This window comes from Pseudophryne corroboree, chromosome 8 (assembly GCF_028390025.1).
Source record: "Pseudophryne corroboree isolate aPseCor3 chromosome 8, aPseCor3.hap2, whole genome shotgun sequence".
NCBI classification, from domain to species: Eukaryota; Metazoa; Chordata; class Amphibia; order Anura; family Myobatrachidae; genus Pseudophryne; species Pseudophryne corroboree.
Window position 1 is genome coordinate 123,917,619 of NC_086451.1, and position 72,089 is coordinate 123,989,707.

Below are 72,089 nucleotides of genomic sequence, written 5' to 3' on the forward strand. Positions count from 1 at the left end.
CCCATGTACAGTACACATTTTCATTACTCGGCATTATTACAGTTCCCATGGCCATCCCACAAATTTGTAATATTAAATCAATGCATGTACACTTGTTATGCTCTAAAACAAATGTTATGCAAACTAAAATAAATTCCTTCCTACCTTTCTAAAGCATAGGATCAGAGGCTCAATCATTTCCCACAATTGTTATACCTTTTGAATGGATTTGCAGTGTGCAGTTTATGACTGCAATTATATGCTACACCATTTAGAGAACGGAGGACATTTCATATGGCTGTAGTGACATAAAATTCTGAATAGCAGGCTGAATGAAGTAGCTGTGACAGGTGGAGGTGTCCATGGTAACAGTGGGCCTATGAGTTGACTGAGGAATCTGGTGATGGGAGGGGCTTAGCCCTTATAAGGTGAGGACTGACTAGGTTCTCTCTCTTTTCCTCAGGAAAAAAATGAACAGTGAAGTGCTCTGCGTTTGTGTGTACTGAACTGTGTATTATTTGTGATTTTGTGGTATTTTTCTACTTATTTCTTTTCAATCTTTACTAATCTTTAATCTTTTCACCCCCTTTTTCTTTGACTCTTTCTTTATCTATCTTTTCTACCTTCTAACATGCCGAGGCCCAGTCGTGCTGTGCGTCCCCCTATCTGTTTGATTGAAAGCGGTGACAGGGACGCTGCTGTGATAGTGTCAGGTAGGGGACAGCATTCATCAGTACAAGGAAGGCATCAAGCCAGCAGTAATGTGGGTAATGCCGCCGCCAGGGGTTGGGCTCGACCGCCGGAGAGGCTTTTGGAAGGCGAATCTGCGTCACGCAGAGGCCAAGTCAGCAGCTTGTCTGTGTCACGAGCTGTTGGTTCAACTCGTGCTGTAGGAATTGATTCTACGGAACTTGATGGAGTCGCAGAGCAGGGTGTTGAGGAGAGCGGTAACATCTTGGGGAGTTACCTCAGGAGTGCATGTGCCGGAGGTACGCCGCGATCACCCCGTGGGCCCGCGGGGGTGCGTGGCTGCCAGAGGTGGTCGTCGTAGCACTGTTCTTTCTAGAGGTGAGCAAAATGAAAGGGGAACAAGGGAACAATTGTTGGTGCAAGGAGTGGGAGCACCTAACAGAGGAATTAACAGGAGTCCGGTCAGATCAAGGGATGCCGGGGCAGACACGGACATAGTGAGCCATCACACGGGTACCTCGGGCATGAGAAATGCTGAAAGGCAGCAGGGAATGCTCACCAGTGTGAATATTAGGGGTACAAAAGGGGTGCCTGAGGTACATAGTATGAGGGGCACAGTGACAGAGAGGTCATACGCTGATGCTGTGCATTTTGGGCGTAATCGTGCTGGCTTGAACTCGTCTGAGGTAGCGTCTATATGCACTTCATTGATATCAGCACTTGTCCCGGTGCTGACTGCTAATCATACTGAAGGGAATTTTTTAGGTGAGCAAAACTCCTCCAGTTTAAATGGGGATGGCATAAGTGATTTAGCGGCAGAACGGGTAGAAGGAATAGGGGCAATATGAATCCTAATGAGTGTCTGGTGGATGTTTCTCCTTGCATTTCTCCAGCAGAGTCCTTGGTAGCCCCTGAATTACAGGAGGATTCTGGGGAGTCGGCGGCTGTGGTGGAGTCCGCCCTGGATAAGGGAGGTCTTTACGGTGAGTCGGATGTGCACCCTATAGTGTGGCAAAAGGATGCAGTGGTCAGCTCAGGCAATATGGGCGCAGTTAGGGAAAAATCATGTAAGAAAAAAGCTTCACAAATATGTAAGTATAGGCGCAGAAGTTACAGGGGTTCATCCACTTCTTCCTCGGAGTCCTCATCTTCAGTTGACAGCAGCTGCAGTGGTTGCAAGAAAATACATAAAAGAAGGCGCAGACACAGCAGTTCTAGTATGTCCTCGGAGGAGGGTCCCGAGGATTATTTGCAATGTGCTAATACTGCTGCTTTGAGAGGGGTACGGCCCAGAATTAGGGAGCGTATTCGACAGGGCAAATTTGTGAATATGTTTACGTTAACTAGTAAAGCGAGAAAAGCATTAGTGGCGGCTATAAAGAAATCGGGTATAGGTGAGGAGGCTTATAAGTCTTACTCTAATTGGCAGAAGGGTATGCTTATTTTTGCGGCTTGTTATTTAGAATCCTGACCTCTGGAGCACATGAATATAATTTAATATATGTATTTATTACACGAATTTGCGAGATCTGGGTGCGGAACAGCCTGGAGGTCCTATGATGAGGAGTTTCGTAGAAAACAGAATGGCAAGGAAATCATAGATTTTGGTAAAAAAGATGTAGAGATTTTTGTAGATGTTACTAAACCTCTATAAAGTGGTTCAGAGGGTTTGGCTGAGAAACGAGGCAATACCAGTAACAGATGGATGGCGGGTAAGAATAGATCAGGCAGATGCTATGCCTTTAATAATAGTCAATGTACCCTAGGGTTCAGGTGTCGTTTTCGGCATGTATGTGTCCGCTGTGAGGGATCCCACCCCATTAAAAACTGTTAGCAGACTGCCGGTGGTAGAGGGGGTTTGCACAAGCAGCAGCAATGAGTCCCGGCAGCTGCTGGGGCTAAGTAGGGCCCCCACTCCAGTGAAATTGGATAAATTATTGTATTCGTTGGGTTATTATCCAAATGAGTTGATAAGGTTAGGTTTTTCAAAGGGTTTTCCGTTGCCTATTAAAGGCCAAGTAAACTGTGGTTCGGTTTGTAATTTACGCTCGGCTGAGGAGTTTCCAGTAATTTTGAAAGAAAAAGTCTATAAGGAGGTTGCATTGGGTAGGATGGTAGGGGCTTTCAGTTGTCCCCCAGTGTCTAATTTAATTTTGTCCCCAGTGCGGGTTGTTCCAAAAAAGACTCCGGGTAAATTCAGATTAATTCAGCACTTATCCTTTCCAAAAGGGTCTTCAGTTAATGATGCAATTCCTGAGTATTTGTCCATGGTAATTTATCAGTCTTTTGAGGATGCGTTTGCTAAGGTTAGATCATTCGGTAGAGGAGCGTTGATGAGTAAAATTGATATAGAGTCGGCTTTTCGACTTTTGCCCATTGATCTGGAATTTTTTCGTTATTTAGGTTTCCGCCTGAATGACGGTTTCTACGTTGATAGATGTCTTCCAATGGGTTGCTCTATATCTTGTTCATATTTTGAAAAATTTAGCAGTTTTTTGCATTGGTGTATTTCTGAAAATTCAGGTCAGTCCGGAATTGTTCATTATTTAGATGATTTTTTGTTCATGGGTCCAGCCGGGTCTGACATGTGTGGCAATATTTTATCAAATGCCTTGTCATTGTTTAAGGAATTTGGGGTCCCAGTAGCTGAGGAGAAAACGGTAGGTCCTATATCGGTGTTGACTTTTTTGGGAATTGAAATTGATACTATTAAGGGTTGCTGTCATTTACCCATTGAGAAAATAGATAAATTAAAAGGAGAGATAATCATGGCATTTGCAAATGGCAAGTTGATGTTGAGACAAGCTCAATCATTATTGGGATCTCTCAATTTTGCTTGCCGAGTTATACCTATGGGTAAGGATTTCAGCAGGAAGTTGGAGAGAGCTACAGCGGGTGTTAAAAAACCTAGTCATTTTATAAGATTATCCAAAGAAATTCGTAGGGATCTGCATATTTGGTATGAGTTTTTGGCTACTTTTAATGGGGTTCGCTTTTGGCAGTCTATACCCAGATCCAATGTAGAGTTGCAATTATTCACTGATGCAGCAGGTTCTACTGGTTTTGGAGCATACCTTGAGGGTAGGTGGTGTGCTTCCCCATGGCCTAAACATGGTTTGATTAGGGACTTACTAGTAATATGTTATTATTAGAATTATTCCCTATCATGGTAGCACTGGATTTATGGCCAATCTTTCAGCAGTTTTTTGGTGTGACAATTTGGGAGTGGTTCATGCGATTAATAGTCAGAAAGCTGCTGGCCTTCCTGTGCTGCGATTGTTGGGTCAGATTGTTTTGCGTTGCCTTCAATCGAATATAAGTTTTCGCACGAGGCATGTTCCAGGCATTGAAAATGGTGTGGCAGATGCGCTTTCGCGTTTCGAGTGGCGCAGGTTCAGGGTGCTAGCTCCGGATGCAAATGTATCTGGTGACCCTTGCCCGTCTTATGTCTGGCAGGTGATACACTTGGATTGGAGGGCTTAGCTCTACGATCCTTGGCACCTTCTACCCTTCGAGGGTACAGAACCGCTATGGGAGAGTGGGAGAGATATGTCCGTTTACATCAGGACCAAGGTAAGACCGATTATACAATGTTATTGAATTATGTTTGGGAATGTTTTAGCGCAGGCAGGTCAAGAGGGTTTGTAACACGTTTACCGTCTGCTCTTTCTTATTTCTTGAGACTTGAAGGCCGGCATAATTTTACTAAATCTTTCCTTTTAGCAAGGATTCTTAAAGGGTGGGCTCGAGTGATGCCCCCTGTACTAGATGCACGAAGGCCAATAACCATTTCAATATTGCGGCGCATGGCGGTCGTGTTGCATGAGGTCTGTGCATCAGATTACGAAGCACTCTTATTTAAATTGTGTTTCACCATGGCCTTTTTCGGTGTCTTTAGAGTCAGTGAACTGGTGTCAGCTTCGAAAACAGCAATGTCATCTATGCTTCGTGAATATGTGTCACTGGAAGATGGAGGCTTATGGTGCAAAGTACAATGTTCCAAAATGGACCAATTAGGTAAAGGTTGTTGGGTTGTTTTGAGATGTGTGGACGACAAGGAGATTTGTCCAGTGTCCTTGGCGAAGGTTTATTTGAGAACAAGGGCTGATATGCCAGGTCCATGGTTGCAGCATATGGATGGTATGCTGGTTACTCAATTTCAATTTAGATGGGTGCTGGAAAGTTGTATTTGCATGATGGGTTTGCCGGTATCACGATACGGTACCCATTCATTTCGTATAGGTGTGGCGACAACAGCAGCCGCTGAAGGCTGTTCGAGCGAGCAAATTAGAGCTCTGGGGAGGTGGAAGTCTGATGTGTTTCGGAAATATATCAGGTTTTGACCTGGTGGATTAAAAATCAGACTTGAGGTTTCAGCCACTCGCCATATTTGGGGGACTTGAGGAATTTTTTATCCTGTCAAGTGCCTTAAGCCTTGGGGTTCATACCCGCTTGGCAGGTGTGTTTTTCGCCTCTCGTCAAGTCTGATCCCTCATACTCATCCCCCTTCTCACCCCTGCTTCAAATCATTTTCACCTTAGAGGCCAAATTTAACTAGTTTAAAAAAACAAAAAACAAAACAAACCTATTTTAGTAAGGTTATAATGGGAAGTTTTATGGGTAATGTTGTTTCAAGAATTTTGTGTTAGGGTTTTTTTGTATGTTAAGGTTCTGTGAATATTGTTTTTTGTACTTTCAGATTTGAGCTTGGACGAGTGTCCGATATGGATTACTTGGCACTCATATGTTTACCATGGTGAGAGATCTGGTGTAGAGTGCCTTCAGTCCCCTGAAGCTAATCTTATCAGATGGATCGGTGTGAGGGGACTTCGCTGGGAGCAAGTCATGCCACTATTTTGGCAACAGTCGGAGTGGTCGGGATTCCCGCTGAGGGTGGTGTTCCATGCTGGTGGAAATGATTTGACCAGAAGGACGGGTCTGGATCTTCGCAAAACTATAGTCAGGGACTTAGTTAGCTTGCAGAACAGGTTGTCTTTTCTGAGCGTGGGATGGTCTGACATTATCCCACGTTTGGTTTGGAGAGATGCGGACAGACCGGCTGCCATAGAGTTGGTCCGGCGCCAGATCAATTATGTGGTAGGCAGGGCTGTTAGTGAAAATTGGGGGTATGTGGTCCCACATCCCTCAATTTTAGTTTCTGCCCCTCATCTTTACATGGCTGATGGTGTCCATCTGAATTTGATGGGTATGAAAATTTTTATGGAGGATCTGTTGTTAGCTGTATGTAGTCAGGAATTTTATTGATAGGTAGAAGGAGTTTAGGAGTAGTAAGAGGAGAGTTTTAAGGTTGAGGTATGGTGGCAGGGTTTCGTTGAAACTGTGGTGAGTTGGGACGGCCTGAAATTGTGGCTGTAATTTAAAGAGTTTTATAAGTGCTCAGGAGATGTGAAGGTGGTGGAGTTTGATACATTACGGGGCCAGAGTTCCATCGGACCAGGTGGGCTTCTTTCTCCGGTGGAGTTGGTACACACCTGAGCACCTTTTGGTTTGGAGTTGGGGAATACCTTGAGTGGAGAGTTGGCCACGGTATTCCCGGTAAAGAGCAAGTAACACAAGGGGTGGCAAATGGCCCATTATGGCCCCTTGTGATGTGAGGGGGGCTGGGCTGAAATTGGGCCCTTAAAGCCTCCCCTTGTGATATGATGGGGGCTGGGCTGAAATTAGGCCCTTAAAGCTTCCTTGTTATGCGATGGAGGCCGGGATGAAGTTGGGCCCTTGCCTCCTCTTGTGTTTTGGTCAGCCACAGTTAAAAGGTTTTAAAAGGTTAGAATAAATAGGGACTTTATTTAAATAGGCCGTCCCTCCTTGCCACCATACCATTTGTTTAATAAAAGCTGACAATTTTATTGGCAAACATTATTCTGGTGTCAGTGTCAGTTATTTCTTTTATGGATGTTGGTATATGTGTATGAATGAAGAACAGTCTATGATAGACATATTAAGAGAACGGAGGACATTTTATCTGGCTGTAGTGACATAAAATTCTGAATAGCAGGCTGAATGAAACAGCTGTGACAGGTGGAGGTGTCCATGGTAACAGTGGGCCTATGAGTTGACTGAGGAATCTGGTGATGGGAGGGGCTTAGCCCTTACAAGGAGAGGACTGACTAGGTTCTCCCTCTTTTCCTCAGGAAAAATTGACCCACCCACCCGCCCTGGATGATGTTATTATTGGTGTCGGCTTGGCGGGTTGGGACGGCCTGAAATTGTGGCTGTAATTTAAAGAGTTTTATAGGTGCTCAGGAGATGTGAAGGTGGTGGAGTTTGATACATTACGGGGCCGGAGTTCCATCGTACCAGGTGGGCTTCGGTCTCCGGTGGAGTTGGTACACACCTGAGCACCTTTTGGTTTGGAGTTGGGGAATATCTTGAGTGGAGAGTTGGCCACGGTATTCCCGGTAAGGAGCAAGTAACACAAGGGGTGGCAAATGGCCCATTATGGCCCCTTGTGATGTGAGGGGGGCTGGGCTGAAATTGGACCCTTAAAGCCCCCTTGTTATGTGATGGAGGCCGGGCTGAAGTTGGGCCCTTGCCTCCTCTTGTGTTTTGGTCAGCCACAGTTAAAAGGTTTTAAAAGGTTAGAATAAATAGGGACTTTATTTAAATAGTCTGTCCCTCCTTGCCACCATACCATTTGTTTAATAAAAACAATTTTATTGGCAAACATTATTATGGTGTCAGTGTCAGTTATTTCTTTTAAGGATGTTGGTGTATGCGTATGAATGAAGAACAGTCTATGATAGACATTTTAAGATTTTTACTGTATTGAATGATTTCAAATCAGCAAAACATGTGTGGAGTTACATACACAACAATCTAATATCATTGTATACTGTATCTACTTTTTGTTAAATAAACACATTCAAACATTCTACATGTTAATTATACATTTTCTGAAAAATGCACTTGTGGTATGTGCAACAGAGTAACTTCAGAGGTTAAAGTCAGGAATTAATTTATTTTACAGTATGAGGAACAAATCAATTGGTATTGATGAGATAAAACCTAACCTCCCTAGAAGCACAAATGACAAGACTGCACCTTTCCTACTTTGGAACACATCATGTAAAACCAAAACCCCTAGGGAAAGACATTATACTTAGAAAAGTTGAAGGCCAATGAAAAAGGGGAAGGCCAGCAGTGAGATGACCTGATACAATCACAACAACTATGAGCCGTTTGACTGAAGATAGAAATTTGTTCATAGCAGCTAGAAATAGAGTCACCAGAAGTCAGCATTAGAGCACTTAACTACTACAGTACGTTTGCTTGTAACAATGGGGGTAATTCCGAGTTGATCGCAGCAGCAAGTTTGTTAGCAATTGGGCAAAACCATGTGCACTGCAGGGGAGGCAGACATAACATTTGCAGAGAGAGTTAGATTTGGGTGGGTTATATTGTTTCTTTGCAGGGTAAATACTGGCTGCTTTATTTTTACACTGCAAATTAGATTGCAGATTGAACTCACCACACCTAAATCTAACTCTCTCTGCAAATGTTATATCTGTCCCCTCTGCAGTGCACATGGGGGGTCATTCCGAGTTGTTCGCTCGCAAGCTGCTTTTAGCAGCATTGCACACGCTAAGCCGCCGCCTACTGGGAGTGAATCTTAGCATCTTAAAATTGCGAACGAAAGATTCGCAGTATTGCGATAAGACATCTCTGTGCAGTTTCTGAGTAGCTCGAGACTTACTCTGCCAGTGCGATCAGTTCAGTGCTTGTCGTTCCTGGTTTGACGTCACAAACACACCCAGCGTTCGCCCAGACACTCCTCCGTTTCTCCAGCCACTCCCGCGTTTTTCTCAGAAACGGTAGCGTTTTTTCCCACACGCCCCTAAAACGGCCTGTTTCCGCCCAGAAACACCCACTTCCTGTCAATCACATTACGATCACCAGAACGATGAAAAAACCGTGCGTAATATTCCTAACTGCATAGCAAATTTACTTGGCGCAGTCGCAGTGCGAACATTGCGCATGCGCATTAAGCGGAAAATCGCTGCGATGCGAAGAAATTTACCGAGCGAACAACTCGGAATGACCCCCATGGTTTTGCCCAACTGCTAAAAAATTTCCTGCTGCGATCAACTTGGAATTACCCCCAATAAGCACACAGTTGCACTGGTGTTGGTTTCTTCCATTATCATATGTGTGTTTCTTCATATGAAGGAAGATACTCAAATAGTACATTACATCTGTACATTTAAATGGTCGAGTCACATTATTATGACCACCAGCTAATAGCCAGAATAACTGCTGTTTGCAGCATCTAGACAGGCTGGGAGTGACTCAATAAGGTGCCAGTAGGTTGGATTAGGTATATGGAGCCATGCTGACTGCAGTGCACAGCTGCTGGAGGGTGCGGTTAATTTACTGGCTGTTGGGAATCCCGATGTGTGTGTATATATATATATATATATATATATATAGGTATTGTTTGCAGGCGGCACTCACGGACTTAACTCAAATAAATGACCCGGACACTCCTGGGTATGATACAACGTTTCGGTTTTTATAAACCTTCGTCAGGTATGAATGAAATACAGAAAAAAGAGCTTACCTTTATACAGAAACTGAAACACCAAGTGAAAATCTCGTGCAAAGACACGTCCCGTGTTTCCGCTGACGTCATCATTAGCGGACGGCGCCAGTGCGGTAACTGGGACAAAGTGAAAGTAAAAAACCGTCACCATGGATACAGCAATACAAATGTCTAAAGTGTACATTTCACATTATTGATCTAATACCAACACTACTGTCCTGGGGACATAATGCTTACAGGAAACAGTTAAAGGAAATAATTTCATTTAATCCATACGGAGAGACAGTGTTTAGTAAATGAATCCACTTGATTTCAAGCTGCAAGAGGATTCTTCCTCTGTCACCCCCCCTGATATCTTCTTTAACATGATCCAACATCATGTAACGGAGTGAGGATAGGCTGTGATTACATGCTTTGAAGTGTTTAGCTACGGGCTGATCTACATTCTTACCCTCCAGTATCTGCTTAATGGCACTACGGTGTTGTGCCATCCGTTCTTTAAACTGGCACACAGTCTTGCCTATATAATATAAACTGCAGGGGCACCTAATACAGTAGATAACATATTTGCTAGTGCATGTGAATACGTGTTTTAGTTTAATCTGGTTTCCATTATGTCGGTGCCTAATATAATTGCCAGTCTCCAGATAAGTACAAGTGGTACAACCCAGGCACCTGTAGTTGCCCGGCTTTCTTTTCATAAAATGCTCAGGATATATAGTAGACATATTAGAAATGTCGGCATGTACCACATGATCCCCGATGTTCTTTCCCCTTGTGTAACAAGGGAGTAAGGCCCTGTCAGATAATACTGCAAGATCGGGGTCTGATTGTACTACTGGCCAAACCCTTTTGGCAGTGTTGACTATTTTCTTGGTAGACACTGTGTAATTATTCACCCAAATCATGGTGGTATCCATCTTGTTGGGTTTATGACAAGTAATGTCCTTCACTTTTGGTGCTGTGAGTGCCTTAGTTCTAGCTAGTTGTAAATCTTTATTGCTATACCCTCTTTCTAGAAATTTTTTAGTCATTATGTCCATCTTACTCACTTCATCAGCGGGATCACTGCAAATGCGGTGAACCCGCAAGTATTGTGAGGAAGGAAGACCTCTTTTGAGTGAGCTGGGGTGATGGCTGGAAGCATGAAGCATATTATTGCAGTCAGTAGGTTTTTGATAAATAGATGTACTGAAATCCTCACCACATATTTTCACTTCTACATCAAGAAAATGTATACTCTCTTTTTGGATATTCCAGGTAAACTTAATGTGCTGGTCCCTGGTGTTAACCAGTAACATCATGTTTATAAATGCCTCCTCAGTACCCATCCACAGGAGGAACACATCATCTATATATCTCATATACAGGGGTATAAGATGGACAAAATCCTGTCTATCAAAAAACAATTGATTCTCAACTAGGAACATGAAGGCATTCGCATAGGTTGGTGCGACACAAGCTCCCATCGCACAACCCCGGGTTTGCAAGAAGAATTCATTATTGAAAATGAAATAATTCCTTTCTAGAACCAATCTCAAAAGTTGCAAGAAAAATTCCACATCAGGACCATGATAGAGCATATTATCAGTAATTAAGCCTCGTACAGCCTCCAGCCCCCTATCATGAGGGATGCTCGTGTATAGGCTTACGACATCAATGGTGCCCGACCAGCAATCTTCCGGTATTGCACCAAAATCTTTAAGTTTCTACAAGAACATGGTCGTGTCTTTTAAATAAGTGGTTCTATCTTGTACTGCCGGCTGAAGGTAGTAATCAAGATATTTGGATACTTGATAGTATAAGGAGTCCCTGGCAGACACGATCGGTCTGCCGGGTAGCTTCTCACTATTCTTATACAACTTGGGAAGCATATTAAATATGGGTACCCGGGGATATTCACAACACAAGGTTTTTTTACAGATTCAGTGATATGTCCCGCCTCCACGGCAGACAGCAAAACATCCTCAAGCTCCCTAAAATAGACAGCCGTAGGATCATTCTCCAATTTAACATACACATATTCATCACATAGCTGCCTGTAAGCCTCATCTTTGTAATCATTTATGTCTTGCACCTTTGTCGGCAGGGCGTATCGTTATATCCTTGCATGTCGCAAGGTCGCGCAAGGCCTTCCATTCTGCCGATGATAAGTTCTTATTACAAATGACATTATCTTTATCACAAGAATCAATACAGTTGGTGATCGTTCTAGTGAAAGCTTTATTAGCTGTATTAGAAGAATAAGGGTCAAAGTTAGATTTTAATTTAACTGGACACACTGGTTTCTCAGTTTTGACCCGGGACATGTCAGAATCATTCTTGCTAAAGAATTCTTTCAGTCTCAATTGCCTGTTTAGGCGACTCAAATCAATTTTACTATTAAGACTGTTATGGGGGTTGGTCGGTACAAAATTGAGACCTCTGCTCAACACCGCAGTCTCACAGTCTGTCAATGGGCGTGATGATAGATTATAAATCATTTTTTTGTTGTTTTTGCAGCTCGCTTTGCTTTCCCTTTCACATTGGCCGCCACGTCGGGTTCTTTGTCTCCTCCTCCGTCCACCTTGGCTCTCGTTTTTACACCTAAAGGGGATCGACCCCTAGGTTTGGCACGACTGGTGCTTGGTAGTTCTGATTCACTATGTGAGGTTCCACTAGAGGTGTCAGTTTCTTGGGATGATCATAATGGTTGTTTATTAAATTTATTGAACCTCCTGCGGTATGGTCTCCGTCCTTCCGTTTGTGGGTTAGCCTAGTAGTACACCCGATTTTCTTCGTAGTCTCTATTTACTGTGGCTAATTTTTTAGTTTTGAATTGAATCAACTCGGATCTATATTTTTCCACCTCTGTGTTTAATTTGGAGATCCAGTCCACGGATGTATCAGAGATTAGGGTATCCAAGCTGCTCTGCTCCAAAATTTTGATTCTCTCTCTGATCATCGCCAGCTCCCTCGTGGACTCCTCAATGACGAGCAACATTAGGTCAAACGAGGCTTTGTTCAGTACTGCTGCCCATTTCCGACAGAAATCAGTGTTGAAGCGCCCAATAGTGGGCATGTTTTTTATGCGGAACCCCCTTGGGATTTTCTTTTCCCGAAAATAGTCAGATAAGCATACTCCATGCAAATAAAAGTCCGTTTCTCTATTCCTGAGTCTCAAGAAATCAGTATAAATTTGTTCATTGGTTTTAGCCCCAGTAGTCTGTGCCAGTCTGTCCGTAATAAGGATACGATTGGCATCAATGTCAGATAAGGACAGAGTTTCTCCCATCGGTAGTGTGGTTGCTCTGTATCCTGTGTTGTCCTCTGATATGGTATCCATGATGCACAGCCAAGTGAAGATTAAAATCAAAGAAGAGTAGTAACCCACGTGGTTCAGACAAAACGCGGTTGCCTTAGTAATGGTGTGGATATGGCAGTCCACCCTTCAATAAAGTAGCAGATATACTCGGCACTCCGCTATTACAATTGCAACATCTTGCCCGGTGCCCTCCTTCTGTGTGAAGTATAGGTATTGTTTGCAGGCGGCACTCACGGACTTAACTCAAATAAATGACCCGGACACTCCTGGGTATGATACAACGTTTCAGTTTTTATAAACCTTCGTCAGGTATGAATGAAATACAGAAAAAAGAGCTTACCTTTATACAGAAACTGAAACACCAAGTGAAAATCTCGTGCACAGACACGTCCCGTGTTTCCGCTGACGTCATCATTAGCGGACGGCGCCAGTGCGGTAACTGGGACAAAGTGAAAGTAAAAAACCGTCACCATGGATACAGCAATACAAATGTCTAAAGTGTACATTTCACATTATTGATCTAATACCAACACTACTGTCCTGGGGACATAATGCTTACAGGAAACAGTTAAAGGAAGTCATTTCATTTAATCCATACGGAGAGACAGTGTTTAGTAAATTAATCCACTTGATTTCAAGCTGCAAGAGGATTCTTCCTCTGTCACCCCCCCTGATATCTTCTTTAACATGATGCAACATCATGTAACGGAGTGAGGATAGGCTGTGATTACATGCTTTGAAGTGTTTAGCTACGGGCTGATCTACATTCTTACCCTCCAGTATCTGCTTAATGGCACTACGGTGTTGTGCCATCCGTTCTTTAAACTGGCACACAGTTTTGCCTATATAATATAAACTTGCAGCTTGAAATCAAGTGGATTCATTTACTAAACACTGTCTCTCCGTATGGATTAAATGAAATGATTTCCTTTAACTGATCATCCCAAGAAACTGACACCTCTAGTGGAACCTCACATAGTGAATCAGAACTACCAAGCACCAGTCGTGCCAAACCTAGGGGTCGATCCCCTTTAGGTGTAAAAACGAGAGCCAAGGTGGACGAAGGAGGAGACAAAGAACCCGACGTGGCGGCCAATGTGAAAGGGAAAGCAAAGCGAGCTGCAAAAACAACAAAAAAATGATTTATAATCTATCATCACGCCCATTGACAGACTGTGAGACTGCGGTGTTGAGCAGAGGTCTCAATTTTGTACCGACCAACCCCCATAACAGTCTTAATAGTAAAATTGATTTGAGTCGCCTAAACAGGCAATTGAGACTGAAAGAATTCTTTAGCAAGAATGATTCTGACATGTCCCGGGTCAAAACTGAGAAACCAGTGTGTCCAGTTAAATTAAAATCTAACTTTGACCCTTATTCTTCTAATACAGCTATTAAAGCTTTCACTAGAACGATCACCAACTGTATTGATTCTTGTGATAAAGATAATGTCATTTGTAATAAGAACTTATCATCGGCAGAATGGAAGGCCTTGCGCGACCTTGTGACATGCAAGGATATAACGATACGCCCTGCCGACAAAGGTGGGGGTATTGTGGTGCAAGACATAAATGATTACAAAGATGAGGCTTACAGGCAGCTATGTGATGAATATGTGTATGTTAAATTGGAGAATGATCCTACGGCTGTCTATTTTAGGGAGCTTGAGGATGTTTTGCTGTCTGCCGTGGAGGCGGGACATATCACTGAATCTGTAAAAAAAACCTTGTGTTGTGAATATCCCCGGGTACCCATATTTAATATGCTTCCCAAGTTGCATAAGAATAGTGAGAAGCCACCCGGCAGACCGATCGTGTCTGCCAGGGACTCCTTATACTATCAAGTATCCAAATATCTTGATTACTACCTTCAGCCGGTAGTACAAGATAGAACCACTTATTTAAAAGACACGACCATGTTCTTGCAGAAACTTAAAGATTTTGGTGCAATACCGGAAGATTGCTGGTTGTGCACCATTGATGTCGTAAGCCTATACACGAGCATCCCTCATGATAGGGGGCTGGAGGCTGTACGAGGCTTAATTACTGATAATATGCTCTATCATGGTCCTGATGTGGAATTTTTCTTGCAACTTTTGAGATTGGTTCTAGAAAGGAATTATTTCATTTTCAATAATGAATTCTTCTTGCAAACCCGGGGTTGTGCGATGGGAGCTTGTGTCGCACCAACCTATGCGAATGCCTTCATGTTCCTAGTTGAGAATCAATTGTTTTTTGATAGACAGGATTTTGTCCATCTTATACCCCTGTATATGAGATATATAGATGATGTGTTCCTCCTGTGGAGGGGTACTGAGGAGGCATTTATAAACATGATGTTACTGGTTAACACCAGGGACCAGCACATTAAGTTTACCTGGAATATCCAAAAAGAGAGTATACATTTTCTTGATGTAGAAGTGAAAATATGTGGTGAGGATTTCAGTACATCTATTTATCAAAAACCTACTGACTGCAATAATATGCTTCATGCTTCCAGTCATCACCCCAGCTCACTCAAAAGAGGTCTTCCTTACTCGCAATACTTGCGGGTTCACCGCATTTGCAGTGATCCCGCTGATGAAGTGAGTAAGATGGACATAATGACTAAAAAATTTCTAGAAAGAGGGTATAGCAATAAAGATTTACAACTAGCTAGAACTAAGGCACTCACAGCACCAAAAGTGAAGGACATTACTTGTCATAAACCCAACAAGATGGATACCACCATGATTTGGGTGAATAATTACACAGTGTCTACCAAGAAAATAGTCAACACTGCCAAAAGGGTTTGGCCAGTAGTACAATCAGACCCCGATCTTGCAGTATTATCTGACAGGGCCTTACTCCCTTGTTACACAAGGGGAAAGAACATCGGGGATCATGTGGTACATGCCGACATTTCCAATATGTCTACTATATATCCTGAGCATTTTATGAAAAGAAAGCCGGGCAACTACAGGTGCCTGGGTTGTACTACTTGTACTTATCTGGAGACTGGCAATTATATTAGGCACCCACATAATGGAAACCAGATTAAACTAAAACACGTATTCACATGCACTAGCAAATATGTTATCTACTGCATTAGGTGCCCCTGCAGTTTATATTATATAGGCAAGACTGTGTGCCAGTTTAAAGAACGGATGGCACAACACCGTAGTGCCATTAAGCAGATACTGGAGGGTAAGAATGTAGATCAGCCCGTAGCTAAACACTTCAAAGCATGTAATCACAGCCTATCCTCACTCCGTTGCATGATGTTGGATCATGTTAAAGAAGATATCAGGGGGGGTGACAGAGGAAGAATCCTCTTGCAGCTTGAAATCAAGTGGATTCATTTACTAAACACTGTCTCTCCGTATGGATTAAATGAAATGATTTCCTTTAACTGTTTCCTGTAAGCATTATGTCCCCAGGACAGTAGTGTTGGTATTAGATCAATAATGTGAAATGTACACTTTAGACATTTGTATTGCTGTATCCATGGTGACGGTTTTTTACTTTCACTTTGTCCCAGTTACCGCACTGGCGCCGTCCGCTAATGATGACTTCAGCGGAAACACGGGACGTGTCTTTGCACGAGATTTTCACTTGGTGTTTCAGTTTCTGTATAAAGGTAAGCTCTTTTTTTCTGTATTTCATTCATACCTGACGAAGGTTTATAAAAACAGAAACGTTGTATCATACTCAGGAGTGTCCGGGTCATTTATTTGAGTTAAGTCCGTGAGTGCCGCCTGCAAACAATACCTATACTTCACACAGAAGGAGGGCACCGGGCAAGATGTTGCAATTGTAATAGCGGAGTGCCGAGTATATCTGCTACTTTATATATATATATATATATATATATATATTTCTATTTCTATCTATATAAATCAATTTAAAGCCGCACTCAAGTACTCCATGAAAAGCTTCATGCCTACCTAGTCCCCATTTATATTCAATTGATTACAAATAAAAAGCACCTGGGGCACAGGTGAACCACGCCCACCATACTTCACAAACAAACCACTATATTGCCATTTAAATAGAGAACAGCACAATATGTCACACATGTTCCTTCAAACAATGTTAAAGGTGTCAGCCAGCCGAGGATTACCTGAAATCTAAATAGAACTGTTACTGGGCTAACAGCGGTGAGATGCCGCTTCTGCGTCTATCTATCTATCTATCTATCTATCTATCTATCTATCTATCTATCTATCTATCTATCTATCTATCTATCTATCTATCTATCACTATATGGACAAAAGAATTTGGCCTGTTAATTATTGAGTTCCAGTGTTTCAATCTGACCCTTTGCATCAGGTATGTAAAATCAACTACCTAGCCATGCAGTCTCCATTTGCAAACATGTGTGATACATATTGGTTCATTCTGAAGAGCTCAGTAACTTCAAGCGTGGTACTGTGATAGGAGGCCACTTTAGCAATTGACGGTTTGTAAAATTTCTTCCCTGATGGATATTCCACAGTCAACTGTAAGTGATATTAACAGAAAGTGGAAGTGTTTAAGAACAACAGCAACTCAGCCACAAAGAAGACCACGCAAAATCACAGAGCGGGATCAACGACTGCTAGGGCACGGTATCCGTTCACATGGTCGACCATGTTATGGTCGACAGTCATTAGGTCGACCACTATTGGTCGACATTGACATGGTCGACATTGACACATGGTCGACACGTGAAAATGGTCGACACATGAAAGGTCGACACATGAAAAGGTCGACATGAGTTTTTTAACTTTTTTTTCTTTTGGGGAACTTTTCCATACTTTACGATCCACGTGGACTACGATTGGAACGGTAATCTGTGCCGAGCGAAGCGATAGCGGAGCGAAGGCACCATGCCCAAAGCATGGCGAGCGAAGCGAGCTATACGAGGGGACGCGGTGCACTAATTGGGGTTCCCAGTCACTTTACGCAAAAAACGACACCAAAAAAAGTAAAAAAACTCATGTCGACCTTTTCATGTGTCGACCATTTTCATGTGTCGACCATTTTCATGTGTCGACCATTTTCATGTGTCGACCATGTGTCCATGTCGACCATGTCAATGTTGACCAATAGTGGTCGACCTAATAACTGTCGACCATAACATGGTCGACCATTCATACCGGAACTCTAGGGCACATGGGGGTAGATGTATTAACCTGGAGAAGGCGTAAGGAAGTGATAAACCTGTGATAAGTGTAAGGTGATAAACGCAGCAGCCAGTCAGCTCTTAACTGTCAATTTGTATATTGGAGCTGATTGGCTGGTGTGTTTATCACCTTGCACTTATCACTGGTTTATCACTTCGTTATGCCTTCTCCAGGTTAATACATCTGCCCCATGGTGTGTAAAAGTTGCCAACGCTCTGCTGATTTCATAGCTGAAAAGTTCTGAACGTTCACTGGCATTAATGTAAGCATAAAATCTGTGTGCCAGCAGCTAATGGAATGGGTTTCAGTGGCCGAGCAGCTGCATGAAAGCCTCACATCACCAAGTTCAATGCAAACCATCGGATGGAGTGGTGTAAAGCACACCGACAATGGACTGTAGAGCAGTGGATACGTGTTCTGTGATGTGACGAATCATGCTTCTCTGTTTGGCAGTCAGAAGGTAGAGTCTGAGTTTGGCGGATGCCGGGAGAACGTTACCTGCCAACTGTGAAGTTTGGTGGAGGAGTAATAATGGTATTAGGGTGTTTATCAGGGTTTGGGCTAGGCCCCTTATCTCCAGTGAAGAGCAATCTTAATGCTTCAGCATACCAAGAAATTTTGAACAATGCTAGGCTTCCAACTTTGTGGCAACAGTTTGGGGAAGGCCCTTTTCTATTCCAACATGACTGTGCCCCAGTGCACAAAGCAAGGACTGTAAAGACATGGATTGATGAGCTCGGTGTGGAGAACTTGACTAGTCACCACAGAGCCCTGACCTCAACCACATCAAGCACCTCCTTAATGAACTGGAATGGAGATTGCAAGCCAGGCCTACTCATCCAACATCAGTGCCTGACCCCACACATGCTATATATATATATATATATATATATATACAGTGGTCGAAGCGGCTCCTGTTCCCACCGGGCGCCCACGTGGGGTGCACCCGGCTCTCCTTCCCTACCACTGCCAGAGCCTTGTCTGGTGCCCATGTGGGGCGAGCCCGGGTCTTGTCCCTACTGGTGCCAGAGCCCTGCCGGGCATCCATTGGTGGTGTGCACGGCTCTCTTCACTGCTGCTGCCAAAGCCCCTGTACCTGCTGCCACAGACTGGTAGGTAGCAGGCTCAAATTATTTATTAATTTACAATATCCAATATGTCCCTCTCCCACCCTGCACCCCCCCACTCACCCTGCACCCTTTCCCATCCTGCACCCCACTATTACCCTGTTCCCTCTCATACCCTGCACCCCCCACTCACCCTGCGCCCTCTCCCACCCTGCATCCCACTCTCACCCTGCGCCCTCTCCCACACTGCACCCCCTGCGACTTCTCCCATCCTGCACCCCTCACTCACTCTGTGCCCTCTCCCACCCTGCACCCCATTCTCACACTGTGCCCTTTCCCACCCTGCACCCCTCACTCACCCTGAGCCCACTTTCACCCTGCACCCTCTCGCACCCTGACCCCACGCTCCCCATGCATTCTTTCCCAACCTGCACATCCCACTCACCCTGCACTCCTCTCTCACCCTGCGCCCTTTCCCACCCTGCAAATCAATCTCACCCTGTGCCCTCTCCCACCTTGCACCCCACTCTCACCCTGTGCCCATATGTGGTGCGCACGGCTCTCTTCACTACTGCTGCCGAAGCCCCTGTACCTGCCACCATAGACTGGTCGGCAGCAGGCTTAAATATTAAATTACAATCCCCATTATGTTCCTCTCCCACCCTGCACCCCACTCTCACCCTGTGTCCTCTCCCACCTTGCACCCCACTCTCACCCTGCGTCTTCTCCCACCATGCATCCCCCCTCTCACCCAATGCCCCCCGTCACCCTCAGTCCTTACTCCACCATGTGTCCGCCCTCTCATCCAGTGCCTCTTAAGGACATGCCCATTATGATTGGCCATGCCTCTTATTCGGCCTTCAGTGTGCGCAATAGTACTCCCTGGAGTGGACACTATACCCCTTTCAAATTTCCATACCCCCACTTCAAAATTCCCACTTCGACCACTGTATATATACAGTATATACATTTGTACAGATGTAGCCATACACTTATCTTGCAACACTGCTTAGAATTAATTAAGCATTCGCCGGCTGTGACTAGTCACAGCCTGGCATTGCAGTAAGATGAGTATGGCTACATCTGTATACATGTCTGTATATATGTATTATGCACAGTACATTTAAAAACAAATAATCAACAATGTCTTTCCACTTCTAGATTCTGTCTTATCAAAGGAAAACACATAGAAACCTGTAAAAACAAATATATTATGCACTATGGGGGGATATCCAATTAGCTGTACAGGTTGAGTATCCCTTATCCAAGATTCAAAATCACACATTTTTGGGTCCCCTACTGAGATAACATATATATTATATATTATGTGTATATCTATATTATGTATATTATTTAGATAAATCATATAATATCTATATATACGTGTCATTATCTCAGTAGGGGATACAAAAATGTGTGATTTTGAATCTTGGATAAGGGATACTCAACCTGTACTACTTTTATATACAAAAACAAAAGATTTTAGCCCAATGGTCATTACTGTGCTATCCAATTATACCCGTTTCAGTCGATAACACATGGGGTCAGGGATAAGTTCCAGATCCCTTGTGTTATTGCGGCTCTGAGGGCTGGATATTGTGGATTATGCTTCACATGCCTCATAATACCCTACAATGCCGGGTTTCAGGGCTAATTGGATAGCCCCCGGCGAATCCACTAGCTGCGGTAAATTAGTGCAGCTAATTTGATAGCACCCTATAACACTTACAATTAGCAAATTCTAAAATATGAACAAAGGTATTTAATTAATGCATTATCCAGTAAGCAATCCAGCATAGAAAAGAAACACCAGCTATACAACAAGGCCATCTTTATATTAAATGAAAGAAGTCTTCAATAATCAGGAAAAGTACAAACCCTAAAAAAAAATGATTCCAAGAATAAATAACAGTAAATAACATACCGGTCATTATATCAGAACTAATATAAACAATGCTACAGAATTAATGAAATCAGTCCTTAGATACAAAGTTGTACATCATGATCCACTGGTCTTCTGTTTCTTTGAAATTCTTTAAAGTTCTTTCCAGTTTTTTTTTTAGCAGTCAAAGGCTCTTAGGTGGTGAGAACTGTGTATTCAAAAATGGAATCACATGGCAGTCATTTTTTTATGAATCAGTGTTAACTGCAAGTTACATGATATTTTATGTAGAGATGTGCAGCGGGCACTTTTTGTGTTTTGTGTTTTTGTGCTTTGGCTCTAATTCCCCGCTCGTGTTTTGGTTTTGGGTTGGTTTTGCCAAAACCACCCTTTCGTGTTTTGGTTTTGGATCTGGATGATTTTTGAAAAAAACATAAAACAGCTAAACTCACAGAATTTGGGGGTAATTTTGATCCTACAGTAATATTAACCTCAATACCATTCATATCCACTCATTTCCAGTCTATTCTGAACACCTCACACCTCACAATATTGTTTTTAGGCCAAAAAGTTGCACCGAGGTGGCACTGCAGTTGCAGACAGGATGGCAAATTTAAAAAATAGACCCAAAACAGCACATGATGCAAAGAAGATAAAGAGGTGCACCGAGGTTGCTGTGTGACTAAGGTAAGAGACTCAACCACCTGGCCCATCTACTAGTGGCTGAATGTCGAAAGTGGCCTGCAACTTTTCATTCCACAGACAGCATCTCCTGAACACCCCTGCCATTTTTCAAAAATTCTGCAATTGGTATACTAATACTGCAGTACCCCTGTACTAATACAGCAGTACCCCTGGACTTATACGGCAGTGTCAAACAGGGTGGCACTTTAAAAAACCATGCCCCAAATGGCATATGATGCAAAGATGAAAAAGAGGTGCAATGAGGTAGCTGTATGACTAAGCTAAGAGACACAAGTGTTCGGCACAAACACCTGGCCCATCTAGGAGTGGCACTGCAGTGTCAGACAGGATGGCAGATTTAAAAAATAGGCTCCAAACAGCATATGATGCAAAGAAGAAAAAGAGGTGCAATGAGGTAGCTGGATGGCTAAACTAAGTGACACAAGTGTGCGGCACAAACACCTGGCCCATCTAGGAGTGGCACTGTAGTGGCAGACCGGATGGAACTAAAAAAACTAGTCCCCAAACAGCACATCATGCAAAGAAGTAAAAGAGGTGCAATGATATAGCTGTATGACTAAGCTTAGCGATACAAGTGTGCGGCACAAACACCTGTCCCATCTAAGAGTGGCACTGCAGTGGCACGCAGGATGGCACTTAAAAAAAATAGTCCCCAAACAGCACATCATGCAAAAAAGTAAAAGAGGTGCAATGAGGTAGCTGTATGACTAAGCTAAGAGACACAAGTGTGCAACACAAACACCTGGCCCATCTAGGAGTGGCACTGCAGTGGCAGACAGGAGGGCAGATATAAAAAAGTCCCCACACAGCACATCATGCAAAGATGTAAAAGAGGTGCAATGAGGAGGCTGTATGAGTAAGCTAAGCGACACAAACAATTGGCCCATCTAGGAGTGACATTGCAGTGTCAGACAGGAGGTTACTTAAAAAAATAGTACCCAAACAGCACATCATGCCAAGAAGTAAAAGAGGGGAATGAGGTAGCTGTATGACTAAGCTAAACAACACAAGTGTGCGGCACAAACACCTAGCCCATCTAGGGTTGGCACTGCAGTCCCACTGCATTAGTGGCGGATACCAGACGAACGTCTAAAACCAGCATAGTTGTTATGGCCTCAGTAATCCGCTTTGCAACAGGGTATATATATATATATACGGCAGTATCACTGGACTGGATTTATACGCCAGTACCACTGGAATTATACGGCAGGATCACAGGAATTTTACGGCAGGATCACTCAATTTATACGGCAGTACCTCTGGATATATACGGCAGTATCAATGGACATATACGGCAGTATCACTGGACATATACGGCAGTATCACTGGACTGGACTTATACGCCAGTACCACTATAAGTATTCGGCAGGATCACAGGATTAATATGGCAGGATCACTGTAATTATATGGCAGGATCACTGGATTTATACAGCAGTACCGCTGGACATATACGGCAGTATCAATGGACATATACGGCAGGATCACTGTAATTATACGGCAGGATCACTGTAATTATACATCAGGATCACTGGATTTATACCGCAGTACCGCTGGACATATACGGCAGTATCAATGGATATATACGGCAGGATCACTGGACATATACGGCAGTATCACTGGACTGGACTTATACTCCAGTACCACTGTAATTATATGGCAGGATCACAGGAATTTTACGCCAGTATCACTGGAATTATACGGCACTATCACAAGAACTATACGGCAATATCACTGTAATTATACGCCAGTATCACAGGAATTATATGGCAATATCACTGTAATTATATGGCAATATCACAGGAATTATATGCCAGTATCCCGAGAATTATACGCCAATATCACTGTAATTATACGCCAGTATCACGGGAATTGTATGGCAATATCACTGTAATTATCCGGCAATATCACAGGAATTATACGCCAGTATCCAAAGAATTATACGGCAATATCACTGTAATTATACGCCAGTATCATGGGAATTATGCAGCAATATCATGGGAATTATACGGCAATATCACTGGTATTATATGCCTGTAACACTGGATATATGGCAGTAGAGGACACCACCACTGTGACTGGTCACTGGACTGATGCTGCACAAGAGAGACACTACCCCTGGTCTGATGCAAGACAGCACAGCAAAACTGCAAGGGAATTATACAGCAGCACTGCGGACATATAGCAGCAGAGGACACCACCACTGTGACTGGTCACTGGACTGATGCTGCACAAGAGAGACACTACCCCTGTTCTGAACACAGCAAAACTGCAAGGGACTTATACAGCAGCCAGCAGCACTGGGGACATATAGCAGCAGAGGACACCAAGACTGTGACTGGCTGGACTGATACAGCATAAGACACTGACTACACTGGACTGAGCAGCACAAGACAGCACTAGAATTGCCACCCAACTTTCCCGCCCACACAGACACTGAGGACCGAGACTGTAGTGAAAATGTCCGTGACGTGCGGCTCTTTATATGGAATACAAATCCCGCGAGAATCCAACAGCGGGATCATGACGTTTTGCCTCGTTCTGGGTTCCCAGTCAGGCGGGAAAACCCGAGCTTGACTCGGATCCGGGCTCGTGACGTGAAGTCCGGTAGAGTTCGGTTCTCAGAGAACCGAACCCGCTCATCTCTAATTTTATGTTATGTTATTGTTTATAATATTTTAATTAAGTAGCCAATCTGTCATTAGTGAAAAATACGATGTGGAGGGTTCCACATGCAGTTACAGATGTGGGCTTATCTCACTTGTACTCCAGGGGTCTAATGCTGAGATGCATGAGAATGCCGACATGGTCATAATGTCGAAGCTGGTCATGTCAACATTATTTATGTAGACAGTGATGAAATGTCAACATGTTAGAATATCATATCTTCCTTGGTGGTCCAGCTGTGACTTATCTATTCTTAGAGGCTGCATAGGCTTTTGGCTCCCGGTGGTCATGTAAATGTCACTTCCAGGTCAGACCTTTGATCCTCCGGCATTTCAGTAAGTATTTCTCCTATAACCCTACCACTAATTCCTAATGTTCCCTCTAGTGCCTAATACATACTTTTCCCCCAGAGCATAACCCTGATGACCACATTCTGACAATGTTGACATTTCACCTGTTGACATTCAGAGAATATTGACACACTGCCTGTCGACATTGTAACAATACCGGACATTATGGTGTTGACATTATGAATTGCTGACCTTTTGATCTCATCCAATTCATTACCTACACTATCACCCATGATTTAAATAATTTGTTTTTCTACCACTATAGTCATTAGGTTTCCAACTCTCTATACAGTATTTTGACGAGAAACAATAGCTGAAACACAAAAATATACAGTAATATTAGCATGGGTAAAGTGGTAAGGCCGAACTGGCAAAAATCATTAGTGTCCTGTATTGTGGGCTTTGACGTCCCGTACTGTAGCCTCCGCGTCAAAGCCCACAGTACGGGACAAGCCGTCTTGAGCCTCTGTTAAATGGCTCTCTCTATGAGAACACCCATCGCCACACTGACGGATGGAGATTGCGGTACTGCAGAACAAAGGTTTTAGAGCCGCCTCAACATCGCATAAGTATTGCCAAGGAGCAGCGTACTTCCAGCGAAAGCATGGAGGAGTAAGAATTGTCTTACGACCTCTACCCAATACAGCAACCAGTGGCATACGGGCTCTACTTCACACATAAAGCTTGTCCACATTGATTACAGCACCGCTGCCTCCCCGCTTTAAGTATAGAATCTGTGGCTAATGAAACATTTAGACTAATATAAACCTGGTCTACAATACAAGTACAATATCATAATTACGTGGTCCCTGAGGATTCTTAATCCATCTGAGCAATGAATTTTTGTTTAATATATTTTTTTTAATCTATTTATAGCATGCATGCATGCTATTTAATGTTTAATCTTTCATTTGGATTTAGCAACATTGCAACAAATTGTGGAAGTATTCTCTGTTTTATAACAACTTTATTATATACATAGTTTTTACATGTCATATCTCTGTTCTTGATCCCAAATATTATTAATTCCATACTAAAATAAACCAGAATTTCTCTGATATACCGGCGCAGTTTTTTTCTTTCTTTCAATTACCTTAACATTTATAAGCCCTACAGAGACGCTTATTTATAAACTGCAGAGGTAGTTCAGAGGACTCAAACTGGACACATTATCAGCGCAACCCAGTATATCCCTTATTTCATTTTCTGTTTTTGAAACAATGACAGTTAGGAGCAGATTGGTTGGTAATTATCTCTCACAATCTCATCTTTTTCAAAGCTTTGAGAATCCCCCTTAAAAGTTAAATTATAATAATTAGTGCTTTTCTTTAAAACAATTTCTGCTCTTCTTTCCTTCATCTCATATGGCACAACAGCAGAGCTGTAGCTCACTATCATTACAAACTTTGATTTGTTATCACACAGTCACATTCCAAGACTCTTCAGCTGAAGGGATCTGAAAAGGGGGTTTGTGAACTTGGACAGCAGTCAGCAGTAACTGTAGCAAATCATTATGAAATGAGTGGAGAGAGATCTGTTGTAATTCAGCAGTCCACTCCGTCTTTCTTTTTTAGTGCCCCTTTGACAGCTGGAGCCTCTGTCTCTGGGAGTTACACCATTAGGGCACACCTAATTTTCATTACTATGACGGCATGGCCAGCAAGGCATCTATTCATTTGCTGCTCTCCCCAACTTTCCTCACCTCACGGGTCACTGTAGCCCGTGGATGAATTGGTAGGATAGTCCTCAAAAAGCGGGACTGTTCCACACAAAAGTTGGATATGTGGGAGGCATGCCAGATGGCTTTCATGAGGTAAGTTAATGTGTGCAGGAGGGAGGGGGAGTTGGTGTTGAGAGCAGAGTACAAATCATAGAGACTGGGGTTGCAGAGTGGGAATAATACAAAACTTGCAGATGACTGTCAGATCAGAACATACATATGGGGGTGTTAGTGCACAATATAATAAATGGAAATTGGGGGGTGTACAACATGAAGAGGTAGGGCAGAATGCAGGACATAGTTTTTTATTGGGTAGGGATACAGTACATAATATACTGTAGATCAAACAGGTGAAGGTGGCCACAATACAGGATATAAAGATGGGCACTCAAAATGCAGATGGGAGCACAATATTGGACAAAGAGATGAAGGGTGGCACAGAACAAAACATACAGATGGGGGCATGTGGGTGGTCTGATGGGCTTTATAAGGGGAAACACCTGGGCCTGGGAAGCCTTTTTTTCCATGCACTCTCTCCCCCATGTCAAAATCTGCCAAAGCCACAGCGTGGCTCTTCTGGGGATGTTGGATTCAAGAGGTTTAAGGACTGCAAGATTTCTTCCCATACCCTGCAGCTGTACTGGAACGTACAGTACGCCCTCGGCTGGTTATGCTTTTTTTTTCTCTTTCTTCTTTTTTAACTATTTCATTGCGTTTCAATCCTGCAGTGCTTCTGTTTGGAATGATTACTGTCACTTTTTAATAAAAGTATAGTTTAGCAACTTTAACCACTGTGGGGAGTATCTCACTTGTTGATCACAATCAGCTGATAACTTTAAATGTACAGTAGCAATTTGATTACTGGCTATGACGTGGGCAAAATCTGGGCTCCAAAACAGCAAGTAGCAATAAGTTACTAAATTAACTCCTTCTAGAGATGAGACAGCTGGCCCTAAGTGGCTGCAAAAATGCAAGGTTCATATAGCTGTTCCTTTCAGCACTTCTATATTTAAAGTCACTATCTCTAAAAGAACAGTCGTGCTAACAATCAGTATAGTTGTTGTAAATAATTCTGCTGTCCTAGAGCAAGCGCTAGAATTTAGAAGCTTTGGGGCAGATTTAACAATGAGTGATATTCTTGTTATCACTTGTTATGAAGGATAAATGGTGCTCTTGCCAATCAGCTCCTAACTGTCATGTGTTTGAAAAATTACAGAAGCTGATTTGCTGAAGAACCATTTATCATTTGTAATGAGTAATAACAAGAATGTCTGCCCCTTTATTTCCTTCCACTGCTTCACTATTTATTATAACAGCAGAGGTCAGAGCTTGTTACTGGCTTAGTCTGTATATGGTGAGGCTAGCACCAGTGCTTCAGCTTAATTGTCACTTACCCTACTTTGCTATTCCAATGGTGTAAGAGATGTTATGAGTAGGCAAGCAGACTGCTAGTGGGCTAGTGGAGCTACATGGGGTATGTAACTCATACTGCAAGGCTCTTATTGGACCACTTAACACCACTTGTCTGTCTCCAAGGGGCAGTTCTTTTTTTTTTGGGAGCTGGTTGCCTTTTGCATGGCTGCACTAAGTGCTGCTCTAGTGAACAGACTCTCTAGATGGTATATTTACTGAGGTGTGTGTTTACAGAAGTGGAGATGTTGCTCATAGCAGGAAATTAGATTCTAGCTATTATCTACGTGCTAGATAAATCTGATTGGTTGCTGTGGGCAACATCTCCACCTCTATAAACCAGCACCTTACTAAATATTACCTTGAGTATCTCCTGCCTCTGCCCAGTCTCTCCGGCCACCATGTACCACAGTCACTGGTCCAGCCTCTGGTCTTGCTTTACCTCCTCATCCAGAACAACAGTTCAAGCCACCAGGACTAGGGTGCCATCTAGACACAGTTCCTCCGCCTCAGGTACCCATTTAATAATTAATTTACAAACATCTGCACACATAATAGATAACCAAAAATCAGTATACCATGAGTTCAGCAGAATATTGTAAAGGGTCTCTTTCAAAGTCACAATGGGGCCTAATTAATGATGATACCTTGTTTGGGCAGTTCCTATTAGGAACTGTCAGGGTTTCATAAATAATTAATCATTGACGAGGTTTGCGAGGTCTGCAATAAGTTGAAAAGGAGATGGAACGGCATCATTTATTGCCAATTTATTTTCATTCTATGCACTCCCTGGAAGAAATAACATTCTCCCATTTCAGAAAGGATTTTTTAGCATTAGGGTAAGAAGAGGCATAAGTGTGCGCACGCGGAGTGCCTGGTGCACACAGGCACCCCCTAATGTCCGGCACCCCCCCTACATGTTACACATGCGATCCAATCATCGCTGTCTTGTGCTGCTGTTGTAGTAGTGCTACTACAGCAGCACATTGATAGCAATAATCGGATAACTTCTTGCATTGCTGCCATGGCTGTTACAGTCACCCCCTCCTGCTGCACCGCCGGTCAGACTCACAGCTGAACTGTCAGCTATGTTGTGGATGGGTAGGCTGGCTGCACAGCCCAGCCCACCCGCCATCATGCTTCCTTGTGGATGGGTGGCTGGCCACACTGCCTAGCCCATACACCATCATGGTCGACTGCCTTGCGGTGTGACGTCAGCATGTCACACCGCACACCCTCTCCCTTCCTGCCTGTCCTGCGCTATCATCCCGGCTCCCGCCCATACTCAGTTTCTAGTGGCAGTCACTCGTGTGTGCCCTGCCCTGCCATTTTTAACAGCACACACCACGCCAAGACTGTCCTGGAGCCCCTAGGATTGCGGGACGAGGACAGTGGTGGTCTCTCTGGACATCCTAGCTGAGCCTTCAGAATGTGAGTGACAGTCAAGACTTGAATGAGTCACTCACATACTCACTGGGGTATATTTACTAAGCTCCTGATTTTGGCCGATTTTGTGTTTTTTGTTCAAAGTGTCAACTTGGGAATTTACAAAACTCAAATCTCGGCAGTGATGAGGGTATTCATATTTTTTTTGCGGCACGAGTTCACAAATATGATTGAATACACCATTCGTCAAACACGGCTGTTTAGGTATACAACTTGGTAATTTACTATTCATTCGTATTTGTAATCTTCACCATGAAAGGGCAATTGCGACCGTGAAAAAATGCGATTTGTAAAAAAAAAATGGGGAAAAAATAGACCTGCATTTGAAAAGCATGTTAACATGTGTTTCAACTTCAACATTAATCACACCTGCATTTTTGCTCCTTTAAAAGGTACCAAAGCACATTATTCAAATCACTCACTCTGAAATGGCTACTGCCGTGTGTAGCACTGAATGTTTGTTTGCTGTGGGATTCCTGAGACTGCTTTATCAGGCTACAAGAAACCAGGGCCAGGAAACTGAACATGGTCAGCAGGTTGTGCAGGTGCCGCAGATGCTGCACCGGCCTCGTTTTTTTAGGGGGTGTTTAAACTTAAATGCTTTGGCCGATGACCAGGTCATACAGATGTTCCGGCTCCATAGAAACAACATTTTCTGTCTGTATGACCTTGTCAAACTGGACCTAGACCCTGAGACAGCATGCTCTCGCCCTGTCTCAGGCCTGCATAAACTCTTGGCTGTGTTGCACTTTACAGCTAATGGCAGCTTTCAGGCTGTGTGTGGCAATGCAATTGGCCCACTTTTTCAAAGTACTTAAATCAGGTGAGGTATCCCATTCATACTCCTGTATGTTTAATACATTTTTTCTTTAATGTTACATTACATAGTCTTGTTGTTCTTAGTGCTCATGACAAGCACCTTATATTTTGCAATGTACACTCAGATTCTGGATGCTTTGGAACCCCACATAGATTTCTCTATCTGCTTCCCTACCCAGGAGTCTCAGTGGTATGCCGTCAGAGTAGCTTTCTATGAGCTTGCTGGCATGCCGAATGTGCTCGGTGCCATAGATTGCACACACATTGAGCTGAAACCACCTAGGGGCAGGCAATATAATTATACCAATAGACATCTGGCCCACTCCACTAATGTCCAGGTGGTTTGTGATGCAAATCTTACAATTATGAGTGATGTTGCGGGTTACACTGGAGGATGCCATGACTCCTTCATCCTCAGTCAGTCATCCCTTTTTTGATAAATTTGAGTCTGGACAAATGCCCGATGGATGGCTGCTGGGTATGTATCAAGATTATTTTTGTGGTGATAACATCAACATGGTCATTATGTTAGCACTGTGTTCTAAAAAGCATATTTTACAATGTCGCCTATATATGTCTTTCAGGTGATGGGGGAATATGTCTGCTTCTCTTGGCTTCTGACTCCATTGTCCATCCCTGATTCCCCTGCTGAACACAATTACAATCATGCACATAAGTCCAGGTGGAATGTGATAGAAAGATGTTTTGGGGTACTGAAATCTAGGTTTCGGTGTCTGGATAAGTCTGCAGGGCTTTTGTTGTATAGTCCCTTAAAGGTGACTAGGACTGTGTTCTGCTGCTGTTTTCTTCATAAAATGTGTTTGCAACAACATCTCCCACATGTTAAGGAGGAGGAGGATGATGAGGATGAAGAAAACAGTCAGCAAGTAGGGGAGTTAGAAACGTCTGCCGACAGTGTGAGTACAGATGTAGGGAGGCAGGTAAGGCAAAAACTGATTTTGCATCATTTTGCTGGTAAGTATATTTTTCTGTGTGTGTTTTATCTAAACAATTAAGGTCCGCAAATGTATTTTCAATATAACTGGAGCTCTTGCTCACTGTAGATATAGTTCTCAGATAGTAGTTTATGTGCTATATATGTGTTTATGTCTATCTATTGTGTAGCAGTTAGCGATCTAAATGTATATCTCTATATCTTTCTTGCTCTCTATATATATTTGTGGTAAAATTATTTAATAAGACTTTATAAATTTACACACTTTAATATATGTATGAAGATAGCCAAACTAAACTATCACTTGTTTTTGTTCTTGGTTGTGTGTGTTTTGTGTTGTGGTGCATTGTAAGGTGTGATGCAAATGTGTTTTCTACTCACCCAGACATAATGGTCATTGAGTAATGTCAGGCATTTTGTCTTCACAACATTGTATAACTTCAATCTTAACCAATATTTTGTAAAGTATTTTGTATGTGATGCTGTAATGCATCATGTTAGTCATGATTGTAAAAGTTTGTCAATACATGTGTGTGAAAAATACTGTACCTTATAAAAAAAATCACTATTTTATATTTGCTAAAAACCAATATGCAAACATTAATAAAAATACATGAATAAAATAAATGACAGTAATCATATGAGAAAAAACATACTAAAAACTGAGCCTTAATGAGCCAATCTCTAGACCACAATTAGTCTCTCTTAGGGCAGTCTATGTGCAAATGCCGGCATAAGCAACTGATGCTGGTGAGTGAAAAAGATCCTGCAGGACATGCGTATGCAAATATTTTTGTAGCATCCAGACTGAAGATGAATAATTACCAAGTCCCTTGTGGTGTTTCAGCCGGGTATTCCAGCTAGCGAGGGTCCAGAGTAGTCTCTTTATCCAGAGCAATAACAGTGGTGGTTATGCCTTTATTAATCTCCACAATCAAGGGGCTGGAATCTCCCGATGTACAGACAACTTGTGCACCGTCCTGTAAAATTTCTCAGCAATGCCATAGTATGAGATGTGGCTCCTAATGCATTTCACTGTCACTTGGCAGCTTTATCAAAGGTAATATGACAGTGGCTCAACTCCCCTTATATAGGGGCTACAATAAACACATAATTGGCACAGGTCCCACCTGTGCAAAATTAATATACACAAATTTATCAAAACAATTATATACTCTTTATATAGCAGCAGCAAGACAAACCGTTTCAATTTCTGTTAAAAAATTCAAAAAACAAAATCCTCAAGCCATAAATCAGACATGAAAAACTGATTCAATTTTATTTAAACAGGTCACATGACCACAGTCACATGATTATCTAGCCCCATGGGCTGACTCCCCATTGGTCCTCTCATTTAAATAGACCTTGTTTCCATGGACACTCTTATTCATCCTATTAAACAGCCCTATGATCCCGGTCACGTGCCCGGATGGCAACTCCAAAATAGGAGTTCTGCCAACCCTCTTACTTCCGTTCACATGAACGCGACTCCTGGGCTGACAGAAGTGTCACGTGATGCGGGCATGACGTGATACTAGCTGGTTTTGAGGAAGATCTCAGTGTGTGGACGTGCCGCCCGCTCACGTGGTATAGTGCGTGACACTCGGAAGCTGTCAGCCCGGGGGTCACGTTCACGTGACCAGAAGTAAGAGGGTTAGCGGAACTCCTATTTTGGAGTTGCCATCCGGCCACGTGAGGGGAGTTGAGCCACTGTCATATTACCTTTGATAAAGCTGCCAAGTGACAGCGAAACATGTTAGGGAGCCACATCTTGGACTATGGCATTGCTGAGAAATTCTACATGACGGTGCACAAGTTGTCTGTACATTGGGAGATTCCAGCCCCTTGATTGTGGAGATTAATAAAGGGAGAACCACCACTGTTATTGTGTTGGATAAAGAGACTACTCTGGACCCTCGCTAGCTGGAATACCCGGCTGAAACACCACAAGGGACTTGGTAATTATTCATCTTCAGTCTGGATGCTACAAAAAAATTTGCATACGCATGTCCTGCAGGATCTTTTTCACTCACCAGCATCAGTTGCTTATGCCGGCATTTGCACATAGACTGCCCTAAGAGAGACTAATTGCAGTCTAGAGATTGGCTTATTAAGGCTCGGTTTTTAGTATGTTTTTTCTCATATGATTACTGTCATTTATTTTATTTATGTATTTTTATTAACGTTTGCATATTGGTTTTTAGCAAATATAAAATTGTGATTTTTTTATAAAGCGCAGTTGGTTTTGTGTGTGTTTATATGTTAATGTTTATTGGGGTGACCAACTATCACCTTTTCCAACGGCAGCTCAGAGAACCAGCTCAGTTACAGCGCCTGTTTGTTTACCATTTATGGTAAAATCACTTTTCCTTTGCTACAGCACATAGCTGGTTTCAGGCTGCTAAACATGAGCTTTTTCTCTAATTTTGACAATAGGAGCAGCAGGAGACAAACTTATTTATTGAAATGGGATTCATTGGCACAGATAGTAGGAAGGAAGACAATACGTTTCTTAGTGAAGATTTTCATAATCTGGAGGAGTTGTTGATATAAGAGACAAATAATTGGCTGGATGGGGTCAATTTACAAAAATATAGAGATAGGAAGATGATCCCTAGAGGTTTACGCATTTCTAAACCTTCCATTTTTGGTGACATTGATAATTATCAAAAGGAATGGGAGTCCATCTTAGTTGAATGTTCAGAGCGACTGATGGAATGAGAAGATCACTAGAAAGGGAAATAAGTGATTTAAAAAGTAGATTGGAGACACAATACAGAATCAGAGTTTATTGATAGGGATCAAAAATCATGGATAGGGTCCTGAAATTAGAACAACAAATTACAGAAACCAAATGTAAGAAATTTCAGATGGATTTGGAAGACTATAGGAGTGGAGAAGTGTTTACATTTAGTAAGAAAAGACCCATGTATACCAACAAACAGGCTCATAGATCCAGGTACCTTTCCACTGGAGGGAAACAAAACAGATGGAATAGGCCGGCACCATCACCTGCCGCTGATTGATAATGGACGGGACAGGGTGTCCGCCCTGACTGTCCACCTTGTATGGCGGCAAATGATAGGAGAAGCCCCCCTCAGGTGGACAGGATATCCAGTGGTCAATGTGACAATCAACTGGGTGCATGTCCTAAAGTCAACACCAGATTCAATGATGGTAGAGAGGAAACCAATAGGGAGGTTTTTTTAGATCAGAGATTATATCCCCACAGACAGAGAGATCGAGTTCCCAGCAGAGAAGATGCTCCACCCACCCCAAAAAGAGGATGAGGATCAAATACGGAGGAAGGAGAGGAGGGAAGAAGGAGAAACTAAAGGAAATCAGGACTATATCCAGAAAACAGATTTATAAAATGTTGATGAATTTTTCTTCCAAGAATTTGTCACATAGTGAACTGTCCCTTCTCAGTAAAGGTCCTAAGTTTTCCCCTACCACTGATCCGAATATGTTCGATTTATTTGTGGAGCTAAATCGATTTGTTCGAACACTATGTAGTAAAAGGTACTTTTCCAATAAAACTATGGATAGAAATAATGAAACTGCAACACCCACTTTATTAGATTCAACAGATGATCCAGCTATACAAGTATTAATGGATCTGCAAATGGAAGGAAATGGTTCACAAACACCCAAAAAAATCTTTGATGTCAACAAGTCCCTTTTCAAAAATAAGTCTGATTTTTTTCCAATTAAACATAAAAGCAGTTGCATCGAGAGTTTTTACAAGTCTACTTTGGAGAATTTTAAAAACATATGTTCCAGGAAAGGTGGTAGGGGGAAGAATATCAGAATTTAAATAAATTGGAAAAGAGGGCACTTAACAAACTATTGAAGGACACATCACTAGTATTTAAACAGGCCGACAAAGAAGGGAGCCTAGTCATCCAGAATAGAGGGGATTATGAGAAAGAGGTCTTGCGTCAATTAGATGATACTACGTTCGATAAGAAACTGTTGGGAGATCCCAAAGAATCATTTAAAGCAGCATTACACATTTTACAGGAGGGAGCAAGATCCAAAGAGATCATCTCCAAGGAGGAATTTTTATTTTTGATTTCGCACCACCCTGTGACACCCATTTATTATCACCTCCCGAAAATTCACAAATTCCTCACTGCACCCCCGGGGTGACCTATCATTTCGGGTATTGATTCCCTCACTTCGAATTTGTCTTTTTATGTAGTCACCTCCAGCCTCGTGTGCCTCTGTTGAGGTCCCACATTCGAGATACCACCCACATTATACAGTTAATTCAGACAGTGGTGTGGAAATCTTCCTATGCCTTTCTGACTCTGGATGTTCAGAGCCTATATACGAACATCCCGCATACTTTGGGAATTCAGGCAATATGTGATAGATTAAATAAGGATGGGCACACAGGTCTTTTTTGTTGGATTCCATTTCATTCATTTTGCGGCACAATTATTTTTTGTCTTAGGCACTTATTATTTGCAGGTGATGGGGACGGCCATGGGGAGCAGGTTTGCGCCGAGTTACACCAACCTCTTCATTGGTGAGGTCGAAGACCGGTTTATTTGGGGGTGCGACCTCGGCGCACACCTGGTCCTCTATGGCCATTATATAGATGATTTATTTTTCATTTGGGATGGGGATTCTGAATTTGTTTGATAGGCGGAAGATAAATTACTTGGGTTTGACTTTGGAAATTGTTGACAACAAGATACAGACATCCAATTACATCAAGGAAGTAGGCAGCAATGCCTATCTCCACTTCTCAAGTGCACATCATGCTCCCTGGAAGGAGAATATCCCAAAGGGACAACTGTTGCGAGTTAAGCGCAATTGTTCCAGAAAGGAGGTCTTTGTTCAACAGGCACAAACTATGATTGAATCCTTTGATTCCCGAGGTTATCCAAAGAAGTTATTGGATAAAGTCTTTGAAGATGTGTTGGGTATGGATAGGGAACAGCTAGTCTCTGGTGATAATGGAGTAAAGAAAGAGAAAGAAGGAAATCACTTCCCTTATGAGCAAGCATCAATCACAAAATTTAATAACAAATCAGGAGAGATTAAAAAATCATTCGGCCAGAATTACAACATCTTAAAACAAGACCCCATTTTGAAAAATGAATTTCCCCCTTACCCAAAAGGGATTTATAAGAAGAACAGATCCCTCAAGTCCATTTTGGCTCAGAGTCTGTTGAAAAACAAACAGGATTGGAAAGGAGAGAGGGGTGGGGGGGGGGGGTGGGGGGCATGACTTCTCACTAAGACAACCATTTTTTTCAAATGTGGTAAAACCCGTTGTACGACCTGCACACATTTTGTTAATTGGACTAAAACCATAAAGATAGAGGGAAATGAGGATTTATGTTTGATAAAAAGTTTCATTAACTTTGGCACAGATTGGGTGATTTACATGCTGGAGTGCAGTTGTAAATTGAAATATATAGGTAGAACCACCCGCAGTTTGAAAACTAGATTTATGGAACATAGATGCAACATTTTAAATAAAAAGGTGAATCATGTATCCAGACATTTTGTGGAGAATCACCAAGGGGACCCCAGCTCATTGCAGGTTATAGGGTTAGAAAAGATCTCCAGGACGGTCAGGGGGGGAGATCCGTTTCACAACTTGTGTAAGCAGGAGATCTATTGGATCTTTAGAATGAATTTGCTCCACCCTCATGGTCTAAACGAGGCGATGGAGCTTAATTCAGTTATGTAGGTCTCCATGCCTATTCTACGGATGTTTGGGGTAGTTAGGTTAGAGTAGCCAATATTCATGGGTCTTTTTGTTTTTCGATATTATAAACTAGGAAGGGACTGTTTTTGGTATCTAGTCCTCAGTGGTGTGTCTCATCATTTCCTTGGCTCACTAATGAATCTATTAGTGTCCTGTAATTCATATATATTTATTTAAAAAATGTATATTTCTTGTTTATGTATGAATAGGATTGCAGCTTTAACAGCTGGAAAAATGTTTATACACTAATTGCTTAATTTATCGTTTTTATTTTTAATTAAAATTTATAGTTTTTATCATTTATTTGCTTATTTATTTTCATCTGTATTTTATTTATGTATATTTTTTTCTTCTTTTTTTTATCATCATTATTACTGTTACCCCTATCCAAAAGAAAAGTAGGGACTGTTAAAATTGATAATTTGCCGAGTTAAATTAATAGGGTTTCCCTGGCTGTTTATATTATTGTGGGGTGGCCGATCATGTGATTTGATGTGATGTACGTGGAATTAGCCATAGGAGTATCACATGATGCGGGTGGTGACGTGATACTAGCTGATTCTGAGGAAGTTCTCAGTGTGTGGACGTGCCGCCCACTCACGTGGTATAGTGCATCACACCCGGAAGCTGTAAATCCCGGGATTGCGTTCACGTAACCAGAAGAAAGAGGGTTGGCGGAACACCTATTTTGTTGTTGCTGTCTGGCCACGTGACCGGGATCATAGGGCTGTTTAATAGGATGAATAAGAGTGTCCATGGAAACAACGTCTATTTACATGAAAGGACCAATGGGGAGTTAGCCCATGGGGCTAGAATGTCATGTGACCGTGGTCATGTGATCTGTTTAAATAAAATTGAATTCGTTTTTCATGTCTGATTTATGGCTTGAGGATTTTGTTTTTTGAATGTATTAACATAAATTGAAAGGGGTTGTCTTCCTGCTGCTACCTAAAGAGTATAGAATTGTTTTGATAAATTTGTGTATATTAATTTGCACAGGTGGTACCTGTGCCAATTATGTGTGTTTATTGTAGCCCCTATATAACGGGAGTTGAGCCACTGTCATATTACCTTTGATAAAGCTGCCAAGTGTCAGTGAAATGCGTTAGTGAGCCACATCTCGGACCAGGGCATTGCTGAGAAATTCTATAGGACGGTGCACAAGTTGTCTGTACATTGGGAGATTCCAGCCCCTTGATTGTGGAGATTAATAAAGGGAGAACCACCACTGTTATTGCTCTGGATAAAGAGACTACTCTGGACCCTCGCTAGCTGGAATACCCGGCTGAAACACCACAAGGGACTTGGTAATTATTCATCTTCAGTCTGGATGCTACAAAAATATTTGCATATGCATTTCCTGCAGGATCTTTTTCACTCACCAGCATTAGTTGCTTATGTCGGCATTTGCACATACAGTAGACTGCCCTAAGAGAGACTAATTGCGGTCTAGAGATTGGCTTATTAAGGTTCGGTTTTTGATATGTTTTTTCTCATATGATTACTGTCATTTATTTTATTCATGTATTTTTATTAATGTTTGCATATTGGTTTTTAGCAAATATAAAATTGTGATTTTTTTTTATAAAGCGCAGTTGGTTTCGTGTGTGTTTTATATGTTTATGTTTATTGGGGTGACCAACTATCACCTTTTCCAACGGCAGCTCAGAGAACCAGCTCAGTTGCAGCGCCTGTTTGTTTACCATTTATGGTAAAATCACTTTTCCCATGTGTGTGAAAACTGACTGAAAATCCTGTAACCCTGACAGTCAATATGAAATTAAACATTGCACATACATCGAGTTTAACATTTAATACCGTACACAATTTTGGATTGTCTACCACACTGCAATATACATTTTTTTGGCAGGAGAATAATGTGGCTTCAGCAGAGGTGTAGCTTATTTTTTGGGGGGATGTTTGGTTCCTTCAGAGGCTTGAGATGGCACATTTGAGCATGTTCTGCTCGATCTTCTGACTGGGGAGGTAATTGGGATCTGGATTGGTGTTGGTGTACCTGAGCTGGAGCCTTGTTGTTGTGTTGCCAACAAATTGATGTTTTGGCTCAGGTTGGACAGAGTAGCGTTCATTTGGGTTGTGGCTGAGGTATTATTTTCAATTATTCTGGACAGACTGTCGGCAATTAGCTGATTATTTTGAATTAATTGAATGAGTGCTTGCTGATGACGATGTTCATCCATTATGCATTGGAAACTTAAAATAATTTGACTGTTGTCTGCTCACATCTGTTCCACTGTGTTTGCCATTCTGCTTAGTTGGTCATTTAGTCTGCTGGCGTTCCTACTTAGTCTAGGTAGGTGATGGGGTAGACTGGCAAGATATTGGCTGTGTGTGCGCAGACAATCAAGATTTTGGGCATGTTGTGTTGCCCAACTGTCCCAAAATGTTTGATCAATTTGTTGTGGCTGGGGTGTAGTTGGGCTCAATTGTGGTGTTGGGGATCTTTGTGGTGGCGGCGTACTTACAGCCACCACAAATGTAGGTTGGGTTGGTCAATTGGCTGCAGTTGGAGTATGAATGTTTCCTGTAAATCTGTGTCCTGCTGGTTATCCTGGAGCATGATGTCTGCATCTGTATGGGGTTTAAGGGGTAAACGTTTTAGGAAGTGTTTGTCTTCTGGATTGTTATAAAATTTCAGAAACCTGCATGATTTTTTAGAATTATATTTTGCCTTAAAAATAGAGGGTGGACAACAATACTCAAGTTGAGGTTACACAAGGCAAAATATGTTGTTTAATAAACAAACTATTTTGATAAACAAACAGGCCAAAATAATTTACACTAAGACCCAACTTACTGTTGAAACACAGATAACTCCAAAAAATGAAACACCAATCAATTTACTTTTTTAGCCTACATATCGGACTTTAAAAATATGCTTGCTGGTATTCATCCATATAAGGACTAGTGTGTGGTATAGGTGCAGGTTGATTTGTGTGTCAAAACACTGTGTAAGTATGTATTGTAATGTCCTTTTTTTTACTCACCAGACAGCTGAGGGGAATGTGCTTCCTGTGATGGTGGACTGGCCAAAATGTCAACTGGTGGCCGGACCAACACAGTCGAGATGCGGTGTTGTGACGGGGATAATGCTTGTGTCGTTGGCACATCAGGACTGTGTCTCTTGCTTGGCCTCTTTTTTTGAGTGGCAGACCCTTAGGGAGGGCACCTTTGTGGAGTGTGGTGCGATGAGGAAGTTCTTATGGGTTGAAACAAACATTAATATTCTGATTTTCTTTGTGAACTTAGCTTATGGTCCCCAAATTATACTTTACCTGCATCACCAGCATCCGCAGCTCGTGTCTGTGTGGTTGTGGTCCTGGCTGTGGTGGCTTTTTAAAAAATCTTAAAAATTAAGATTGTGTTTATTTACATGATATTCTGTGTGCTAATATTTCTGAAATGTCAATTTTTGAGGTGTACATCTGAAGACCATTATGACAAAAGTAAAGCACAATTTCGCAGATTGTATCGTTGACTTCATTGTGTGTGTATAGTATAATTTGGGTCAATTTACAACACCAAATACATAGGCCAAGGTGTTTATTTTACATTGACAAGCAGCTCAATATGCAACGATGTATAAATTAAAGAACAGAATATTCTACACTAACAGAATACATTCCAAATGCAATAAACATTTACAAATCAATGTTTTCAGAGGCCAAACAAGGAAAAAACAATACTTAATTAGCTTGAAAAACAACATCTTGCCCAGAAAGCCTTTTAAACACCATCATACATTAGCCTTAAAACCTTAAACAAAAAGCAAATGACATTTTAATAAACATGTGACTCCAAAAAACAATAAAACGCCATAACAAACATAAAAAATCTAGCCCAGATAAAAATAGAACATTCACAAAGCTATAAAATATGGAACACTAAAGGGCCTGGGAACTATAAACCTCCAAAACAAATTACACAACAATAAACTCTTATATTCCACATAAACAAGCAAAGGCGGTAATGTTATTTCCACTTTCCAAATAATAAAATACTTTATAAACAACAATAGGGGGAGGGACAAGAATAACAACCAATCACAAATTTACAACACACCTTTGAGGATACTAAGGCAAAAGCACATATGTAAACGCAAAATACAATTACAAATATAAACTCACCATCCTGCCTAGGACGATCCGAATCTCGGACATTAGTTGCACCAACGACTTCAGGCGGAATAAGGGACCGCACAGTCTCCCCCCACTCCCGATAGGACGCTACAAAGGGATGTCCTCCCCCTGTTTGTCTGGTTGACTTAGCCTTCTTCACCATCTTAGCCTTGACACGGCGCTTTATGTCATTGAATTTCTTGCGACACGTGTCCTCGGTCCTCTTCACCACACCCTCACTGTTCACTGCCGTTACTACTTTACCCCACAGAAGACTTTTCCTCTGAGAAGGAACCTTGGCTGCATCACGCCCAAACAGCTGGCGATGATGGCGCATCAGCTCACGCACCAAAGCCACATTCTCAGCATTGCTGAATTTGACATTGCGGCCTGTCTTTGTAGTGGTGCATGGCTGCGGAGCAACAGCACCATCACTGTCACTCTCACTCGAGGCTGCAGCAGCAACCTCACTCTCATCCTCCACCTTACTAACCTCCTCCATCTCACTCACCTCCTCAACCTAACTCACCTCCACCTCACTCACCTCCTCCATCTCACTCACCTCCACCTCACTCACCTCCACCACACTCACCTCCTCCACCTCACTTGTCTAACAGCTCACCTTGTCTAACACCACAATGTGGACTTACAATACAGGCAATACAATATATCTGCTGTAATGTAGGGGGCAACGAACAGTTGTTAGCGAGGTCCCTGGCTTACAGCTTGTTAGGTTTAATAAACATCTGCCAGCCCTCACTGTACACTCTATTTAATCAAATTACCTATATTATTTAGTTTGCATTGACTGCTAATATATGTGATAGGCACGCCCAGTAGGCGGTGCTAGGCACGCCCAATAGGCAGTGCTAGGAACGTCACTCCAGTCGTGCACACCCTAATAAAATGTGTTTTGCACGCCTATGAGAATAGGTTTTACATGATTGAATTGCTGTAGAAAACAAGAGGATTATTCTGTGTGTGTTAAATATTATTAAGTCTGCACTTCTCCCAAAAAGCCTCTATAATACCTTGACCCTCAGTTTCAAAGAGAAATGAGTATGGAATCTCCATTGTCTAATAGGAGTTTATTTCGGCACACAGGGAATGATCAAAACAGGCACATTGCTCTATTTCTGTAGCTATAACATTAGGAAATAAGGCATACATCTGTCAGCAACAGTTGTAAAAAATGGAACCCATAAATTAATTATATATATATACCTGTAGGAGAGGAGATTAAAATCATCCGCTACAGTAAGTAGTACAGTAATTACATAAATGGGTAGAGTTTGTTGAGGAGGGACTGAAACAATGTTTAAGAATATGAATTAGTAGCATAAAACATTACAAATCTGGACAATATTAACGTCTGCAATAATGTATTGATTCTAAGTGTCAACTACTGAAGGCAAGGAGATGCTTCTTCACTAAAATCAGCATACCCCAGGCCTTAGAGGTAAGAGGGGCAGAGAATACTATATGCGATCCAAGTGTATTAAGTTTAGTTTCTCTAGATGAAGGAGATGGGTCCCCTGGAGGCATATTAAATCTACAAGATGCTTATTCAAATACATCAATGAATTTCTTTGTGGAGTTGATACCTCTCACATTCCACAAACCTAACTTAAGCGTAGACATTTCCAGTAAGACATGTAAGTAGACAATACAATATGCAGCAATAAAAGTGTAGTAGTGTTGGAAGAGGAGGTCAACCACAACAATATGCATTAGGGATGGGAAAGGGACAACACAATAGAGGAGAAAGAAGAGAAAGGGAAGGCAAGTGGGATTTAGGTGTGCAATTTTATTACCAGATGGGAATAGGTAGGAAGAGAGAGGTAAGAAAGCTCTGGAGAATAGTCTTGAAACAAATAAAACTTTGATAGTAAGATCACAACTGCTGAGGGATGCAGACAAAATAGCTTCCTTGTGAAGATAAGTGAGGTACTGGAACAATACAACTCGTTGTCTGGAATTAGGTTGCAATTTAAAGGGGCCAGTTCTGTGAGCCATTTCTATAACCAGATCGGTACACACTCGATGATGCGCATAAGATGCAACATCGTCAATTGAAAATATATCAGACATACACACTCTACAATATTGTCACCGATATCACCAATGACAACATCCACCCACATCCAGGTGCATTCAGTCTTGACCAATATCTTTAGATTTCAAGGCTGGAAATAAAGATATTGGACTTCATTAACAATCCGTGGGAGTGCGCATGATTAATGATATAGTGTATACAGACTGGACAATGTGAATGGTATATTGTCCGATCTGCCAGTTCAGACAATATATCGGGTGCAGATTGTCAAGTGTGTACCCATACTTAAAGTGGAGAGCCTTTCAAGGTTTCAGGGAGATTCACAACTCTGAGATTATTGCAACATGACCTTTTTTAAAGGCCATCCATTGTAGCCCAGATCTGGTTGTCAGAATTCTGTAATTTAAAAGCCTGATAGAATACATTAAAGTTACAACATCTTAAAGAGTCTCTCCTAGCCTGTGCTACTATAGAGAAAATCTCTGATTGCTTAATCTGGCCTTTAACAATTATGAGTGACTGCTTGATGTAAGACAGCAGCCAGTTCTGCAGCCTGCTGACCATGAGTAGGGGACTCACAGTAATCTTATGAAAAGGAGGTCACAGTACCTGCAGCAGGGGGGGGAAGGAGCCCTGTGATGTGGATCCAATGGTTGCAAGGCAGTCTTAGTTACTGCAGCTGCGGCATCCTGAGAATGCACAGTGGCGATATTGTATTTGGCGAAGCCTTTGCCAGAAAGGAAAATATGGTGTTTGGCAGGCATTGGGGAGGCTAAGTGCCTCTCCATGAACTGCAACCTCCAGGGAATGTGGACACCAGCAGTCTGCAGTTTGAAGCTGTTAGTGGCTGTAATGAAGTGTGGAGCTGAACAGGCAGTAGAGCATCAGATAGACACAGTGTACTCCATCACCACTGGAACCCAGAAGTCCAGAGCTGGCTTTAACTGTGAATGGTTTTGTGGGTCTGTTTTCCACAGGGATTTTCTAAGATTGCTGACAGAGCTGGGTTTGTATTAGCATGATGACAGGCAAACCCCATGCTCCAAAAATCCCTGTGGTTATAATGTGACTAACCAAGCCTGGAATAGACTGATATCTTTAAACCAAGGTTTAAGGAGCCACAAATTATATACATCCTAAGAGATTTGATTAAATCTCTCTAGGCTGCATCTCCATCATGTCTGCTAACCTCACATGTGCATGCTGCTTCTATATTCAATTTGCAATTGCACGTGAATCCAAAGTAAAGTTACACAAAATCCAGCTGCATTTTACTGTGCATGTGCAATGTAACAAAGCTGCCTTTTGTGGAGCATAGTTGGATCTACTATACATTTGACCCATACCGTCATGAAAGCTTCTAAATAGATGATACCCTGACTAGGACTGCCCTATTCCATTTCTTCTGGCCATCTCTCTGACACTTAATCTTGTGCAGCGCCATTTTGTGTAAAAGTAATTATAAAGTTCTGGAGGATTAATTTTTAAATTAAAAGGGATAGCCAGGAGCTTGACAGAAGTATAGGTCAAAACTGATAGCAGGTTATAGGTAGAGCAGTGGTTCTTAAACTGTATGCCGTGGCACCCTGGGGTGCCTCAGGACACTTGTAGGTGTGCCCTGGGTTGTTGGTCCATGAACAGTTAAAAATGTTTAGGATCAATGTAATAGACAAAACCAGTGCAGGTGGCTGCCAATTATAAACTATGTGGACAAACAGAAGTGAATCCTGTCCCTCACCACATAACTGAACCTAAGGATGTGTCAAAGTCAGAAAAATGTCTCAATGCACGTTGCCATATTTGCACCGCACACTGGTCCGTGCTGCGCATGCGTACGCTCTCCCGTGGAAGCGCATACCCGCAATAGCGTGCACTCGCACGCGCGGTATGCGCATTTACGGTAGAGTTTATGTGATCGTAGCGTGCGACTCATTAGTTACAAATGTTCACAATTAATGTAGTTTATAGATCATGATCCCTTTGATAGTTTCTGTAAGTTTGGTTAAAATATAATGTCCCAGAGCTGAGGAATCCCTCTTTGCATCGTACGAAGGGTTTAACAGGAATCATACAGCAGTGTTTGGTACCCATCGGAAGAGTATTTGATTAGCAATATTCCGGTGTTGGTTTGGAGCGTATTAATCGCTCGTGCGAATAGTTATGGACATAAGAAGTTTATGTCCATTTCTATGATTTGCACATACTCAGGTATGCGGCGGGAAACCCAGTTTCCCACCCACCTGAGCTGTTGGAAATCGTCACAGCCCACCTGTATGAATCACCCTATGACCTTTTGTTATGATGCAGGGCCGAATTCCTTCGGCCAATGGACAATGGGATTGTAGGACCAGGAGATTGCATTGTGTGTGGAGCATAAATAGGCAGGCCGACCACATCCAGCTCTCACTCTCTCATCAACGGTTATCTGCTGATAATCGGGAGCTGGATATCGAGGCGCTGGCGATCATACCCTTTGTGCGTAAGTTCTCTCCATAATCATTGTCTTTCTGCGAGCCAATCTCTCTCTCTCTCTCTATCTCTCTCTCTCCTCTTTTTCCCTTAAATACCTTATAGTATTATAGTATTGTATCGTATTGCATTTAGGTCAGTGTAGTATTGTCTTTTTTGTATTTATTGTTTAGTTCTGTGGTTAGGAAGTCTCTGTTATATTGTAGTGTATCATATGTACTGTTATCCCCTTTTACAAGTATATTAGACATAATACAGTTAATAGGCCTTGGAAACCTAAACCAGTATCTGTGTATTTCCTATAGTGATAAGTGTTCATTTGAGCGTCGGTGACGCTCATGCAGCTTTGTAGATAGTCAGGTTCCACAAGGTTGCACTTACACCCTGTACTCACATTAAGGTATTCAGTGTATTTCATCGGTATAAGGTTTAACATAAAGGTATAGTGTTGTGAGCGTCTGCATCGCTGGTGACCTCCTCGTGGTCTCTAGCGTACGCTACGTTACAGCGAATCTTTCCCCTAGACATAACCAATAACGTGTCCTGTGATCACTGGGCCGTGAGCGAACGTGACGCTTGAGCGTCTCGCCTACGGCTGAGCGATCGTTACGCAAATAGCGTATCATTACGGTATTTCTTAAATAAACAGCGTACAGTGTTCTTAGCTTCATAAGGGTTGTTTACACGACAAGGAATTTAGCATTGTCAATTGCGGGCTCGTCCGGTCCTTTTCACATCTGCACTAGGTAGACCAGCAGACGTTATCCCCCAGCAAAAGGGTGGGAGGTTATCTCGCAGTTGCTGACGGGATAAGCGTCTGCTTCGCTTAGGTAAAGAGTGCTGAAGGAATCCGGTAACCGGAAGTAAGAACAAAACGCTTGTGTCTTTTAAAACTGTTTATTTTTCTTTTGTCTTGCGTACGCATACATTTATCTGCATTTCTGTTTCATTTTAGTATATCACTATTCCTGTTTGCCAATTTTTTATAGTTGATAGAAAGTGCAAAAAAAAAAAAAAAGAGATTTGCTGTTATTTTAGAGGTAATAGTTAAAGTATAGAACAAACACACGGTTTGTCTGAGATACAAGGCAGTCAGTGTGGATTGCGGTAGATGATCAGGGATCACCTACATTGATAAATAAATATATTGTGTTACGGTGGATCCTTTGCATTGCGTACACGTGTCGCTAACAAAGACTAGCGTACGCAATCCAAAAGGCAGACGCACGCAGCGTTCACTACGCAACGTAGCGTCTGGTTACGCCCACGTAGCCCAAGTCACGAAAAGTTGAATTAGCGCAAAGCGATAATTAGCGCAAAAGCGATAAGTAACGCACAGCGGTAGATAACGCGACGCGGTAAATAACGCAAATCTATTTTTTGGAAAATCTGAAATTTAGTTTAACAGATCCTGCTCCTAATTGGTAACACTCTTGGCCTGAAGACAATTTCTGCGCAGAAATAGATATAGAAACAAAGTGTACATGTGTTGAGTGAGTGTGTTTTGTATACAAAAGTTTATATAACTTTAAGGTGGAACCAAAAGGAAAGTCGGGTACTCGTCAAGGAACATACGTGTAAGTGACATATACGGTGGCCAGGGAGGCATCCCTGGTTAAATAATATTTGAGCATTAGAGTATAGCGGACCATAAGGTAACAAGACCAGGAGGTCATAAGGAACAAGACCAGGAGGTCGTAAGGTAAAAGGTCCGCTATAAAAGTCCAGTGGCACAACGCCTGGGGTGTTGGTGCAGAACCCATATAGGCCATAAGCTCTTGCTGAAGGAATCGCGGCCGGAAACATCGATTCCATTGATCTTTCAGTACATGACAAGTAGTGCTCGTGTACTGAACGATTGGACCACACGTAATTGTGTGCAGTAGTTAGTAATCTGACCTAAATACCATTAGAGTAAAGTGGTCACAAACGCTATTTGTACACTCTGACGTGATTTGTGTAATTTTTTATTTTTGGAAGGGAAGTTCTCTGGTCACTCAGGAACTATCTAACAACCCCAACTTTACTGGAAAGAGTAAGTGTCCTGCGGGTAACCCTCATATGTTCCAGTAAACTGAAGGTTCCATAGGGGCCCTGTATCGAGTACGCTGGCATCATAACGGTGTTTACAGGTCGTATTGGTCGAGGTGGGCGAGTGAGTGGGGTACTCGGTAAACCGCCACCGCCGGCCTACTGTGGAGTAATTTGGTTGTCTGAAAAGGCTTGCTGAAAACCTTGATACAGAAAATCCAAGGAGGATTAAGCAACACCTACAGACTATGGGGGCCAGTTGCTCAGGTAGGGGGCGATCAACCCTGGTTCAGGTTGATTCTGTGAACCGACCAGTTGGGTCGGCACGATATGTAATGTGTGAAAAATATGGAATTCACACCGAATCTTTATGTGATGAATGGGAGAGAATGACTGTACAAGACAGGGACAAGTTCCCAAGAATAGGTAGCTTCAGTCCAGAGGTGTTACAAAATTTAAGGAGGAGGATATGTCTCGTAAAATCAGCAAAGAGACGAATTCAGCATCATGATTATTTACAGTTATGGCACCAGGAAGGTGAGATACAGAGAGGTTTGGCTCTGGCGGCGGGATCTGGGGCAGTCAGGAAGTTGATTGCCACAGCTCCTCCCCCACCATACATTGCAGGAGAGAAGTTGATTGCGGAGAGAAACGCACTGGGTTGTAAAACACAAACTCTTAGTAACACTGTAAATGTTAATGATGTTAACCAAATAACTCATGCAAGTATTAACCCGTGCAAGATGTACCCTGTTTTGAACCTTCCTCAGGAGTGTGATCAAGAAGACGATTCAGCAACAATTTCAGCTCTCTCTCTTGCAGCCACCATAGCAGAGACCACAGTAGGCACAGCGACACCCACGAGATTAGTGAAAGCCCCTAGCGGAGGGATAGGTGAGGTCGTGTCAACGGGTAAGTACGGCACCATGCACTACACTGAAACAATTGTACCACAACAAGCTGTAGAATCTACACAGGAAGAGGCTGTTAGAATTGCTCCTGTAAGGGTAATAGCAGTTCCCAATGGAAAAACAGATGTGTCTGGAGCCACTCCCATAAGGAACATTGCCATGTATACTCCATTTTCCAGAATGGAATTAAGAACAATAGTGTCCGAATTTCCTGACCCCAGGAAGGATTTAGTTGCTAGCCAAAAATACATCAGGGATTTAGGTAACACGGTAGAACCCAACAACAAGGATTGGCAGATACTGCTAAGAGCTTGTTTACCTTCCAATGTTGATGCAACTCAGTTTTTAGCTGATTGTGCATTGGATAAAGATGTACCGCTTACAGACGTGTACAACAAGGATAATGTAAAAAGGATAAATTTACAGCTAAAGGAGTATTTCCCTGCCGTTGTTAAATGGAATAAAATATTTTCCATTAAGCAAAAGGAGTCCGAAACGGCAATAGAATATTTTCACCGGGCACTATTAGAAATGGCAAAGTACACTGGTATAGAAGACATTAAGACCAACCCAAACCATCGAGAAGTAGCAGTATCTGTACTGATGGATGGTTTGAAAGAAACATTAAAAGCTAGGGTACAGACCACGCAGCCATGTTGGCGAGGTCTGTCAGTGTCCACCTTGAGAGAGGCTGCTATTGATCACGACAGAAATATCACTAGGCACAGGGAGTCGCAAAGTGATAAGTTGATGTCCGTAAGTATACAGGCGCTGACCACAAGGCAGCCTGCGTATGTACCACCGAATCCTGTGGGTAAGGCAAGTGTAATAACATGTTTTTCTTGTAACAGACCGGGACACTATGCACGAGACTGTAGAGTAAGAAATGTACAAAGATCTTTTCAACCCCCTAGACAACAACACCACACACGACATTGGGAGCAGGGTCCACAGAGGCGGAGTTTTGAGCCACATACAGGGGAAACAAAAAGATATCCCCCAAACAGAGATTGGCATGCCTCTGGTAGTTCCCAGCTAACTCCCTCACAAGTAGTTGCTGCCAGCGGGATTCAGGGAGGTCAGCATACCCAATAGGGGTGTGGCCATACCTGTAATCTGCAACCAGTTAAATTGATTGCCAGTCTTGGAAGCGAACCAGAGATTGCAATCAATGTAGCCGGTAAAACTTTAAACTTTCTTGTAGACACAGGGGCGGCCAAGTCAGTGATCAATTCGACAGTGGGCATGAGAACCACTGGTAGGACAGTTCCAGCCATAGGAGTAACAGGAGTAGTCCAGCACTACCCTGTTAGCAAACCAGCCGAGATTACAATAGGGCCTTGCATACCAAGCATTCCTTTTTGCTGGCTGCATCGGCACCGACCAATCTCCTGGGAAGAGACTTACTATGTAAAATGGGTTGCGTCATTTATTGTACTCCTGAAGGTGTATTCTTGGACATCCCTGAGAATCACGCTCAGGAAGTACGAGACATGTTAGACTCCCCATCAAAATTAATGTCACATTCCATTATGACAAATAGGAATCCATCCCAAGTAGAAGAGATGACATCTCAGATACCAGAGTCGCTTTGGACAAAAGATGGACAGGACACTGGATTAATGGCAAATGTAGCCCCAGTAGTAGTACAAGTAAAAGATGGTAGGATAGCTCCAAAAATCCCACAGTATCCTCTGAAGCCAGAGGTGGAGTTAGGAGTTTTCCCGGTAATAGAGCGCTTGCTACAACAGGGCATTCTAGTAAGAACGTCCAGCACAGCAAATAGTCCCATCTTCCCTGTTAAAAAGAGTGGGGGGAGGGGTTACAGGCTAGTGCAGGATCTAAGGGGGATTAACAAAATAGTTGAGAGTCAGTTCCCCGTAGTGCCTAATCCAGCTGTCATCCTAATGCAAATTCCTCCCACTGCCAAATTTTTCACTGTTATTGACCTCTGCTCCGCTTTCTTTTCGGTACCTCTGCACCCTGACAGCCAATATTTGTTTGCATTCACATACAGAGGAGTCCAATACACGTGGACTCGGTTACCCCAAGGTTTCATAGATAGTCCAAGTATATTTTCTCAGGCTTTGCATGATTGTTTACAGTCTTTCCAACCGGAAAGTGGATCAGTGTTGATACAGTACGTGGATGATCTACTACTGTGTTCTGATTCATTGGAGGCATCCCTGAAGGATACGAAACAGCTCCTGTTTCATCTTTCAGACACAGGTCACAAGGTCTCCAAAGACAAGTTGCAATTATGCCAAGCTAAGGTAAAATACTTGGGACACTGTCTAACACAAGGACTGAGACACCTGACCGCTGATAGAATCCAAGCCATTAGAGACATGACACTGCCACAAACCCAGCAACAGATCAGGACGTTTTTAGGAATGTGTGGGTATTGCCGTAATTGGATCCCAGGGTTTTCCATATTAGCGCTACCTTTGCAGGAAATGGTCTCTTCAAACAAACCTGATCGGATTTCGCATACAGACGAATCCGAAACAGCATTTGAGAGACTCAAACAGTGCCTAACGCAGGCACCAGCACTAGGTATGCCAGACTATGGGAAACCCTTTGAGCTATACGGAACAGAAAGTGCTGGGTGCGCAGCAGGGGTACTAACACAAAAACACGGTGATGCCAGCAGGCCAATTGCATACTACAGCGCGCAGCTAGACACGGTAGCGCGATCCCTCCCCACATGCTTGCGTAGCGTTGCAGCGATAGCATTGCTAGTGACGAAAAGCGAAGATGTCGTGCTAGGCCACAACCTCACAATCCATACACCACATGCGGTATCGGCCTTATTGAATTCTGCCCAAACCAGACATGTCTCATCAGCAAGGTTTACGAGATGGGAATTGGCATTAATGGCCCCAGTAAACATCACCATAAGGAGATGCAGCGCATTAAACCCTGCAACATTTCTCCCAGGTGTGCCTGGACAGGCACAAAGGGTGGGAGGTGAGAGTGATGGGGAAGGAGGATTTAATGCAAAGGAAGATACACATGATTGTATGGAATATTTGACCCAAAATTTTACCGCAAGGCCTGACATCAGTGACAATCCACTAGAAGATGCAGAACTCACGTTCTACACGGACGGTAGTTGTCACAGACAGTCAGACTCGGGAGACTTGTGTACTGGATACGCAGTCGTAGATGACCAAGACACCATAGAAGCGGAACCGCTAGGCCCACCTCACTCAGCCCAGGTTGCTGAACTGGTCGCCCTAACCAGAGCATGTGAATTGGCTAAGGGTAAGTCTGCCAATATCTACACCGATTCTAGATACGCGTTCGGGGTAGTCCATGATTTCGGAGCGCTATGGCGTCTCAGAAATTTCATGACGGCAGCTGGTACACCGATAGCGCATGCAGCTCACATAAAAAGGCTTCTAACAGCGATACAGGAACCCGACAGAGTGGCTGTTATCAAATGTAAAGCACATACATATAGTCAAGACCCAGTATCCCTTGGTAACAGCCGAGCAGACGAAGCTGCAAAGCTTGCAGCTGCTACCCCCATACGGACAGACACCACACAACTGATGGTATTTAATACCATCAACACACAAAAGTTGTGTGAAATGCAGAATTTGTGTTCCACTCAGGAGAGAGCAGTCTGGAAGGCAAAGGGATATGGCCAAGAGTCCTCAGGGCTCTGGACGGATGGACATGGTAAACCAGTGGCCCCCAGGGCATACCTTCCGTGTCTGGCTGAAGCAGCTCACGGGCTGACTCATCTAGGCAAGGAGGGGATGTGCAAATTGGTAAGAGCATACTGGTGCGCCCCAGGATTCTCCTCTCATGCTAGTAAAAGAGCAATGTCATGCCTTACCTGTCTGAGAAAGAATATTGGAAAGGCAATACCTACAGAACCCTCCCATATCCCACCTGCCGGCGGCCCTTTCCAAGTAATACAAATTGACTTCATTCAATTACCCCCATGTAGAAATTTGAAATATGTACTTGTTTGCATAGATGTTTTCTCGAATTGGGTCGAGGCTTTTCCAGCAGCTACAAATACCGCTATGTTTACAGCTAAGAAAATTGTGCAGGAATTTGTATGTAGATATGGTATCCCTAGAATCATTGAAAGTGATAGGGGTACCCATTTTACAGGTGATGTCTTTCAAGGAATGTGTAAGTTGATGGGAATTGATAGTAAGCTGCACACTCCGTACCGTCCACAGGCGAGCGCGAAGGTCGAAAGAGTGAACAGCACTATTAAAAATAAATTGAGTAAAGTAATGGCAGAGACAGGATTGACGTGGCCAGAAGCTTTACCCATTGTTTTGTATAGTATCAGAACCACTCCCAGGTCCCCTCTTAATCTGTCTCCTTTTGAAATTCTGTTTGGTCGACAACCGCATGTCATGATTAACCCTCAGGATGATTTGAAATGTAACAATGAAGTAACTGTAAAGTACTTAATTAATATGAGTAAGCAGTTGAGGAATCAAAATGATAATCTGAAGCTGGTGATTCCTGATTTACCAGATAGTAATTGTCATGACATTGAACCTGGGGATTATGTAATGATACGAAATTTTCTACGCTCAGGTTGTCTTATTGATAGATGGGAAGGACCATACCAGGTCTTATTGACTAGCACCACAGCATTGAAGGTTGCTGAGAGAGAGACTTGGGTCCATTCATCCCACTGCAAGAAGGTTGCTGATCCAGAGAAGTCCCGTGATAAGGAACAGACGGTAGAGGTTGTATCACTAGAGTGTCTGTTCCAGGAGGACTGAGGCGGCACCTGAGCCTTGAAGACCGAAAGCAGCTGTCGACTCCCCTCTCCCTTTTATTGTTTTCTCCACTTCCCATCCCCTCTCCTTTAAAATTTCTTTCTCCCCCTTCTCATTCTTCTCTATTTCCTCCTCAAAGATGGACTTGCCCCAAGAGACTGTGATCCGGATTTTGATGTTAACCATGATGTTGACCAGAGCAGTCTGTTCCGGCGAGAGTACCATAGAGGTCGAGAGAGGTTCTGGAATGGGTTCCGATTATGATGATGGAGGCGTAGTTTTCCAAGATCAACCAAGCCAACAAGCAAAGGCGAGTATCAGAAAACGATCCGATAGAAGAAATTGTGATGGATTGTTAGCTGAGGAAAATTGTATCTGTAGGCTATGTGATAATCTGGTTGAAGATGGATGCATAAAGAAATGTCAATCTAGTTTTAATATCCATATAGACCGGCATCCATTGAGTGACTATCACTCCTTAGTGGGTAACGTGTTAAACCAAACAGATTGTTGGGTATGCTCTCAAGTACCTCAGGGTCACAGTAAATCAGGGCTAGTACCATTTCCTTTAACGTTAGGGGAGGTACTTGAGCTAAGTGGTGGGAGACCGGTGGACCGGAGGTTTAACATCTCCAGCCCTCCTAGTTTGAAGCTCCACCAATACCATGTGGATAGGTCCCTCATATGTTTTAACATCTCCAATCCCAGAAAACCGGGAAATTGGGAAGTGTCATGGAGCAACCTTACCATGACCTTTTCACACAGAGCAGATAGAATGCCTACAGATACAGAGCTCGTACGCCACATAGCCAGTAGAGGAAAATCATTCCGGTATCGATATACCTTAGGAAATAGGATTACTAAAGTTGGAGAGGTATCACCAGGATACTGTGCACATATCGTACAAACCGATACGTGCATTAGGCAGATGGAAGAATTAGGGTCAGGAGATTTCACCTGGAAGGTTTGTAACATGGTCATGTCCTTCTCCGTCCCCTATGTTCTCCCCGATGATGCATATTTCATATGTGGGAGAAAGGCGTACAAGTGGCTTGCCCCAAACTCTGAAGGATTGTGTTATATTGGAAAAGTATTGCCTGAAGTAATGACTGTTACACATGACAAAATGAAGGACATACACCGTGGTGCCCAAACTCCTTATACTCACACTCACTACGAGCACCTTGTTAAAAGACAACTGTCAGAAAGGTTAGAGCATCCGGCCTCTGATCTTATCCATGAATCCACCGGGATTCAGGTTCTGGTAGCGTTAGATTTCACTCGCACCGCTCGAGGTGTGATGAATTATAGATACATTTCCGCACTCGCCAATTTGTTAGATAATATCACTGAAATGTATGATGACACGTTTAGATACACTGGAAGGGAACTTCAAGCTTACAAAACAGAACTAGTTCAGCATAGGATGGTTCTTAATTATCTTACAGCAGTAACAGGCGGATATTGTGTTACATTGGCAACACAGTACGGCATAAAGTGTTGCACGTATATCACAAATAGCACCGAGGATCCGGTAGAGGTCATAGACCAAAAGATGGACGATATTCTGCAATTAAAGTGGGAATTTCGTCGAAAACACAATCTCACCCTTGCTGCTGTAGGTAATGAGCTGACTGGTTGGGTGTCATGGTTGAACCCGCGAAATTGGTTCTCCGGTTTAGGAGACTGGGCTCAAGGAGTCATAATGGATGTTGGAAAGTTTCTCCTATGTATTTTGGGTGTCGTTATATCGTTTGGATTGATATTTAGATGCGGGCAGGCTTTAATAAGGTGCAAACAAAGTACAAAAGTGATGAGCTTGAGGAGTGAGGAAACTGTAATTAACCTGGATTTGATTTATGACCCAATGCTAGAAACCATGACGTAATGATGTAATAAGTATACGGTCCGTCTTTCACCCATTTCTATGTTTTCCTCCGAGGTACAAAGACCCACGTAGACGAAGGATTTGATGAGCCAAGGGGCCGACAACGGAAAGATGGAAAGAAGAAGAGCAGACGACCTGATAAACAAGATTTTGATGGACAATGCCATGGGTACCCCAGTTTCCCTAGGAACCTTAAAATCACGATAGCCCAACATTTTTTGTAAATCCATGGACGTTGTATGCTTTACTCACGATTTATGAGCAAAAGCACAAAGAAGAAGACTCCAATCAACCGACACCAATCAAGACCTCAATCGACGAATGTACATTTCCCTGACATAGAATATTATTGCATTTTTCGTAAGTGTTCTTTATCTTCATCTCTACAACCCTCAGGTAACGACACACATAGACGATAGGGAATACAGGCACAGATATCAGCAACCACATACCTCCCCCATTCATGTATCATCAACTAAAATGTGCATCCCCATTTTTGTTACAACTGAAAGCCGAAATGAGCTCGGTAAAGTTTGACAGCCCATCCACAGACCTGTACCACAGGATAAGAAGGAATTCAAATGTATACTTCGCAATACCTCGAAGCTTGATTTACCACACGTACGGCACGATGATACATGACCCTCCAAACATGGACTCATACACACATGCTCCTGCTTTCTCACTAGGTCATACCCTCTTCACACCTTCTCCTCTCTCCTCCCCTACCCAACCATGGAAATCAATTAACCCCTGACTTACATTTTTCTCCTTAAATATTTTGTGGCAGTTATTATTGACTGCCAAAGGGTGGACTGTCAAAGTCAGAAAAATGTCTCAATGCACGTTGCCATATTTGCACCGCACACTGGTCCGTGCTGCGCATGCGTACGCTCTCCCGTGGAAGCGCATACCCGCAATAGCGTGCACTCGCACGCGCGGTATGCGCATTTACGGTAGAGTTTATGTGATCGTAGCGTGCGACTCATTAGTTACAAATGTTCACAATTAATGTAGTTTATAGATCATGATCCCTTTGATAGTTTCTGTAAGTTTGGTTAAAATATAATGTCCCAGAGCTGAGGAATCCCTCTTTGCATCGTACGAAGGGTTTAACAGGAATCATACAGCAGTGTTTGGTACCCATCGGAAGAGTATTTGATTAGCAATATTCCGGTGTTGGTTTGGAGCGTATTAATCGCTCGTGCGAATAGTTATGGACATAAGAAGTTTATGTCCATTTCTATGATTTGCACATACTCAGGTATGCGGCGGGAAACCCAGTTTCCCACCCACCTGAGCTGTTGGAAATCGTCACAGCCCACCTGTATGAATCACCCTATGACCTTTTGTTATGATGCAGGGCCGAATTCCTTCGGCCAATGGACAATGGGATTGTAGGACCAGGAGATTGCATTGTGTGTGGAGCATAAATAGGCAGGCCGACCACATCCAGCTCTCACTCTCTCATCAACGGTTATCTGCTGATAATCGGGAGCTGGATATCGAGGCGCTGGCGATCATACCCTTTGTGCGTAAGTTCTCTCCATAATCATTGTCTTTCTGCGAGCCAATCTCTCTCTCTCTCTCTATCTCTCTCTCTCCTCTTTTTCCCTTAAATACCTTATAGTATTATAGTATTGTATCGTATTGCATTTAGGTCAGTGTAGTATTGTCTTTTTTGTATTTATTGTTTAGTTCTGTGGTTAGGAAGTCTCTGTTATATTGTAGTGTATCATATGTACTGTTATCCCCTTTTACAAGTATATTAGACATAATACAGTTAATAGGCCTTGGAAACCTAAACCAGTATCTGTGTATTTCCTATAGTGATAAGTGTTCATTTGAGCGTCGGTGACGCTCATGCAGCTTTGTAGATAGTCAGGTTCCACAAGGTTGCACTTACACCCTGTACTCACATTAAGGTATTCAGTGTATTTCATCGGTATAAGGTTTAACATAAAGGTATAGTGTTGTGAGCGTCTGCATCGCTGGTGACCTCCTCGTGGTCTCTAGCGTACGCTACGTTACAGCGAATCTTTCCCCTAGACATAACCAATAACGTGTCCTGTGATCACTGGGCCGTGAGCGAACGTGACGCTTGAGCGTCTCGCCTACGGCTGAGCGATCGTTACGCAAATAGCGTATCATTACGGTATTTCTTAAATAAACAGCGTACAGTGTTCTTAGCTTCATAAGGGTTGTTTACACGACAAGGAATTTAGCATTGTCAGATGACATATAAACACAATTTAATTAAATTAATATTTTTCTCTAAATATCTCATTAGAAACTTTTGGCCTAGAGGTGCCATGAAAAAAATTCTAATCCTCTAGGACGCCGTGATTCAAAAAAGGTTTGGGAACCACTGGGTTAGAGTATTAAATATGAACAATTTAAGAAAGTATATTAAACATACTCAATAGACATACTAGTTTGATTGGTATATTCAAAGGTGTAATTAAAAAAAATGCTATTTTTAGAGGCCTGCCTGCATTCCCCGTATGCATCAAGCTCCTGAAAGCAACATTTTCTGGAGCTTGGACCTGCTCTAATAGAATCCAATCAGATCCCTTCCAGTTTTCCCTGCAGTTCATGCATGCTCTTGGTATTAGTCACGCAAGCGCAGAAAGACTCTTGGGTCATAAACCCAGAATTCCTTATATCACAAAGGACAGCTCTTGTCATGGGAGTTGTCCTTTGCAATTCTAGCTGCAATTAAACAAGATAAGGCATTACTAAGTGATTAGTGGTGGGATGTGTGCGATGCTTGCTGCATCCCGCCCTATATCTTTTTTCACATATTTTTATGTTTTATGCATTTTCATCATTGCCAATAATAGTACAGCTTAACCTACCTTGGATTGTGCATATAAAACAAAGGATGCAATTATGCTTTTTTATTTAATCTTAATCTTTAACACCACCATCTCCCCCGTTCCCCAACTCTGCTGCTTGGGCGTCACTCTTGAATCCTCCCTCTCCTTTGCACCCAACATCCAAGCTCTGGCACAAGCTTGCCGGTTCCAGCTACGCAACATTGCTCGCATCAGGACATTTCTCTCCCAGAGTGCAACTAAACTTATCATCCACTCACTGGTCATCTTACGACTCGACTACTGCAATGTTCTCCTCACTGGCCTCGCTTGCTCCCATCTTGCTCTGCTCCAATCTGTCCTGAACTCCGCAGCTAGGCTTATCTTCCTCTCCCGCCGCTCCACATCTGTCACTCTTCTTCGACAAAATCTACACTGGCTCCCATTCCCCTACAGAATCCTCTTCAAACTCCTCACCCTCACATACAAGGCCATCTCTAATTCCACTGCTCCCTACATCTCCAACCTCCTCTCCCTTCACCGCCCTGGTCACTGCTACCCATGCTCGAGTTCAAGACTATGCCCGTGCTGCACCCCTTCAGTGGAACCCACTCCCCTACTCCATTAGACTCTCCCCTACCTAGCAAAGCTTCTAACGGGCACTAAAAACCCACCTATTCATCAAAGCATACCCTCCCGACGCATAACCTAGTCCTAAGGCCGCTCCTCCATCCCCCTGCCTCATGCCTTGAACATCTCAGCTTTGCTTAAATACTGCCATCAGGCTACCTCCCTCTTGCTTGCACCTCATGTCATCTGTCTGTTGATCCTTCCCACTAGATTGTTAGCTGTGCAGAGGAGGGCCCTCTTTCCTTTCGTTATCTAAGCCCTCTTCTCAACACATTTCACTCTCAGCCCTCCCCTACTCAGCGACCATCTTTAGACGCTTTTTCTCCTGCTGGTAAAGGCTCATCTCCATCTACGGCCACCAGCACCTAGTAGTACGATGATCACTCCCTCACTACTTACATCTTAGCTGTATTATGTCTTGAGAATTGTGGTGCTCTTTGTTACCTGTACTCTATTTCTGTTATTTATTTACTGTAATGCAAAGTTTTGTCTCCCTGTACTGTCCTTTGTATGGTGCTGCAAAACACTTGGGGAGCATTATAAATAAAATGTAATAATAATAACTGTGGGAAAAAATATGTTATCACCTTGTCTAACACCACAATGTGGATTGATATCATAACAAATAAATATTATACCTTACAACATTCCTTGAGATGCGGAATCTGAAGCATTGGTGCCAGAGACAGAATTGTTGTCATTACAGAGTACTTTACCAGCACAGTCAGGATCACTTCTGAGCTATCTTTGAATCATGTAGACACACACTGGAAAGCTCTTTGTGGTATAACTTGTTTATATATTGAAACTGGAATGGTTCATAATACAAACTGATAGTCAAAACAGTATATCTGTGCATGAGCTGCCATCATGCATGCTCCATCTCTATCCTTCATGTAACCTTCAGAATACAGGAACAAACAAGTGTAAGACATACATCACAGACTGTAAAACACATAACACATATACGACAGCTCCACCTGCTGTCCCTCCTGTGTAACACATCAAGTCTGAATCTATTGAATGCTGTTCCTCAACACCCCTTCTCAATAGGTGAGACTTGATCCACGAGACCCATCTTTCTAGATAGTCTGTGATGTCTTTCTACAGCCAATGGCTTGGTGAAAATGTCTGCAGTCATTTCTTCTGTTGGGCAATATTCCAAGTTGAGAAGACCTTGTTCCTGTTGATCCTTCAAGAAGTGGTACTTCACATCAATGTGCTTGGTCCTTGGATTTACAAGTTCTGTTAGTGCTAATGCGAGACATCCTTGATTATCTTCAAAGATTTCTGTAGGTTCTGCTTGTTGCTGTCCCAAATCAGCTAACAATTGTCTCAGCCATATTAGCTCTTGACTTGCTTGAGCTGCCGCAACATACTCTGCTTCTGTGGAAGAAAGTGTTACACATGATTGCTTCCTACTTGTACAACTGATTAGTCCTTCACCAAGTAGAAATAGGTATCCACTTGTGGACTTTCTGTCTTTAGAGTCTCCAGCCCAATCTGCATCTACATATCCAATCAGATTACACTTTCTGCTTGCTGGAAGTCTAAGTCCTAAACTGATGGTTCCCTTTAAGAAACATATAACCCTTTTAACGGCATTCCAGTCCATCTAACTTGGCATGGAGACCTTTCTGCTTAGAATTGCTACTGCTGTGGTAATGTCAAGTCTGGTAATAGTGGCAACGTATAGCAATTTTCCTATTGCCTTTCTGTACTGGTGATTGTCTGGTAATGGTGTAACTTCATTGTACATTTCCTTTATGTAGTTGGTCTCCATGGAAGTACTTGCCGGTTTTGCATCTTGCATCCCAAACTCCTCAATGGCTTCCTGTATTTTTTGTCTCTGGTTTAAGATAAAGTCGCCATTTTCTTCTCTCGCTATATGAATACCTAAATAGTGTGTTATATTTCCTAGGTCTTTTGTTTTGAATTCCTTGTTCAGAATCTTCAGTAATTCCACTTTATCCCCTTCTTGCTCGAAACATACTACAAGATTGTCCACATAGATTAACAGGTAGATCCACCTGTCAGCTATTTCCTTAACATATAAGCAGGGATCTGCTTTGCTTCTCACAAAGTCTTCCTGTATAAGTACTTCATTTAATTTTGTGTTCCAGGCTCTTGCTGCCTGCTTCAGACCATATATACTCTTCTGGAGCTTGCATACTTGGTCTGGTCTTTCAGGGTCTTTGAAATCTGGTGGCAGTTCCATGTAAATATCCTCCTTTAGCTCACCATGTAAGAATGCTGTTTTTACGTTGAAGTGTCTCACTTGCATATCCTTTGCAGCTGCTACTGTAAGTAATGTCCTTTTGGTTGTATGCTTTACTACTGGAGCAAATGTCTCATCATAGTCTTCACCATGTTTTTTGCAAATATCCTTTGGCTACTAATCTGGCCTTGTATCACTCCACTTTTCCATCTGTGTTGTATTTGACTTTGAATGTCCATTTGCTGCCTATGGTTTTTCTTCCTGCTGGCAGTTCTGTTAGTGTCCATGTTTGATTGTCGCGCATGGATTTCATTTCTTCCTTTGCTGCTTCTATCCATTTTTCAGCTTCCCTTTCTGGTAAGTCAGACACTTCTTCCCATGATGCGGGTTCACGTATACTGATGGTGCTAGCTTTATATGAGAGACACACTGGTGCTTTGCCTTTGTTCTCTGTGGTCGAGCGCCTTACTTCATCTGTGGTGCGCTCTTGCATAGCTTTGGTATCTGGTTCGAGTCTGATTTCAACCCCAAGGTCAGCATCTGTTGTGATGGTGTCACAAGACTCAGCATTGTCTTCTTTATCCAAATCTGCTGGAATCATCACTTCATTTCTTAGTTCCTCCACGAAGGTCACACTGTTGCTTATGGTTATCGTATCTGTCTTTGGGTTCAGAATTCTGTATCCTTTGGAGCATTTACTGTATCCAACAAAGATTCCTTCCACTACGCAGTTCTGCAGTTTACTGCGTCTTTCTGCTGGAATATACACAAATGCTTTACATCCAAAGACTCTTATGTGTTTCACATTAGGTTTTCTGCCATGCCATAATTCATATGGGGTTTTCTCCACTGTTCTTGAGAATAATCTGTTCTGTAAGTATGTGGCTGTCATTACGGCTCCACCCCAGGATTTGTCAGATAATCCTGAATCTGTTAACATGCATCTGATCATTTGTGTCAGTCCTATTCTTTCTTTCAGCTACCCCATTCTGTTCTGGTGTGTAGGGTACTGTCTTGTGGTGCTCTATACCGAGTCATCTCAGAAAGTGTTCTATTTTGTGACCTGTGAATTCACCTCTATTGTCTCTACGAAATACTAGTGGATTTCTTTGAAATTTATTTCTAGCCATTGTTACGTAATCAAGTAACTTGTCCAGTACTTCATCCTTGCTTTTGATCAGATAAGTAACTGTATATCTGGAGTAGTCCTCAGTGAAAGTCACTATATATCTCTTACCGCTTGGTGTACATAGTTGCATTGGGCCACACACGTCACTGTGTATGAGATCTAGAGGTCTTTGGGCTCTTTTCTCACTTTGTTTTGGAATTGTCATTCTTATGGCTTTGGCTTTTATACAGCATTCACACCTCACGGTTTCTGAACAGTCTGATACTGTGAGGTCCTTTGTTAGGCCTCTCTTTTGTAGTTCCTTATGCTGTCTGGGTGCCTGTGTCCTAGTCGTCAGTGCCACATGTGAATACAGTCTGTGTGTCCATGTGTGCTTAATCTCACCTGTTGTGCCGCAGTGTCTAGACGATACAGGTGTTGTTCTGCTTTGGCTGTGGCTACTGTTTCTGTTCCATTTTGAATGATGCACACTTTATCTTTGAATTTAATAGTAAGCCCTTTATCCGTCAAACACTTTACAGATATTAATCCGCCTTCCAATCTGGGAACATATAATATGTTTTTAATTGGTATTGTTCTATCACTTCCATTAGCACTGGATCATATGAGCATACCATGCCCTTTACCTTCTGCAGTGATACAGGGTATTGCTACCTTCTGCAAGATAGATTGCTTCTCTATGACTTGTGTCAATTTCGGTGAAGAAATCTCTGTCGCTTGTCATGTGACTTGTTGCTCCTGAATCTATGTACTAACTAAAGTGCGTATGTGTTACTGTCGCTTTAAAAGTGATATTCCACTTATTTGTGCATATGTCTGTAAGTGTAGTTATGGCTTTCTGCTTGGATCCTTTTAAAAGTAGTTTCTGCTGTTCTCCTTTCCATATAGAGTAGTCCTTTTTTAAATGTCCTATCTTCTTGCATCTAAAGCATGCTCTTGTTTCTTTATTATGCACCCTAGTATCTGTAACTTTGAGAGATTTTTCTGTGTCATTGTCCATGTAATCCTGTGGGATTTCTTTTCTGTGCTGATATTCATCTATAAGCCTGTTTTTCACAAAGTCTAGTGTGAGTTCTGTTTCAGGTCTTGTTTCCAAAGCGTTTATCAGTGCACTGTATGTGTCTGGTAGACTGCACAGAAGTATGGCATTTCAGCTCCTCTCCTATGGATCTGAGCTGTGCTACTATCTCCAGCAATTTACTTATATGCTCTTGCCTAGTCTGTCCTTTGCTAAGTCTCATTTGGTACAGTTTTCTTAGCAGGAATAATTTGCTGTTTAAACTGATTCTTTCATGTAGTCTTTGCAGTGTATCCCACATGCCCTTTGCAGTGTCTTGTTGATTTATATGAACTAACTGGTCAGCTTCCATTAATAAGCCTATAGTTGCACGTGCCTGTCTGGTTTTTTTTGTCCCATTCCTGGTTATCAACATTTGGTCTTGCTGTGTTTATAACTTCCCACAAATCATCTTTAGTCAGCAGCATTTCAACTTTACATTTCCACAGTTGGTAGTTATCATTAGACAGCTTGGTTACTGCCAGTCTAAGATCTGTGCTACTTGCCATCTCTTTCTGTTTGTCTGCTATACCCCTTTAGTAATAATACTGGGTTTACTCACAGTTGCTGTGCAGATCTCTCAGAGATGTTTCTTGTGCCTTGATCTTTGTAATCTTTGCTTCTAGTAACTGGGATCCTCTTGTCTGTGTCTGGGCCCATAACCTGTTGTCATTACAGAGTACTTTACCAGCGCAGTCAGGATCACCTCTGAGCTATCTTTGAATCATGTAGGCACACACCGGAAAGCTCTTTGTGGTATAACTTGTTTATATATTGAAACTGGAACAGATCATAATACAAACTGATAGTCAAAACAGTATATCTGTGCATGAGCTCCCATCATGCATGCTCCATCTCTCTCCTTCATGTAACCTTCAGAATACAGGAACAAACAAGTGTAAGACATACATCACAGACTATATAACACATAACACATATACGACAGCTCCACCTGCTGTCCCTCCTATGTAACACATCAAGTCTTAATCTATTGAATGCTGTTTCTCAACAGAACATCTCATGACATTTAAACATTGTGCTGTAATTTCCATATATTATCACTGCCTGATCTTAACGCTCTAAATATATTATTGCAGGTGAAATGTACAGTATATGGTGACAGAATGAAATTAAGTTCACGCATGATATAACTCAAGATTTCATTCTGCATTACTGGAATAGAGTTTCTGGAAAAGTAATTGTTCGAGAAGACTTTAGCCACCACATTATTTGCTTAATTACATCAGACTCCATAAAGGTAGAGAACCTGATCCTGAGTCATCCTCAAGTTCGAATGTGACTTACATCTAGCAGTTGTTATGAAACTGTGCATGTGTCGCGGAGCTGCATATACATCATTATGAGCTTGCAAGCGATTCTGTACGCATATCATTATAAGCATTATAGTCAGCTCACACTATTCCTTAACATTATGTGTTATTCTCTGCTGAATATTTAAAAGATGCTGGTTTGTTTTCATTGGCAGCAATGGAAACAAGAGACAGAGAAATAACAAGCCACGTTTTCCTGCATACTGCCCCAGTCAGAATCTTCCCATGGCGTGGCAAGGGTGCAGAATATTCTTAATATAACCCCACTACCTGACCACATCTGGAGCAGTATGGATGGGGAGGATTGGGAAGCAGGCAAAGCTTATCTACTGTGTTGTCATGTTGTGGGCATGAAAGTTAATCAGCATATTATGTGACAAATGTTTAACAGTACTAACAGGGCTGCCGAGAGCTGAGCTGGAACTGGGTATTGGGAGGGGGGTAATTACTAAATAAATGAGGCATGGTAAAACCGGGAGGCCTGATATTTGTCCCTATAAGCAACTGACCTGAGCCCCTCCAACAAGTACAGGCCCAGGTAATTGGTACCCACCCCTCACTCGGTGCCCCTGAGTGCTAATTGTCCAGAAATTTTTTTTTCCATCTGTATATCCCTCTTCTTAGATAATCATGGTATACAAACTATGAGTTTCTCAATCAATTTATAGGTTTAAATAGGTGCATGTAGACACATTTTTCTCTCTGGCACACTGCAATGAGCCATTACAAAAACAGCTTTCTAAATGTACTGTAAGTAAGCCTGTGTAAGACTACATACTGATTGAACAACTTGCAGTGTGTACATCATTGTTTTGAGAGACATACTATACATGAGATCAGTAGCTGGCTGGTAGTCCTGGTTCTTGTATTGCTATATTGGAGACTATTGGGATATCTATTATTAAGAGATCTCAATTTTAAAACTTACTTTCATTAGAAGCACCTTTAGTCAGAGCCAGATTAAAGGGGACACAGAGGATGAGTACCCCCAGGCCCTTCTCTCTGAGGGGGATCCCTGGCTGGACCTAGCTTCGGCGCTACTGACAAGGGACAAATCAAATTCTCTTCAGCCTCCAACACAGCAGCATGGCAACAGTTCCCACTCTGCTGCTGGGAAAGCTGGTGTCGGACAATCATGCTGCCCGAAGTGGGGGTGTTTGGAATTAGCCTGACATCCATCTGCTGAAGGATTGAGGTTTTTGTTAAAGCCTTATGGGGTCAAATGCAGGAGCTAAGGAGCTGCCCAAAGAAAATGATCATTTTCTTCTACATTAACTACATCGATGTTACAAAATAGCAGCGCTTAACATCAAAAACAGTGAGTATACGATGAACATCAAATAAGGTGAAATTGTGGCACATAAAGATGGATGGACTGAAAGGTTAAAAAACAAATATTTAATAAAACAGTTTAAATGCATGCAATTAGCTACAGATAAAATATGTATAAAATCATCCAGAATCACCAGTGTAATCTGCTTAGATAGTAGTGTCCGTTCCTTAGATAACATGGACTGCAGAAAGGTGTGTGAACTATACAATTAGAGCTGAATGCACAGTCCTGATAACATTACCACAGAACTGCCGCTAGAAGTGAAGTACCCTGAATGTTATCCATTTAAGTGGATGGTAATGCCGGGTTCCTAAATCCTCACCAGATTGCGGTGTCCTCAATGCGAAAAGATGGGAAACATCGCCAAAGGCAAGTCCATTCACCAGTTGATTTTCTGCACAATTGTATAAAGGTCCAATGATGGTCCGGGCACAGATATAGAAGCTTCCAATAAGTGGTGGGTGATCTGGAAGAACACCTAACGCGTTTTGCTGCAGGTCCTGCAGTTTTTTCAAAGGTGGTCTAATAGCTGGGTTTTTATACCCTTTATGGCTGCTAATAAGCCAGCACCTGTTCAATCGATCCATCTCAACTAGCCAAATTATTTCACAAAACATATATAATTGTAGATACAGAGTATCCTAATCGGGATACAGCACAGACTCATTACTAACAGTTTATGTTTTGGATGTTACTTTTATTAAAATAAATATTATATAATTAAACCCATACATAATACTTCCGGGTTGTTTTATAGCTGAATGGTCATGTGACTTGATCTTTAAAGAATTGCATGACAAAATCCAGGTTAAACAGTGCCAAGTATCATCGTTGCTTAGCAACGTGACACGGACACGTGACCCGCGTCGCTTCTGCATTTTTGGAACATCATCAGAAAACCTAATTATAGACGATGTGTTAAATCGACTTCATTCATCCCAAAATGTGGTCACATTATTTAGTCACTACGGCCCGCACCACTATCTGATTACCGGTTATTACAGGTGCATAGTAGCGCTAGTATTGCTTAGAATGGTGGTTGCTTAGCAACCTGACATGTGACCCGCATCACTTCTGCACTTAGGAACATCCCTCATCTATATCTTAGGGGAGGTGTATTACATAATTTTAGTTTAATCATGTGATGCGGTCACGTGACTCGTTGTGACCCGCATCACTGCGTCACTTCCACGCTTAAGAGCATCCCCCATCTGTATCTTAATTAGGGGAGATATATTACATAATTTTCTTTAATCATGTGATGTGGTCACGTGACTCACTGTGAGTCGCATCACTGCCTGGTTTTCCGGGTATTTGGAGCACATCATAGCGCTGATGTTCTTCAGAATAAAAAATGGTTTATATAGTCACATGATCGCTCACCCTGCATATATCTCTACTTCAATTATAAAGTTTCAAAGCGCATTGGTAATACTTTTAACCTTTTAATTTCATGCAGGTTAAAAAAGACAGAATCACAATTCTAAAAATCATTTAACATATGCATTAAAACTATTTCTACAGTTATAACATCACCAAAATATGAAACCCTACCAACAATTAAATATATTAATATAATTCTTTTTTATGTTTTAATAAGCCCATAGTTTTTCAGTATAGGTTTCTTTTTATTATATCAACAATAATACTATTAATCATGCCTTGTGGCAACTCTTTAATATCTTATTCTGAAATTTTACTTAGAATCATAGGCTACTCAGTAAAAGCGAAGAGATGGACCTAAACATCAAAAAATGCAATGGGACCCAGTTCACAAAACCAAGTGATATGGGTCTCAAAAAAGCAAGATCATGTCTGACTATATTACCGTATTAAGTTCTACTGACTCATTGAGTCCTTCGGGAAATATGCTATTCATCCTAAACATCCATAGAACCTCTTGCTTGCACAGCTTTTTAAATCTGTCCCCTCCTCGCAGGGTCTTCGGGATGTACTCTACACCTGTCAGTTTTAAACATGCTGGATTTCCTTGGTGGTGGTCATTAAAATGTTTGGATAAACTGTGAGTTTGAACTCTTTTCAGTATATTCTCACGGTGTTCTAAAAAACGCGTTTTAAGAGTTTGGGTAGTGCGTCCTATATATTTCTTATTACATCCACACGTCAGCAGATAAATTACGTAGGAAGTTTCACAATTTATAAAATTTTAATTTCGTATGTTTTACCAGAATCATCTAACGAAATTCTTTGAGTCTTATTTTGAATAAACTCACAAGTTATACAGCTATTTTTGCCGCATTTATAGTAGAGATGAGCGGGTTCGGTTCCTCGGAATCCGAACCTGCCCGAACTTCAGGTTTTTTTACACGGGTCCGAGCGACTCGGGTCTTCCCGCCTTGCTCGGTTAACCCGAGCGCGCCCGTACGTCATCATCCCGCTGTCGGATTCTCGCGAGGCTCGGATTCTATCGCGAGACTCGGATTCTATATAAGGAGCCGCGCGTCGCCGCCATTTTCACACGTGCATTGAGATTGATAGGTAGAGGACGTGGCTGGCGTCCTCTCCGTTTATAGAGAAGAGAGTGAGACTAGAGTAGAGAGAGACACAGTATTTACTTTAGTAATTTTGGGGAGCATTAGGAGGAGTACTACTACTTGCTGAAGTGATAGTGTGACTGTATATCTGACTTGTGGGGGAGACAGTGGGGAGCAGTTAGAGTCTGAGAGCAGGAGTACATATTTTAACGTACAGTGCACACTTTTGCTGCCAGAGTGCCACACTGCCATTGTGACCACACTGACCACCAGTATATATTGTGATTGTCTGCTTAGGAGTACTACTTGCAAGTTGCTGATAGTGTGACCAGTGACCTGACCACCAGTTTAATTAATCACCACCAGTTTAATATATATATATATATATATATATATAATTGTATATAATATATATATATAATTGTATACCACCTACCCGTGTTTTTTTTTTTTTCTTTCTTCTTGATACATACTACTATAGTAGCTTACTGTAGCAGTCTGCGGTGCTGCTGAGCTGACAGTGTCCAGCAGGTCCGTCATCAGTCATTACATAATAAATATATATACCTGTCCGGCTGCAGTACTAGTGATATTATATATATATATATATTGATTTCATCTCATTATCATCCAGTCTATATTAGCAGCAGACACAGTACGGTAGTCCACGGCTGTAGCTACCTCTGTGTCGGCAGTCGCTGGTCCATCCATAATTGTATACCACCTACCCGTGTTTTTTTTTTCTTTCTTCTTGATACATGCTACTATAGTAGCTTACTGTAGCAGTCTGCGGTGCTGCTGAGCTGACAGTGTCCAGCAGGTCCGTCATCAGTCATTACATAATAAATATATATACCTGTCCGGCTGCAGTACTAGTGATATTATATATATATATTAATTTCATCTCATTATCATCCAGTCTATATTAGCAGCAGACACAGTACGGTAGTCCACGGCTGTAGCTACCTCTGTGTCGGCAGTCGCTGGTCCATCCATAATTGTATACCACCTACCCGTGTTTTTTTTTTTTCTTTCTTCTTGATACATACTACTATAGTAGCTTACTGTAGCAGTCTGCGGTGCTGCTGAGCTGACAGTGTCCAGCAGGTCCGTCATCAGTCATTACATAATAAATATATATACCTGTCCGGCTGCAGTACTAGTGATATTATATATATATATATATATTAATTTCATCTCATTATCATCCAGTCTATATTAGCAGCAGACACAGTACGGTAGTCCACGGCTGTAGCTACCTCTGTGTCGGCAGTCGCTGGTCCATCCATAATTGTATACCACCTACCCGAGTTTTTTTTTTTCTTTCTTCTTGATACATACTACTATAGTAGCTTACTGTAGCAGTCTGCGGTGCTGCTGAGCTGACAGTGTCCAGCAGGTCCGTCATCAGTCATTACATAATAAATATATATACCTGTCCGGCTGCAGTACTAGTGATATTATATATATATATATATTAATTTCATCTCATTATCATCCAGTCTATATTAGCAGCAGACACAGTACGGTAGTCCACGGCTGTAGCTACCTCTGTGTCGGCAGTCGCTGGTCCATCCATAATTGTATACCACCTACCCGTGTTTTTTTTTTTCTTTCTTCTTGATACATACTACTATAGTAGCTTACTGTAGCAGTCTGCGGTGCTGCTGAGCTGACAGTGTCCAGCAGGTCCGTCATCAGTCATTACATAATAAATATATATACCTGTCCGGCTGCAGTACTAGTGATATTATATATATATATATATATTAATTTCATCTCATTATCATCCAGTCTATATTAGCAGCAGACACAGTACGGTAGTCCACGGCTGTAGCTACCTCTGTTTTGGCAGTCGCTGGTCCATCCATAATTGTATACCACCTACCCGTGTTTTTTTTCTTTCTTTCTTCTTGATACATACTACTATAGTAGCTTACTGTAGCAGTCTGCGGTGCTGCTGAGCTGACAGTGTCCAGCAGGTCCGTCATCAGTCATTACATAATAAATATATATACCTGTCCGGCTGCAGTACTAGTGATATTATATATATATATATTAATTTCATCTCATTATCATCCAGTCTATATTAGCAGCAGACACAGTACGGTAGTCCACGGCTGTAGCTACCTCTGTGTCGGCAGTCGCTGGTCCATCCATAATTGTATACCACCTACCCGTGGTTTTTTTTTTCTTTCTTCTTGATACATACTACTATAGTAGCTTACTGTAGCAGTCTGCGGTGCTGCTGAGCTGACAGTGTCCAGCAGGTCCGTCATCAGTCATTACATAATAAATATATATACCTGTCCGGCTGCAGTACTAGTGATATTATATATATATATATTAATTTCATCTCATTATCATCCAGTCTATATTAGCAGCAGACACAGTACGGTAGTCCACGGCTGTAGCTACCTCTGTGTCGGCAGTCGCTGGTCCATCCATAATTGTATACCACCTACCCGTGTTTTTTTTTTTTCTTTCTTCTTGATACATACTACTATAGTAGCTTACTGTAGCAGTCTGCGGTGCTGCTGAGCTGACAGTGTCCAGCAGGTCCGTCATCAGTCATTACATAATAAATATATATACCTGTCCGGCTGCAGTACTAGTGATATTATATATATATATATTAATTTCATCTCATTATCATCCAGTCTATATTAGCAGCAGACACAGTACGGTAGTCCACGGCTGTAGCTACCTCTGTGTCGGCAGTCGCTGGTCCATCCATAATTGTATACCACCTACCCGTGTTTTTTTTTTTCTTTCTTCTTGATATATACTACTATAGTAGCTTACTGTAGCAGTCTGCGGTGCTGCTGAGCTGACAGTGTCCAGCAGGTCCGTCATCAGTCATTACATAATAAATATATATACCTGTCCGGCTGCAGTACTAGTGATATTATATATATATATATATTAATTTCATCTCATTATCATCCAGTCTATATTAGCAGCAGACACAGTACGGTAGTCCACGGCTGTAGCTACCTCTGTGTCGGCAGTCGCTGGTCCATCCATAAGTATACTAGTATCCAGCCATCTCCATTGTTTACCTGAGGTGCCTTTTAGTTGTGCCTATTAAAAATTGTATAACAAAAATGTTGAGGTTCCAAAATTAGGGAAAGATCAAGATCCACTTCCACCTCGTGCTGAAGCTGCTGCCACTAGTCATGGCCGAGACGATGAAATGCCAGCAACGTCGTCTGCCAAGGCCGATGCCCAATGTCATAGTACAGAGCATGTAAAATCCAAAACACCAAATATCAGTAAAAAAAGGACTCCAAAATCTAAAATAAAATTGTCGGAGGAGAAGCGTAAACTTGCCAATATGCCATTTACCACACGGAGTGGCAAGGAACGGCTGAGGCCCTGGCCTATGTTCATGGCTAGTGGTTCAGCTTCACATGAGGATGGAAGCACTCAGCCTCTCGCTAGAAAAATGAAAAGACTCAAGCTGGCAAAAGCACCGCAAAGAACTGTGCGTTCTTCGAAATCCCAAATCCACAAGGAGAGTCCAATTGTGTCGGTTGCGATGCCTGACCTTCCCAACACTGGACGTGAAGAGCATGCACCTTCCACCATTTGCACGCCCCCTGCAAGTGCTGGAAGGAGCACCCGCAGTCCAGTTCCTGATAGTCAGATTGAAGATGTCAGTGTTGAAGTACACCAGGATGAGGAGGATATGGGTGTTGCTGGCGCTGGGGAGGAAATTGACAAGGAGGATTCTGATGGTGAGGTGGTTTGTTTAAGTCAGGCACCCGGGGAGACACCTGTTGTCCGTGGGAGGAATAGAGCCGTTGACATGCCTGGTGAAAATACCAAAAAAATCAGCTCTTCGGTGTGGAAGTATTTCACCAGAAATGCGGACAACATTTGTCAAGCCATGTGTTGCCTTTGTCAAGCTGTAATAAGTAGGGGTAAGGACGTTAACCACCTCGGAACATCCTCCCTTATACGTCACCTGCAGCGCATTCATAATAAGTCAGTGACAAGTTCAAAAACTTTGGGCGACAGCGGAAGCAGTCCACTGACCAGTAAATCCCTTCCTCTTGTAACCAAGTTCACGCAAACCACCCCACCAACTCCCTCAGTGTCAATTTCCTCCTTCCCCAGGAATGCCAATAGTCCTGCAGGCCATGTCACTGGCAATTCTGACGAGTCCTCTCCTGCCTGGGATTCCTCCGATGCATCCTTGCGTGTAACGCCTACTGCTGCTGGCGCTGCTGTTGTTGCTGCTGGGAGTCGATGGTCATCCCAGAGGGGAAGTCGTAAGCCCACTTTTACTACTTCCACCAAGCAATTGACTGTCCAACAGTCCTTTGCGAGGAAGATGAAATATCACAGCAGTCATCCTGTTGCAAAGCGGATAACTGAGGCCTTGACAACTATGTT